At 41.2% G+C, this 69,911-nt stretch overlaps 3 protein-coding genes across 6 annotated transcripts; 2 read left to right on the plus strand and 1 right to left on the minus strand.

Annotated features, from left to right (window-relative positions):
* Positions 1-240: 240 nt before the first annotated feature.
* Positions 241-5,756, plus strand: cdkn1d (cyclin-dependent kinase inhibitor 1D). Of its 2 annotated transcripts, none has more exons than XM_086270363.1 (3): positions 241-405; positions 2,534-3,024; positions 3,120-5,756. In XM_086270363.1, exons 1-3 carry the CDS (start codon positions 266-268, stop codon positions 3,176-3,178), a joined length of 690 nt encoding a protein of 229 aa, XP_086126489.1. In that variant the 5' UTR covers positions 241-265; the 3' UTR covers positions 3,179-5,756. The 2 variants fall into 2 exon arrangements, with proteins under 2 accessions (XP_086126489.1, XP_086126490.1); XM_086270364.1 differs by lacking the exon at positions 241-405 and adding an exon at positions 647-863.
* Positions 5,757-5,942: 186 nt separating this feature from the next.
* On the minus strand, positions 5,943-15,079 carry slc37a3 (solute carrier family 37 member 3). The gene is made up of 14 exons (XM_086270362.1): positions 14,971-15,079; positions 12,613-12,811; positions 11,485-11,599; positions 11,116-11,208; positions 10,707-10,790; positions 10,409-10,554; positions 9,973-10,069; positions 9,781-9,865; positions 9,196-9,404; positions 8,972-9,113; positions 8,005-8,106; positions 7,636-7,835; positions 7,399-7,464; positions 5,943-7,153 (listed from the first exon to the last, which is right to left on the minus strand). The coding sequence occupies exons 2-14, from the start codon at positions 12,687-12,689 to the stop codon at positions 7,061-7,063; spliced, it is 1,509 nt and encodes a 502-aa protein (XP_086126488.1). The 5' UTR covers positions 12,690-12,811; positions 14,971-15,079; the 3' UTR covers positions 5,943-7,060.
* Positions 14,697-30,001, plus strand: LOC147310492 (DENN domain-containing protein 2A-like). Of its 3 annotated transcripts, XM_086270361.1 has the most exons (20): positions 16,058-16,257; positions 17,918-17,989; positions 19,073-20,203; positions 20,294-20,385; positions 20,774-20,868; positions 20,964-21,176; positions 21,801-21,894; positions 21,980-22,030; positions 22,124-22,320; positions 22,438-22,547; positions 22,738-22,807; positions 23,112-23,189; positions 24,851-24,991; positions 25,509-25,657; positions 26,236-26,413; positions 26,507-26,548; positions 27,137-27,245; positions 27,641-27,910; positions 28,451-28,537; positions 29,450-30,001. In XM_086270361.1, exons 2-20 carry the CDS (start codon positions 17,931-17,933, stop codon positions 29,479-29,481), a joined length of 3,198 nt encoding a protein of 1,065 aa, XP_086126487.1. In that variant the 5' UTR covers positions 16,058-16,257; positions 17,918-17,930; the 3' UTR covers positions 29,482-30,001. The 3 variants fall into 3 exon arrangements, with proteins under 3 accessions (XP_086126486.1, XP_086126487.1, XP_086126485.1); XM_086270360.1 differs by lacking the exons at positions 16,058-16,257; positions 29,450-30,001 and adding an exon at positions 14,697-15,337 and having other exon boundaries at positions 28,451-28,581; XM_086270359.1 differs by lacking the exon at positions 29,450-30,001 and having other exon boundaries at positions 28,451-28,581.
* The last annotated feature ends 39,910 nt before the right edge of the window (positions 30,002-69,911 follow it).

Consider the following 69,911-nt stretch of genomic DNA (forward strand, 5'->3'; position numbering starts at 1 on the left):
AGTTAAAAAACAAGTTCCTCTTTTACTAAATGCATTGAATCCTGTGAAGTAAGTTCAGGTGATTTATTTTTATTTTATTCCCTACTTGGTTGGAAATTTGTATTCAACTGGAAAAATGTAGGGCAAGTCCAAATGAGTCTGTCTGTCCAGCCCTGTCACGTTGCAGCTCAACGTGACTCGAGGATACGGGCACGTCGCCAAAATAAAACGTGATGCAAGCAAACACGGGAACTGTGTGTCACATTTGAGAGACGGAAAAGGGGAAATGGCGGCCACTGCCAAAATATTTGACCTACTTCTGAGCGCCGAGAGGGAGAAGCGAAACACAGCGCGGGGAGAGCGAAGAGGGAACAGGTTTGGGAAGAGAGCTGCGAGGAATTTCACATTTTCGCAAACATATCAGAGGTAAGAAGTTTGTCTTTATTAAAATGTGATACATTTTTATTAATCTATTTCCTGTAGCACGTTTATAGGTGTAGGTGTTTTTTGTGTGCATTTTTTTTTGTTCCCAAAAGAAGTGCAACGTGCTTCATATTTTAATCACGCTAATAAACTATTATATCGTTACTAACCTCCTGGCTGCGCTCCAGCAACCTTGTTTTGGTGGCGACCACGTGACCGACTTCTCGCGTAAGGACGTCCCCTGTCTCTTCGCAGTCCATAACAAACAAGTCGCGGATAAGGGGACAGGACCGACCCACCCGTGGGTAGTGTTTGAGTGAAACTTTGCAGCGTGACAGTGTTTATGTCCGCGAGGGCTGTCACACAGCAACACCGTTAATTCCTCAAACCGGTGCGACAAAATAGCTGGAGCAGTCAAAGCGACACTTTTACCGGACTATTCTGAGATACTGACGCCTATGGTAAGATAAAAAATAATAATGTTTATAATACTAGTATTAATATTGCTGGTGGTCATTATAGACATATATAGGCTAGTTTTTATTTTTCCTTTTCTTAATAAGACGCTAGCTTTGTTTTAATCTTTCTTTGAAGCTAACAGAGTTTGCTCGCCTCACTGCTTAAATGTAAGCGTTCTGTATGCTTTCGTAAGAAAAAATAGTGCGTGTGTGTTGTTTTATGTAGCAAGGGCGAAGAGACTAGAAAAGACATGAGGCTGTTTGTGTGTCGCATCTCATTGACCCACATCCTCGTTTAATGTAACTGCGTCACGAACTCTGGCTGCTCCCTTGTTAACCCGCAAAACCTTAAAAAATAACACCCACCGCTGTGCGTTTATCCGCAGTTTAATGCCAGTGTTATAGTGCTGCAAAGGAAATAAATGCATTTTAAAGTGGAGGGATATATATTTATTTATGTTTAGTTTGAGGAGTGGAGGATTTTTTTTCCCTCGGGGACACCGAGCATAGTAGAAACCTGACCACCAGCACACCGCGCCCACTTCATTTTCGACGCAAACAACTTTCTCTCAGGGAGCGCGGTCCTCTTACTGAACACAAAAACTGTTATGTGCCCGTTTTTTTTTAATGTTTTTGTACGGCAATGTGAGTTAAAATAGGTCATTGAAGTTATAAATATGTAATACGCACTCACTTAGGAAAGTGTTTGAATTGTTGTGGTTTGGGACATTGTAACGGTTCCTGTGGGTGTGCAGGTGCCGTAAATGCATTTAAGTGTACGTGTGAAAGTATAAGCATTATAAAGTATTAGGTGTCAGACAGTTGCGCAACTCCCTCACCCCCCAACCCAGGGTCTAATTGCTGTCTTTCAGGCTTATCTTCGCCCGATAGAGTGCTGGTATGTTCAAGAGCAGAATAGGCGAATTTGTAAAGTGCGTTTTCACCTCTGGAAAAACAGTGTCTTAACGGAACGTTTCTAAATCAGTTATGCAGGCAGGGGGAAAAAAAAGGCAATTCATGACCACAAACCAATTTCCAGCGCTGGGCTCCCTTCCTGAGGGTTTTGACCTACATTTGCATGGGCAAAATCATTTAGTGTTTATGTATTTATTTTAGCTTTAGGTCTGCCTTCAGGGAGGAAAGACAACTTTTTACGCTGCATTAAGTGCGTGGCAATAACTGCCTATCCCAAATACCATGTTTGTTCTTTTTAAGCCCCGGGAAGTTAGTTGGAGTTGTTTGTAAAATGTTAACTGGGTTTGGCTGGGAGTTGGAAACCAGCGGAGGCTGTGCTCAGAATTCATCAGTCTGCCTCTAATGAAATGTCACAAATGCAGGGGAAACATTTTTTTGTCGACCTTCTGACCATTACTGTCGACCTTTGGCCTGTGAACACCAGAGCAGGTTGCTGGAGATTTATTTGGCGTTAGCTCATGTACCTGTTGCTGCAACAGTTACTCAGCAGGTGAGGGCACATGTGTGTGTGTGTGTGTGTGTGTGTGATCACATAAAACATGTGGGCGCCCAAGAGGCCGATATGGGTGCGGGCGGGAGTTTAGGTGTTCAAAAGCTTGAGTGTGTGCGTGTGTAATCTGTGCCAGTAAAACCTCAGATCACACCTCATTTGGAACTCCACTGGACTAATATATCCATGTGTGTTTGCTCTCTGATAGGGACATGGCGATGGCCTCTAAATCAATAGCGGAACCAGCTATGGAATCTGACCCAGAGCTTTCGCGCCTGGGAGGCATCGAGGCCTGGAAGTTGAAGGCGGGGCCGGTGCGGAAGAACCTCTTTGGGCCCGTGGATCACCAGCAGCTGCAGCAGGACTTCCAGCGACTGTTCTGCATGAGCGTGGAGGTGGCCAACAAGCGCTGGAACTTTGACTTCCAGAGCGATGTGCCGTTAGAGGGCTCCAACATCCAATGGGAGGCACTAAGGTGTCAGGACGTGCCGGCGTTTTACCACAGCTGCACGGTTCGACCGCTGGCGAGGTCTGGAGCTGAGAAGACAAAGGAGAGACGGCGGACGTCGTCTTTGTCGGGCGAGGGTTCGCCTGGGTCGAGCGCCTCGTCTGGGTCTGGGGACGAGTACCTAGAAGTAACCACTAGGGGGTGCTACCGGATCCAGCGAACGGGGAAACGCAGACAGGCTGCGATCACAGGTGAGTTCGCTGGATTAGCTTGATTAAGACAAGGAAAGTTAAACCTCTGTGGTCACACTCATAACTGATTTCCACTCTGTTCTCTCACTCTGCAGATTTCTTCAAGGTAAAGAAGAGGAGGCTCCTGCATAACAAGGCTTCCTCTCGGCAGTAGAAAAAGCACAATGAGCGGAGGATCACCAAGTGGTCGACATCCCTCCTCACATCACCTCATATGCATCACATGTAGATATGTAGCAATATGCAAGTGACTGTCCACAAGCTCATACATGCATGGGCTTAAAAACTTCTGACACCACATACCTTTATAACTCAGCACAAGGAAGCTACCATTGCCCAAGTAAATTAGACTCTAGAAATCGGTTTTTGTGGATAGCTAGAAATAATAATAATAATACTGTATACTCTTCATACTGTTAGCTTTTTTTGTTAACTATACTGTGAAATCATTCTGAATGCACTCTCGCAGGATCCAACAGAAAACAGGCTCTAGTTTGAAGAGGTTAATGTTCTTCTGAACGTGCCTTAAGTAGTATTTGACCTCAGCCCTTGACCTTTTTTTTTCTCCCCACCCTCCCTCTTGCTGCAAGTCATAAGTGATTTTCATTTGACAAGTTTAGCCTTTAGTCTAACCCCACAGCGCGTGGGGTCAAAACCTCGCCCGTAGTCAAAATGTGGTGACGTGACTGGGATCAACCTTTGGGGCAAAAGGTCAGCGGTGGAGGTTTCTTAGGGAATGTGGCTGTACGTCAGGGTTTTAAATTATAATAATGTTTCATATATCACTATTTATTATTCAGATTGATAAAAAAAATAAAGTGTAAAAGTGAGGTAATTAAATTACAACTTAGACTACAAGCCCTTATGGCTCATAAAACACTCCACCGTTGCCACTTAAAACTATCTGAAACCATCAAAACACAGCAAAAAAAAAAAGTACAAACTATTTCCCCTTTTTTTTGCTTTATATTATTAGCATCTTTTTGGCAACAGACTATAAACATATCTTAATGGTTGGCTTAAGCTTTTATTAATGTAGCATGTTCCCACTCTTCGTGTGATATTGTAAATGCGAATGTAGTGTTTTTATCACTGTGGTGCAGCTCAGAGGAACCAAATCTTCTGGTTCTACCGTTTAACTTTTTTTTTTAATATATAAAAAAGTGTCACATTTTCTGTTGCTGTGCAGTTGTATAAGGCTTGTATATAGAAGATACATATATGTATGTGTGAGTGTGTCAATGTTTTTTCTCCCCTTTTATTTTGTTTTTTTCATTCGTTTTAAAAGTTGCGGCAGCTGATGCAGTCCAACCAAAGGATTAAGTTGCACACTGTTTGAGCGATCAGTTGTGGGTTACAGAAAGTCTCCAACACTTTAAAAACAAAAAGAGTTTTTCTGTTGTGATCCGTTACTGCATGTTTTGTGACTCAAATAGCATGCGGCTTGCCCTAGCTACAGTGATTCTAATTTGTATAAGGGTAAAAAGCCATAGCCTGGGTTTATCTGTTGTAACTACCTCATCATAAAATTCAATAACACAAATATAAGAAAATCAGAAAAAGACAAAAAAAATCAATCAGTGTAGCTCAGGTTGTTTGTGTCTACAGGCATGAAAGAGAGACAGACTCAACGAGGGGGAAGTTGTTATTCTGTTGTGGTAAAAACCTGTTGCTTCGTGTCGGATTTCTCATCAGGTGAAAGAGTCAGTGTGTCATAGGGCCGTGCAGAGGAAACTCGCCGAGGGGCGGTGTGGGGTTAGCTTTTGTTGTTGTTCCCTTTACTTTGCTTTGACACCATTCCCAAAATACACATGAGGAAAACAACAAGGGTCAGATTTAACCAGAACAAGAGGAAAAAGGTCTCAGATCCTATCTGGATCAAAGGATTTCTGCATCCAGATGATGAGTGGTCTGTAAGTGCCCCCCCTCCAGAGTGTGTCTGTCTCTCTTTCATGACTCAGCTGCCTCACCATGAAAGTAGTTGTTTATAATCATGTTGGGTTTGACTTCCATGATTTTGCACAACTGTTTTTCACACATTTCATAAAAGCAGAAATTGCTTCTTCTTTCTTTTTAAAATCTTTTACTTTATCTCTGTGTAAGTTTGAATGTGCATCTGTTTTCTCAGCGTGTTTGTAGTAACTTATTTTCAGTCTTTGTCATTTGTTTTCAGAGGGACATCATTTTAAATTCCCCATTCTTTCTTGTTGTTTTGGTTTAGTTTTGTTTTGCTGTAACTAACTAATTGTTTTTCTTTGAAACCATATCATTGCACTACTTTAAACATTTTTGACAAAGGAACTACTTTTTTTATGGTAATCTTCAAAAATAAGGAAAAAAAAATTCTTAAAGAGAAACAGACATGGAGTAGATGTGTCCAAGCAGATCTGCCATGTTGTTGAACGTGGCTTCTAACGGTTAAGCAGCATTTTGTAGCTTTGCTCCTCAAATCCACTAAGAGGAAAAATAAAAATAAAATAAAATCTAAGAAAAATTTGGACAGAAATAGAATGAATCTCTAGTGTCTCACTCTGCTCAAGCAACCGCTGCTTTCCTAACTCACCTGTCGCAGCTATATTAAAAGGTAGTGCATACTTTGTATATGCATGAATGTATGACAATATTTCCATACGATTTATAATAATTTTTTTTAAACTGTAATTTAATACTGGTATATGTATCTTTGCAACATGTAAGAAGTGTAATTAAAAGAGATTAATTGTTGAGTTGAATGAAGGCTGTTGGTGTTTTAATGTGCTTCAGTCAGTTAAATGTTTATGAATTATATGGATATAAACTGAAATTACCAGCACAACACTTGTTTCTGCTTCAACAGAAAAGAAAAGGGAGTGAAGGTTTAAGTTTGCATTCAGAGCACCCCCTGGTGGATTTGATACAACACTGCACAGACAGCAAACCATGAAATAAAAATTGCATTTATTTAAAACAAAAAACAGTTACATTTGTTAAAAATTATATGGAATCTCATATGATTTTTTTTATTTTCAAGAGACAAAGAAAATTTCTTAGCATGATAAAAAAAATTGCAATAGCTATTCCTAAATGTGCTTTACACAATCCTATATAGCTACATGCAAATGTGCAGCTAAATTAACCATCTTAACCAGAACAAATTGCCCACCTTGCAGATACCACTGCATCTAAATTAAACATATTTACCTACACTGGCTGTTAAAACCTAAATCTGGACATAACCTACATGGATTTACAGTTAAAAATCAGTTAAAACATATGCAGGGCTCCTGATGCACACAGGCAAACCTTTCCACCATGGTAGTGTGTTTTACAGAAATAAGGCATGCTATGCTGTTAACACAGAGTTTAAGAACATTTCTGCCCGTGTGTGCAAGTTAAGACACTAAAACTTAAGATGTCAACATTCGAGCAAACAGTAAATGGAAAAGGGAAAAATGAAAATCACATGTACACAGAATGAAGAGAACCAGCCCCCTGCCATGAAAAGACTTTACAGTACAACATTAAAACACAATTACAAAAAACTGTACACAGGTGAGATAAAATGGCAGTGATCTGGAGCTTTCCCAGACCTCTAAAAGTGATTTATTAAAATGTTTTAAGGCTTGTGCCTGATTACTGTGAGAAGAACATAGTGCAATATTTAAAATGACTAAAATATGATACATATCTACAAGAACTGATTACAGAGTTCTACTTTACAATCACTGTTCACATTCCTTGGGCATTAAGCTTTCTCAAAGAGTCTGATCTTTACGGTAAGAAGCTCTAGTTTCTATATTTGGCAACACTGATTCAAATACATCAACATTCACATCCATTTAAAACCTTAAAATATACACATTAGTACATTCTGGGATGTTTTACAAAGCCCTGAATATACAGAACAGTGCAACCTGTTGTGGTTTTTTTCTTCTTAAGGCAAGGACTTCAGCTCAAACTCCAAATCTTACATGCACTGTAAGTAGCATCATCTTTCAACAACCACAAAATCACACCAGACCTGATTACAGTAAAAACTGATGGTGGTTAAGATTTCTTACAGCTGCCGTTGCCGTGCTCGCCTCTCTGTCCACATGGCCCGCAGCTCTCTAACAAGCAAGGGAGTGATGAACACAATGCTGCCCGCAGTCTGTAACACGAAGAGAAGAAGCCTTAAGCAACAAGCGCAAACTGTATATAAAAGATGGATGGAATGTCTTGGACTGAAAAGTGTAACCAGGTGTCATGCTTCGTGACGGTCAGCAGGGGGAGTTTATAAGAAATCCAGCTTACATCTCACTTGATTTACGACCTCGGTAAACACCTTTCTGATTAATTCAAAGTTAAAGTCTTATTTAACACATTTTGTCCTTTTAAGGATAAGAATTATCTTACCATGACAATGAAGAAGTAGAACACGCTCATCCAGCCCAGCTTGCTCTCTATCAGAGACACCAAGTACTAGAAGACGAGGGAGAAAATGGTCAAATTAAAGGTCAGTCTGATCACTCGTGTGTATACAGTCAATGTCATAGCTGTGTCACAAAAAGGCATCAGTGGAAGCAAACATGCTCTCATGCTGCCAAATTCATTCTGTTTAATTCTCCAATTTGATTTTTTTTTCATCTTTACCTGTCCTGCAGCAGCTCCTATACTTCCAGTTCCATCCACTATACCAGTGACAGTAGCCAAGGCCTCCTTACTGCCCCTCAGAGCATCCTGCCTGCCAAGGTCAGCAGATATGGCCGAACTGATTATGTTGGACGGCCCACCAATGAAGAGTCCGGTAATAGCTAGCAGCACACCGTTTATCACCTGGTCATTAGGTGATCCTGAGAGAGTGGATTTTAAACGCAAAATTAATCGTGTGAATTTTTAACCTTACAGTGTTATTGTGAGTTTGACGCCTTGACTCATGAAATGCAGTTTTTTTTGTTTTATTATTATGAAGAAGAAGATATCAGATCGTGAGCTGTTGTTAGATGACGTGCATGTACTTACGGCTGTATCCCACCAGGGCTCCGATTGCCAGCATCAGACTGACGACCAGCACCGGCGCTCTCTTCCCCATAAAGTCAGAGATCAGACCCTGAAATGTTCCTCCTGATACAAAAAATAGCATGATCAAGGCAAATTAGGAACTGACAAACTGCAAAGTTATTTACCAATGAATACATTACACGTGGGGCTGCATACATTACAGCTCCACTTTAGGACCCTGCCAAAAATAAATAAATATTCACACCACACATTATTTTGTTTAAACCACCATTAAGTACAGCAAGGATCAAAATCAGCCGTGCCGCACACCTGTCGAGGGCGTACTCTGCCTCTCAACTTATGACAGCTGGGATGGCCTCTAGCCCCGCCCCCTACACTGAATTAGACAAGTGGAAGAAAATAGATGGATGAAGGATCCAAATCAAGTTATGCTTATCTGATGGTGCCCCCACCTCCAGAGGCTGCATGCCCCACCGTTAGAGAACCACTGCACTACTATAAGTTGTGATAATAACATTCTATTATTAAGCATCATACAAAATGATGAGTGATAAGTGATTTTAAACAGGACCTTTACTGCTCATTACCAGCTCCAATGGTTTTATTCTTGGACTCTATAAGAGCAGCTTTGCTTTGATCCCAGCTCCAAACAATCTCACACTGGTCCCCAGCTCATCAGTTCTCTGAAACAAGCTGTTTTAGTTCCTCTCCTTACATACTTCCTTTAAGCAAACTTTGCCCTGATTGGTTGCCCCTCGCAAACAAAGTGTAAAGAGCGGGAGGGATCTGAGATGACCATATCAGGACTATGGTTGCACAGCCAAAAGTCGGGAAAAACATTTCTGGAAAGAGTGTTCAGAGAAGCCTGAGTGTTTAGTCACAGGGATGACTGACTGTTTCTTTCAAAATAGAAAGTCAAACCTCAGTTTTATAACAGAACTTTTTTCTTTTTCAAGCAGCTGCTTACCGATGATTCCTCCGACATCATACCACACAGACAGGCGGTCGGCCTGGGCTTCCTTCCACTTGTAGTTGTTGCTCAAGTAGAAGGGAAGCCAGAAGAAGAAGGAGTAGTTGACCAGCTTCAGACATGCATAAGCCAGGGAATACTGCAGTGCAAGCGAGACAAAGTCATCACACTATAAAAACATTGTTATATAGTTTTATATAGTTCGTCTTCTTCACACTCACAGGCAACACCCCAGGAAGACAGAAAGCCTTTAAGAAGCCGATGGCCTGTGGAGACTCAGCTGGAGGCTCTACAGGCTGCTCGACAGACTGGCCTCGCCTGCTGTACTTCTCCACCTCCACCTCATCCTCCTCGTCGCTCATCAGAGGCTTGTGGCTGTCTGTGTCTGTCTCAATGGGGCTGAGTCCAGTTTCTGACTCCAAGCTCAGACCTGACACACACACACACACATTAAAGGAGACCATAAGTTTAATCAAAAGTTTAGCTTATTCAAACTGTTTCAACTTGAGGTAGAGACGAGTTCACACCTCTCATGGAAAGAAGTTATAAAAAGTAAAGATACAAAGTTGATGGTATTTCAAAACAAGCTGAAACCTGATCACATAGTATATGCACCAATGTATTAAGAAGAAATGAGGGTTATAAATTTTTAAGCATTATGGAGAATATGAACACATATGCAACATTCTGGGAAGTACTTTGAGTCACCTTAATATATTTAAAGCATGCAAAAACAAAAAAAACAAGCAAACACCCTGCAAATTTTTTACATTTTTAACATCTAACTTGCTTCCTGAAGTCCTTACCAACTTCCTTTGGGGAGGTAAGCAGGCCGAAGAACACGACCACCCCTCCCGCAAACTGCACAACAGAGGTCACCAGGAAGGCGTACTGCACACAGCAACAGTCAGCACATTATTTCAGTGCTTAGTTGTTGGCAATGTTAAGTGGGGCAGGGGGGGGCAACAATAAAACATGTTTGTCTATATGTGCTTCACCTCATATCCATATTTGAGAACACTGGAAGCAAGGAAAGCACCCAGGATGTTGCCTACAGAGGCGCATGCACTCCACAGGCCAAACACAAAACCACGACTGAAAAAGAGATAAATGGCATTAAGTTTATTTATAGAACAGCTTTAAGTATTTTTTACTCTGTCACTCGCCGTTTTTAATATGAGCAGAATATGCCCTGCTGCAGAGCAAAACTGGGTCTAAATAGGCCTATGTTCTCACTGTGGCACCAGTGAATAGAGGCTATTGATGGCGAGTGTGAGCATCTGTATTTCCATTTGGGTGTGTATGATGAAGGTCGACTTGGCAAATATGAGCCTGACTAATATTTCTGGGTTGGACAGATGCTGTGTCTGTGATCCAAACTCATCTGGCAGCCGTTAAGGCAAAGATAATGACATTCACAGAAATGACACGCACCCCGCCTTCCCGAACCAGTTGCCCATGACGGCCACCACGCAGGGCCAGACGGCCGACTGCAGCAGGCCGTTCAGCACCCACAGGCTGCTGTACAGGTAGATGTTGTAGATGTGGAGCCATTCAGTCAAAGTGCCAAACACAAACTCCTGCAGAAACATGCACAGCTTTCTTGAGTGTTTGGTGTTATAGTTGTCAGAAACTTTACTTTTTGTGTGGATTTTATACAGATACCAGCAATGATTAATGCAAAAACCACCACCCTAATAATCAATCATATAATTCTGTACTATGTACTAACCACTGCAGCAGAGCCACACAGGCCGAAGCAGAGCACATAGCGGAGGTTCACTCTGTCTCCAATCATACCACTCAGATACAGACCCTGTGTGGACACGAACAAAAAAATGGAGAAAATAAATAAATAAATAAAAGTCTGATCTGATTTTGTTCAAATTACAGGCATAATGTACTTTCTCAGTGAGTTCCAAGAACAAATCTGATACTTAGTGTTACAGAGATGTGCTGGCCTTTGTTTTACTCTTATCATAATCCACACAGGTCACCAGATGGTTCAAATGATTTCCATTCCTGAGTAAATGCAGGCCCAACTTGGCACGGGGTCGATACACAAAATTATCTTCTGCTCACAGTTTTACCAATTTGTGTGGCAGACGCATCCTAATAAACAATGAAAATCATGTACTCACCACTGCATATGAGAAGAGGAAGATGGAGTCCAGAATCCCCAGAAACAGAGTGGCCTGCTTTTCATCCTCAAACAGACGATTATCCTGCCAGGTCTGGGACAGTCAGAGAAAACGTGATTGTGCAGAGTTCATACAGGCTCTTAGACCAAGGACGTGACTGTAAAAGTTTTGCTTTTGTGCATCAGGGATTAAGTTAAACTGCAGAGAAGCTAAGTGTGCACATTGAAAAACAATAACACACAAAAAAAAGTAAAAAAAAAACAAAGGCTTTACTTTGGAATTGTGGCCAGCCAAAAATATTTCTGACTTATTTTAATTTCAGCGTTGTATATGTGGGAGACACATTGTTCTGTGCTGTATGCTCATTACCTCGCCAGGCGAGAAGTCAGGTGAGCTGTCATTAAGAATGAAAGGCGTCCACTGAGCTGAGATGCTCACTTTCACATTGCTGAATGTCTTCCTGGACGCATGCAGCAACACGTAGCTGGAAAGACAGAAAGCAGTTTTACTCAGAAAGGAATGACAAAACATATGTGGACAAACATTTACTGAAAGTGCAGCGCAGTTATTTCATTCTTATTTAATATGATGGATCAATTAAAGGTTACATTTATGAGTTTTGAACATGCTTTTTGTTTTGAACACGGATTTTTGAGGGCTCTTGGGTACAACAGCTCTCTACTTGTAAATAAAAAGGTAAAATTCCAAAGTAATGTCATTTCAGCTGTGCAAGAAACACTGAAATTACATACTTAAAAATGAAAATGAAAAAAAAAAAAACCCCAAACAAAATCCACTTCCAAAACAACTGAATGCTTAAGCCAAATTTATGCTTGTAATAAAGATTTCATGCACAAATGTCCGATGCCATGGCAACAGCAATTGCTCTATATGACTTTTACTTGAACCAAAATAAAGCAAAGCCTATTATATGATACACACTGTCTATTTAAAACGACATTAATTTCTTTGCTAGATTTGTTAAATAAAAGAAAACTAAAACTAAACGTTAGTAGCAAAAATAGGGTTACAGCGAACAACTAATAAACCTCCACAGTGAATAGGGATGTGCATTTCCATGCATATGATTTGATCAAAAATTGTTAAAAAACAAACAAGAAAATGGATACATTTATTTTTTCCTACACTCTAATGTGTTTCAGAGTATGATAATAAAACAAGACAGATAAATCTGAGCTGATTTAATCTCTCATAGATCTTTAACTTGACCTCACAGCTCACATGCATTCACACTGCATTAACTATATGGCTAGATTGGACTTGCTGGGATTAAAACTGCTGCAAAAAATGTGTGTAAATTCCATCATTCCAGATACAGTTTCAAGTTTTCAAGTTTGTGCAGCTCTTGTCAGTTTTCTGTTAGTCTGTGGATATCTCACGTAGCACAATGTTATCTAGACACCGGCACAGGATGACATTTGCATTCCTACTCAAGGCTTACAGGAAGTTCTATAGGGCGGGGTGACTCCAAATTACCTAAAGAAGGTGAGAAGAAAGACAACCAGATGATGATGAGTGTACTGTGACAGAGAGGCACAGCATGATGGAGGCATCACAGGAGCGGCCAAAACAAGAAAGAGGAGGAAGGTGTTGGTGAAGGTCTTCGAGGACAGGGAGGGGGTTCAGCTAGAGTCTTCCACTATACCACATGGGACAAACACATCACTAGACGTGCCTGGAGAAGAAAGAAAGCCAATGTCAAACTAAATAACGTATTTTTCATTCAGCACTGATTATAGGACAGGGCTGCAGACACAGACCACAGGGGAAACTCCTCTGATTACATAAAGAAGGCAGATTTTACAGAAGCCTATGGGAAAACAACCCCTCAGCTCCCCTTATCTATCACCTGTGTAAACACTTTCCTTATGAGCTTATGGCTTCAGCAGACAGTCACAAGTTTTATCTAATAAAACACACTGTTTGTGTTGTCAATTTTTATCCCAACAAAAGTGAAACACAATGATAAAGCAGGGTTTTCTTTAGGCAAGGCCTAACAAGACTGACCAGTATGGTGCTCGGCCCTGGTTTTAAAACCAGGATGGGTAACATCACTCTGTTCAAAGCTTCACACCAATACACCCTGACCTCACTATCCATATGGTGGGTACATCCAGCTATCATATACAGTCTATAGTTCAATGGAGACTGTGGGATAAATATTATTGTGGCTCATTAATTCGTTTCAAGTCTCTGATAATTCCAATATGGCAGCCAGTCAGTACTTCTTGTTAAAGAACTATGTCCCCATAGGTTAAAAGATAAATATGAAGTAATGCACCTCGTCTGAAAGGTGGGATTTGTGTGTTGCCTTAAAAAAAAGAGGGCTCAATGGACTCAGTGTGCACTAACTGTCTTCATCATTCCATCCTGTTCAGCTGTAACACTGCTTTGCTTCATCTTTATAGCGCTCTACCAGCTCAGAATACATGGACCAAACTGATGGCAAAATTCTGGTGAGCTGCTGATGACCTGCTTGCTTAGCATGACTATTTTAATGCTTGGACCAATTTCTCGAAGTCAGTTTGAGATCTGAGTTTTCTAACTCTCGACACATTTGATAAAAGTGGTCGAAAGCAGGTGTGAAAAATAAAAATGAAAGTCACTTCGAGTACTTGACACGGGAAATCCTGAGGGGCCGGTGTTGTGCCAAAAAGTGATTGCCTGCCAAAAACTGATTTCCGGTATTTGCCAAAAACTGATTGCTCGTATTTCAACTGCTATAAGTAACTTGTTGGGCTATAATATGTGAAACATATGTCAAATGTATCCCTTGTGGATGACATAAAGTCATCTTGAGCCACAAACAACATTCGTGTAACAAGGTAGAAGCCGCAATCAGTTTTTGACAGTGACTTTTATATAACATTTATTTATGCAGTTACAAAAATCTCATTAACATAAAAAATGTCTTTTGTAAGAGTAAGTTGGCCAAGAGGACAGCAGACATGGCAGCAAATATTACAATAGTTCTGTAAAATTATTTTAAGTGGGGATAAAGGACCGGATTGGTTATAATGTAAGTACAATAACACAGACTTATAAAGATACTTGAAAAACAGATAATTTTTTAATTCTATATATAACCCCTTTGTAAACCCGAAGCCTATTTACCAACATACGTAAAGATATTACACATAAAAAATACACAGAAACATTGGAAATCAGTTTTTGGCAGTATTACACAGTATCTACAATAGTTTGTACACCCTTGTTTAAACTCTAGTTTTAAACTAGATGCAATACAAAAACAAAACTCTGTAACAGTGGCAAATGAGGTGCATGGGAAAGTTTAATCATGGACACCTCTTTTCATTCATTTTGCTGTTATAGAACCTTCATATAGGACAGAAGTGTCTGACAAGCTCCCAGAAGACAAAAAGGATCTAACAAAAAATTGTCTGCAGTGTGGGCTATGCTGTGCACTTAATACAGCACACTGGAGGAATATGACCGAGACGTGCTGTGCTGACAAATTTCGATAGCTCGGAACAGACGGGCTTTTGTTTTGAACTAAGCAATCACAATTTTATGGACTCCGTGGTTAAATAATGATTTACGTCTTCGTGGATCAACGACACATCTTGCCACTGAAGTTATAAACCCTCCACTGTTGTTCTGCCAACCGAATTAACGTTTATTTTGTGAAAAGAAGCTACTGCCACACCTACAGAGCAGTTTCTCTCCACCTCGGCTTTCTTAGTAACAAGCCGCATACTGGTTCGAGCCTTTCGAGTCAATTCCGGGTTCGTTGCGCCTTTAAAATCACCACAAACATCTCCGAAAAAACAGCTGACTGCTACTAACTCTTTGAAAACAAAAACATATGCTGACCTTTCAGCTCTGAGTCCCGTTGGCTAGCTTGCTCTTGATGAAGCGTCAGTTTTGTGTTTACTGTGTGTTGCCCCGTCACTCCAAACGTCAACTTTCGCAGAGCGCCAAGGCGCGCTGCTGCCGCCAGTAGGACAGGAGTGGAATTACAGCTCCCCCCACCGCCCCAAAAATAACAGCTGGGATTGACTGTTGAAAAAAAAAGTGAGCCAGCTGCTCACATTTCACCTGCTGCCGTGCCACTTGTTCGCGAGAACCCAACTTTCATTGGCTACAAGCAAATGTATTTACAGTTTAAAAACTGCAGCGCCAAAAAAGTCCGTTTACAGCAGGGTTGCAGCACTTGAACTTGGACAGCACTACATTTCTGGTAAGCATTTGGCAATTATGTAGATTTATCTAATCGTATAGTTGATACATATGTATGTAATACTTTTACAAAGCCTTCTAGCTTCTCAAACATCCAAAGCTTCACGTCCATTCACGTGCAAGAGCAACGTGGTACGCGGTTGGGTGTGGTGATAAAAGATGTGAGTAAACTTGAAGTTTAAAAGTTGAAGGATTTAAATCCACGCTTATATGTAGCAAATGTAAATAAACACTCCCATAAATATTTATATCAAACATTTGCATAATGACAGTCAAAAGTACAAACAAATGTAGAATTTTCCTTTTTTACATGTTCTCCTATCAATTTCTGTATGACAGTGAACGTAACGTCATTGGAAATCATTGGAGGGGGGTTGTGCAGCTGCACAAGCAGCTGGAATGAAAAACAATTCCAGTGAATTTCAGATTTGGAGGGAAAAGCCGTAATATGATGATGTCTGTCCCACATTCCACAAATTTCCACACAGCTTGTGGATGTAAAGTATGGGATGAAATAGTTTTAGTTAGCATCAAGAGACATCTATCCATCCATTCATTCGTACACAGCTCGTTTCTGAAGCCAGCTCTAAGTGAATCAACAGTAAAGAAAGGGAGAGAGAGAGAGAGAGAGAGAGAGAGAGAGGGGGGGAGGAAGTCATATCCAGGGTGAGGGGAGAGAGAGGGTGATTAGAGGCGAAGCAGGGAGAGGGGGGCACGTTCAGCACTGTGTCTTCAAGGCTCACTAAGATAAGCAGTCGATGAATTGTTTCAAGGCTTAGAAAATCTATTTGAACCTGGGCATATAAACTGCACACTACAGCTGTTTTGGAAGTTATACCAATGGATACTGTTATAGCAGCATGGGATGCACTGTGCTCCCATTCCACTGATGAACACATGAAAACTGTGCAGCGAAAGGAGGTAAGAAACTGATTTAATGTTTTAATTTGAAAGGAGATAATGTTAGAAATGATCTGATTTCAGCAGAATATGCACTGTGCCCATGAGTTTGTCTTTGCCAGAAGAAACAGATTACTGCAGAATATAATTTCACTGTATCTAAATATACACTCCTACGCTTTGTTTGACACACCTGCTGAACTGCTTGTTAACACAAATATCTCATCAGCCAGTCACATAAGAGCAATTTGGGCCATTTAGGCATGGTCAAAACAGCCTACTGAAGTTTAAACTGAGCATCAGAAGGAGGAAGATAGGTGATTTAAGTAATTTTGAATGTAAAAGGGTTGTTGATACCAGATCAAGTCAGGTCAAGTACTTCCAAAACTGCTGTTCTGCTCATATTTTCCCACACACCAAAGATAAAGTATGCAGTGAGCAGCAGTTCTCTGGGCAAAAATCCATTTGTTGATGCCAGAGGTCAGAGGAGAATGGCTCGACTGCTTCAATTTAATAAGACAACACTACCACAAATAACCATGTGTTACAGTCAAGGTATGCAGAATACAGAATACAGCAGCAGAAGACCATACCGGGTGCCACTCCTGTTAGCTAAAAACAGGAAACTGAGGTTACAGTTCACACACAGGCTCACCAAAAGTGGACAAAAGATAACTGAAAAATCCTCTACTGTGACAGTGAGCTGGTAGTATCAGAAGACATAAGAGCATGGATCCATACTGCATTGGATCAACAGTTCAGGCTCGTTCTGGTGGTGTAGTGATTTGGGGGATATTTCTAGCCACACTTTAAACTGAGCATCATTTATACACCACAGCGTACCTGGCCAAAATCTCTGAGGGACGTTTCCAGCACCTTGTCGGTGAAGAATTAAGGCCATGACGGTAAAAAGGGATCCAGCCTGGTACAAGCAACATGTACCTAAAGGGGCCACTGATTGTATGTTTGCTAATAAAGTAAGATTGAAGTGGTGCTTTTTCTAATTCTAACTAGTATTGTGTATCTTGTTGCCAGGATGTATCTTCTAGCAAATGGTGTAGCTCTAAATGGCTTTTTTTTATAGCCAGTCAGCTACCCTACAGCCTTAAGGGTGGTATGTAGTCCTTATGCACATCTGTCATATCATTTGGAGTGTATATCAATAAACAAATGATGGCAGGGGCCTCACATATGGGAAATCACCAAGCCCTGTTTTAGAGGACGCTGAACTACAAGAACATTGACCTCGAAGATGTGAAAGTACGAGAATTTGCACAGCAGCTTTGTCACTGCAGGGGTCAAATGTTTGGAAGTGGTGGAAAAACGAGTATACTACAATACACTAAAGGAGAGGAAAGAAAAGGCAGGCCCTAAATGACTGCTGAATGAAGTGTTAGTTAGTGTGATGAACTACTTCGGGGAGTTGCACTTGAGTCTCTGGCTGTCATGGTTTCTTTGATTTTGCCCAGCTGTCCTGTGGCCCGAATGCTGAAGTTTACCAGCTTAATGTTTAATCTACTAAAAATGCAATGTGAAGACTATATAACAGTGTAAAGCCGGATAGCTATTGTCAGTGGGAGCAAAACCACAACAACCGCTAATGTGCAATTCAACGAACAAGCAAAATCAGAGAAGATGCTGACAGAAGTTGCTTCTATGTCTCTCTTTCTCTATCTCCCAGGTGTGCAGTGATCATGGAGGCCGCTGAGAGAATGAAAACAAAGCAAGATTACATCAACTCATCTATCAACAGGTTTGTATCTGACCAGGTTTACCAGTGAGGCATTAAAATAGGACACGGGCCTTCACAAATTTCTCCCTGAGCCCTGAGAAAATAAGAAACCCTGTTAGGCTGCCCTTTAATCATTACATCCATTAAGGGAAAGTCAGAAAAGGTCTTTCAACTTAAGGCTTCCCATTTCCTCCCGTTTATTTATTAAAACATAACAGTTTGATGAAATGGGCTCCAATCCAAGCATGTGTTTATTTAGCGAGGCCGATGAGAAGATGCTCGGTCATAGGCTTGTCCTCTGGCATTTACTCTCAGGATGGATTTTCCCACTGTCCAGAAAAAGACTGAATGTCCCCTAGCTGGCAGTCACTGTGACCATACTGGGAAGTTCAGGGAACTCTGCTAGCAGTAGGTTATTCTTTAATTGGTATTCCATTTATTTTCAATTTTTCTGATTGAATTTGGGAATGTGGAAAAGTATGCATTAAAAAAAAATCCAAATAAATGTTAACGTGTTATTCCAGGAGACCCGAGCTGGAGATGGTAGACTATGTTCGACAGATTTACCCAAGCCTCCAGTTCGCTTTATATTTTCTTTGTTCTTCCAAGTGGAAAAGTATATTTATTTGACTTTATTGCAGATGCTTCAATTTTGCATCATAACTGAGGGTTTTTTCCACACACTAGGGGACAAAACCACAACTGTGCTCTGAAAGCCATTCTTTTCTATGGTTTCTATTCCTGCTGGCCGTGGCGACGTGAAATACGTTCACACAAGCCATCTATCCATACATTTGCTTCTGCTTATCCTTTTCAGGGTCCACTGGGGCGCTGGAGCCTAGGCAGGGTACACCCTGGACAGGTCGCCAGTCTGTCGCAGCGCATTCACACAATCATTACAATATATGACATGCATAAACTGTATGTAAACACCCACATGTGGTTGAAAAAAATGACATAAAACTTGCAGAGTGCAGCAGCCAGTGCAAGAGACATTTTGGGTTGTTCGATTTACCCGGAAGTTATCATTGCGTCATGTGATAATGTGCGATTTGCTTTTATATTTCAAGCATTTCTAAAATGATTTCCTATTTTTATTTTTAGGCTAAAGAGGGGCTCTCCGGTGGGGGAAAGTGGTTTCTGTTTCGCTTCAGTAGAAAACAAGGGAGGTGAGCACAGAAGAGAGGGAACACTAAAACACCCCTTTACCCCACTGGAAAACCTCATTAACCAGAAGGAAGAATCATCCATGATGGCCCACAGGAGGTCGAGCTTTGACCCTCAGAGCAATGACAATGCTCTCTTAGTAGGAGTCAAGCTGCCCAGATCAAATGGCTGCAGCATCAGGGACAAGATTTCACTATGGGAGGGCAAGGAACCCACTCATTCATCTCTAACCTCGGATAACGTGGGCCAAAGTAGCGGTGTAAAAAGGACAGACTGGCTGCCAAAAAGCAACAATAAATGTATAGAAGACAAGCAAAGTGCAGAAAGTTGCACAAAAGTAGCCCATAAGGAAAAGCAGGATCTTAGGAAAGAAAGTGTAGGAAAAAATGGAGATTCCAGGCCTTGTTCACCGGTTGAACCCACAAAACAGCAAAGAGGAGCATTCAATATCAGTAAGCCTGGTAGCAACCAAGTAAAGGAAGACTGTAAAAGAGTTGTAGTTCACAAAGAAAAACAAGAACACGAGAAAGAGAATGTAGAAAAACTTGGGGATTCAAGGCCCTGTTCGCCTACATCAACAGATAAACAGCAGGTGGGAACCCTGAAAAAAAGCATTGACAGGAGAGCAGCAGAACAGACGAGTCATGAGAAGAGAGCTGTATTCAGTCTTTTTAAAAAGCTGGAGGCTATGGGGGGGAACCATGGAAAAATGCCCCCAGAGCTTGGAAACTACTTCAGCCCACCGAGCAAGGACAAGCAGCTGGAGGTGAGGAAAAACGAATCTGAAGCTTTAGCTCAAAGAAGCACAGTTGCAAGATCTGGGACCAAAGAAAAGAAGGAGCAGCATGAAAATGTGTACACCGAGCCAGGTGCACCCCCCATCAACCCCGTCCCTAAACCCCAACGAACCTTCCAGCACCCAGCTACTGCCTCCCTGGGAAGGAGGCAAGGCAGAGGGCAGAGGAACCTCCCGCCACTACCGTCAGTAGCTTCGAAAACTTCCTTGAAACCTCCCTCTGGCATCTACGGAAGACCCAGAGGTGAGAGAGTCCGGGACAGCTTCAACAGGTATCCATGGATTAGAAAGATTATTTGCTTGGTGAAGTTATGCCAGCTGTATGTAATGTATTAACTCATGCTTTCATCTCATGATGACAGGAGATCCTTTGAGTTCGAAGACCTTGCGGGGTCAAATGGTCTGCTCTTCTCTCGCTCGCTGTCTCAGGAACATCACTATGAAGACATCCTGGGTCAGACACCAACCTGCATTATCCATTGAATACCTTTATGAGCAAATTGTAGTGGAAGTGTAGTTAGATGGGATGCAGTTGATTCCAGAGCTGAGTTTTTTCCTCTTCTACATGCTAATTGTAACATGCAGATACAGTATTCAGCAGAAAACAATCAAGTATGAGTACAATTTTTGTTAAACGTGTAAAAAAAAAAAACAACCCCTCCTCAAAACTGCCAGGTAAACTACTTTACCACTTTTACTGCATCAGAAATTAAGTCCAAAGTGTCATGGCAGGACTGCAGCCCTGCTTCACTGTAAAATACTGAATAATGTTAACTTTGTGCACAATTATCAGACATGCTTGAAAACTTGCGTCAAATGCGTTACTTCTGGTTTTTCTGCAGACTCGTCAAATGAGAACCCGTATGAGGATATAGAGTTGGAGAGCCAATGCTCCCAGCAGTCTTTACCTTCCTCTCCTGGTGCTGACACTGCTAAGGTTAAAGTATACCCTGAACTTGAAACAGCAACTACTTGGTTTCAGTAGTTAGAAATAATTATGGTTATTATTATTTATTTATTTTCTGTCCATAGGCCTCCAGACCAGGGTTCTTCAGGCAGAATTCAGGCAGAAGCTTTAAGCTGCTGGACATGCGGAGAACCAACCAGCAGATCCATAGCACTGGAAGCAGTAGAGGTGTTTCATCTCCACCCCAGCTCAGCCCTCCATCTACCCCCACCGGACCTGAACAAGCCTCCTGGCTGCCCGGGGATTCCTATGGCCGCACCTGCCGGAGAATACCGACGGTCTGTGTTTGTGCATGTTTTTTTTTTTTTTGCTGCAGAATCTTATCACATCCATTTTGAACAGTCGGTTTCTTTTATTAACCCTGGCAAATTATTAAGCACATACTATTTAAGACTAATTTGCATGGTTAGTGCTAGTTTTTTACTGGAATGACAACAGCTGGGCACTGATTTAGTGTTTTTAATTGGAGAAAACAAGCACTGCACTGTTTTGCTAGTGATGGATTAGTAGTTGTACCTCGCTTAAGAGCAAAAATAATCCTTTCCTCACTTTTTCAACTTTCCTACTGGAATGTACTGAAGTCGGGGGTGACTTTGCTCCCAGTTCTGATTTCCGAAGCAAATGGAACGTTGCATTAGATTAGGTATCACTGTGTTGGTGTTGTTCCTGGATAATCAAAATAAATGTTGATCCAGCTTCTGCAAGGGACCAATCATGTCATAAGTTTGTGACATGGAAACATCATCACACCACACACCATAACCATAACCCTCAACTCCAATCCTAACTGCCTCCGTTTTTGGATATTTTCCTATACATCAGATACAGCCTCTTTGCACACAGATATCACGCAGTAGTATTTACTGGCACTGAGACATATTTTTATTTATTCCTTTGGACAGGTTGTACTCAGGATCAACAGCATATTTGAAACTCGGTCCAGGAAAAAGCATCTCAGAAGGATCTATCATTATGCTGAGACAAGCTCGGGCAGAGGTGACAGTGTTAAAAGGAATGAAAATTGATTGTAATATTTATTTTACTGTCTAGTAAGTTTGTATTTTTGGGTTTTAATTTACAGTAACAGATGAGAACAGTGACTCTGAGAGTGAAATTGAAGAAAGAGCAAAAGGTAGGGTTTCAATTATTCATTTATCTGTCATTGTTTCTTTATTTTTCACACTGAGGTGTATAATAGTGCTCTGGCTTACATCCTTTCTTCCAGCTCACCGCCAGCGTCTCGTGTCGGTGAAGTCTATACTGAGCCAGCCGAGCCAGGCTCAGGTCCACACCAGAAGACACTCACTCGAACAGGAGCTCCATCAGCGCAAACTTTTTGAATATTTCCTGGTTGTGTCGCTGCAGAAATCAAAGGCTGGAGCGCACTATCTACCAGAGGTCACACAGCAGTTCCCTCCTAAGGTCCTTGAATCATGTCTCATTTTTGTAGTAGTTTAATTTAAGACCAAATACATTAAAAAAGAAGAAATGCAAGAAGTGGTAACTGATCTTAAATCTCTCACCTCATTTTAACTGCAGCTGGAGCGAACCTTCAAGTTCATGAGGGAGACGGAGGATCAACTGAGGATCATTCCTCAGTTCTGCTTTCCTGATGCTAAAGACTGGGAGCCGGTGGAGAGATACCCAAGGTGAGGAGTGTGAAATGAACAGGGCGACACACTTATCTCAATATAATAAACACTGAAAATTCAACTCTTTATACCACGGGAAACACTATCAATTTCATTAATAGTGTTGACTTTTACAGTATATGTGTATTTTCTCTTTGAAAAGTAAAAATACACTAATTATATTTTTGTCATGGCTCTTCCCTCGCAGTGAGATGTTCTCATTTGTTTTGACTGGAGTGGATGGGAGCCGAAGGTTTGGATACTGCCGGCGTTTACTGGTAAATAGAAATCGTGTGCCGTCACCGAACAGGAAGTAGCTAAATACCACAATGACGGCTGAGTAAATAAGCATACCAGAATAGTGTGCCTGTGCCTGTGGGAAAACAGCCCATCTCAGACTCTGGGCGGAAATGTGTGAGACTGGGAACTGTGTATGTGCGGGTGCGCATGTGTTTCTGCTTATGCATTTCTGTAGGAGGAGTGTGTGTATTGCAATACTGTTGATTTATATACTAGTCTGTCCTCATGTCTAGGAGTACACTAGTGAGTATTATGTGTCATATTTTCATCTTTTTCTCACAGCCTAGTGGAAAAGGCAAACGTCTGCCAGAGGTCTATTGTATTGTCAGCCATCTTGGCTGCTTCAACTTGTTCTCCAAGGTAAATCACTCCTCCGCAGATAGCATCCTTTATTACCCTATATTGTCATTGTCCATGTCCATGTACAACAAAATTATGGGCACTCCACACCAACTGTGTAGGAATAATGTATAGATAGTAAGACACCGGGAATAAATAACAAACAGGACAAATATATACAGTCAAAAGGGATATATACAAAAAAAGAGAAAGGGACACATTGGAGACAAAGTGCTTGGAAATAGTGGAAGAGTCTGTATGCGAGTGGCCTGAGTGATGAGGGTTACTCAGACCATGGCGCAGATTAATATTGTGAGTGGGCAGGGGTGGGGTGTGGGGGGATAGTGCTTGTTAACAGTCTGAATGGCCCAGGGAAAGAAGCTGTTTGTGAGTCTGGAGGTGTGCGACCTGATTGACCCGAGGCACTGACCAGGTTGCAGCAGGTCAAACAGGTGGTGGGCGGGGTGCAAGGGATTACCTATGATGGCTCTGGTTTTGCTGGGAGAGGAGGATCTGGCGATGGCCTCCAGGGGTGACAGAGGGCAGCCACTGATTTTTTTTTTTTTTGGGTGGTGTTAATTATCCTCTGTGCAGCCTTCCTATTCTCAGTAGTGACCCCTTCATACCAAACACCCAGGCAGTAGGAGAGCACCCTCTCCACCGAGGAGCGTTAGAAGGCCAGCAGCAGCTTCTGGTCCCAGTTATTCTTCCTCAGGACACGGAGGAAGTGCAGCCGCTGCGGGGCTTTCTTTAAGGGGCGTTGGTGTTGTGGGTCCAGGTGAGATCGGTGGAGATGTGGGTGCCTGGAAATGAAGGTGGAGACAGATTCCACATGTTCTCCACTTAAGATGAGAGGGTGGTGGACCTGCCTGTGCCTCCTGAAGTCCATCATGAGTTCTTTTGTTTTAAGGATGTTCAGCTTTGGGTAATTTTCTGAGCACCAGCGGGACAAGTTCTCTACCTACGCCCTATACACTGTCTCATCTCCATCAAATATGAGCCCAACCACAGTGGTCTCATCAGCATACTTGACAATAACAATGGTTAGATGGGTTGGTGTAGAGTAGGGGGCTGAGAGGGCAGCCTTGCGGGGATCTGATACTGAGTGACACCAATAAACAACCTTTATTTGTCACATACACAATGTAGTGAAATGCTTGTGTCTGAGCTGCAGCATTCCAGGGCTTGTTTTTTGGGGGTTTTTTTTTAGCATGGCGGGTCTAGCCAGGACCCTTACTGGATAGCGGGTGGGAATCGAACTTGTGACTCCTGCTCCAAAGGTGTGTAGTCTTACTATCCAGAACCATGTCTGATCAGTTTGATCAGAGCCTGTACGTCACTCATCATCCAAGGTTTTTTAGTTAGGAAAAACCCAGATGGTTTTGGTCACTGTCACATTCTCTACGCAGCACTTACTGTAGAAAGGGACAGACTGAGTAAAGGTCTCCATGTCCTGCTGTTCAAAGATGGACCAGTCTGTCAAAACAGTCCTGTGGCTGGAGGATCATCTGGCCACATTTAATGACCTGGGTGCTTCAAGGGGTTTGTTTCCTGAGCAGGGTGTAAGCAGGGATGAGGAGCAGAGAGTGGTGGTTAGATTAAGGAAACTTAATATGTTGGTGGAATTTGGGGAGTACAGATTACAAATGAAATTAAGCTTGTTTTATATGCACGCATTCTAGGTGCTGGATGAGGTGGAGAGGCGCAGGGCTCTGTCTCCTGCCTTGGTCCAGCCTTTCATGAGAGCCATCATGGAGGCCCAGTTTCCAGCTCCTAGGAAAACCATCACCATCAAAACTTTTCTTCCTGGTTCAGGCACTGAGGTGAGCGACAGTGGAACCCCCCCACCCCCCAAAAAAGTAACAAACTGTAAGAAAAAGTCAGATAAAATAGTTAAAAATGTCTTTTTATTTGGAATCCTAAGCATAAATCAAATAATCTGCTAAGAACATTGCCATTTTTTTTGACCAGATTTTGAAATTTAAATCTCACTATACAAAATTCATCCAGTTTTGTTTCTTTCATCTAAAAAAACACTGCAAAAAAATGAAACCTTTATTGACACCCAGTAATTTGGAACTTTTACTACATTTTTTCCTACACATGTAAAGATTTGACAAAATATTTGCTGGCTAAATGTTTTTGCATTTTTGCCTAGCAGTTGTGGATGAACAGCTTATACAGTTCGCTAACCATAACTAGAGCTGAAAGTAGTTCAGATCCAGATTAAAATGACTTGAAATGAACATATTTAGAACCGAATGATGGAATGGATTTGTCAGTCCATCAGACACAACTTTGGTGTTACATTGAGTAAGCTGACAGGATCAAATCTTTTAGGTGATGGAGCTCTGTCGACCCTCTGACTCACGCCTGGAGCATGTGGATTTTGAATGTCTGTTCTCCTGCTTGAGTCTGCGCCTGCTTCTCAGGGTTTTTGGCTCTCTGCTGCTAGAGAGGCGAGTCATCTTCACAGCAGACAAGCTCAGGTTTGTCCCTTCATTTAAGCCATATTGTCTGTACACCAAAATCCATATCTTCCAGCTATATATGAAGCTGTACTGTTTATGCAGTTATGAAAATGGCAAATATTAGTTGAAAGCAGCAGGGGTGTTTTACGATAAAGTTACAGGATATGTGGGTGGTCTAGACTCACAATTTTAAATAAATTTAAGGCAGTCCCAGTTTTATTTAGGGAACATACCAGAGAGCTAAGGCCAGCTGAGTTGTTGACGTGTTGGGACTGGTTTGTTTGCTCTGCTGAAAGCCACTGGGAGTCAGAAAGATCAGCCACAGTAGTAGAAGACAGGAATGCAAAGTGCAGTGATGTAAATGAAAGAAGTCTGTAGGCTTGGTTTTCTCTCAGGGCAATGGTATTACATTAGAGAATGGCTAGTCTCTATTTAGACTGTGGTGCCCTCATGCGGTGAGAATAACTGATAATTCTCTCCTTTGTCTCATATAGACTAAAAGGGAAAGTCAGTTTTGTTTTGTTTTTTAAATTAAAATTCATTAAAAGCTCAATTTAATAATGTTCCACTGTTGTGTTCTCTGCTCCCTCCTTTAGTACTCTTTCCCAATGCTGTCATGCAGTCGTGGCATTGCTCTACCCCTTTGTATGGCAGCACACTTACATCCCAGTGCTGCCCTCAGCTATGCTCGACATCGTCTGCACACCAACCCCTTTCATCGTGGGCCTGCTGTCCAGCTCCCTGCCCCAACTCACTGAGCTGCCCCTGGAGGAGGTCAGAGGAGTAATACAAGTGTCACTGCAATCATATAGGAATACATTACTTATGAGCTGCTGTGCAGAGAAATAACCTTTTTTCTGTGTACAGGTTCTGGTTGTGGATCTTGGGAATAGTCGATTTCTAAGACAGGTCAGATATTTTTTTAAAGGCGTGTGTGTGTGTTTATGGTTTGTCACACTCTGTATCTGTGTAGATGAAATTGTTTCAGCCTCACCCAGACTTTCTCAAAAAAAAAAAAAAGCGTTGTAGCCAAAGAAAAATTAAAAAAAAAAGCCTTAAATGTGTATTGTTTTTCAAATGGTCAGTGCGTATGTGACTTCTTATAGAAGCCTGCTTCCAGCACTGGAAAAAAAAGGTGCTTTCTGTCACCCAGAAGTTAAAACTTCTAGTTATATTCACAGAAGTCTGAGTTAGTAAGTTGAGATTTTAAGATAATAACCTGAAACTTTGACTTCTGGGCGACAAAAAAATGTTTGTTTTTTCAGTGGCAGAAAGTTTCCATAACTGTTCTTAGCTAGTCATAGAGCAAAGAAATCAAAGGTAGTTATACCATAACGTAAGTGCTTTTGCAGCAAGAGAAAGTTTACAGCACTTTTTGTATTGACTTCACTTTTTTGAGATCTAGAGGCTATATTTATCTTTCATAATGTTTCCAAGGTTACATCTACCTATCTATGGTTTATGAATACATTTTCTTTCCTGTTATCTCACATTTAGTTGGACGATGAAGACTCCATCCTGCCACCTAAGCTTCAGACGGCTCTGGAGAACGTTCTGGAGAGGCGAAGAGAGCTTGCTAATGAGCGAGGAGGAGATACAAGCAGCGGTGAGTCAAACTGAGGACTTTTTTCTATGACTCTACAGTGTCATAGAGGCTTCTTTGGTGGCTTTGAGGCTTCTTTATGGTTAAACCTAGAACACAAACATGGTTGTGGTGACAACGCTTATGTGCTTTAATGTGGATCTGCTGTATATTTACCATGTTTACCACCAGGTTTTAGTTGGTGCCAGAGAAAAAGTCAGTAGTCACTGTAGTTCAAAGACTTGATCCCCTAATAATTTGGAATGTCATGAAATAATTCATACTGGGGTAAAGGGATAGAAAGACTAACTAGAAGATAAAAATTTCTGTAAACATCTTTTTGAACATTATGTAAATGGTTGATCAGCAAGTCGACTTTGTTATGTTTTATATTACCACGTCTAACATCCCGTCTCCAGACTCAGGCCATCTTAGCACCATTGTGTCCGAGGCCTTTGTTCGATTCTTTGTGGAGCTGGTAGGCCACTATCCTCTCTTCATCACCGGCGAAAGGGAGGACGGCTACTCCTCTTCATCCTCCTCCCCTGCCTCGTCCTTCTTTCAGCGAGAGGGTTTTCGCAAAGCCATCCCATCCAAAACCGTGCGCCGCTTCTTGGAGATCTTCATGGAGACGCAGATGTTTGGCTGGTTCATCCAGGAGAGGGAGCTTCATAGGCAGGCTCTCAGAGGTACAGAGGCACAGCAGAAAGAACAGGAATTTTGTCTCAAAGTGTGTTTTTTCCCAGAGGTTTCTTCCTGTTGAAAGGGAGTTTTTCCTTCCCACTGTTGCCAAGTGTATGCTCATAGGGGCTCATCTGATTGTTGGGGTTTTCTCTGTAATACCTCATAGTAAAGCCTTGAGAGCACTTTGAGTTGTTTTATCCCCCATTTTCAAAGGCTCAAAAGTAATTGGTCAAAGTAATATCATTTTAAATCAAAAGATTTTTTATACTTGGGTCAGAATCCTTTTGCAGCCAACGACTGCCTGAGGTCTAGAACTCCTCATCTGGGGCCTTTCTGTGTGGAGTTTGCACTTTCTCCAGTTCTCTCCAAGTACTACATCATCTTCCAGTCCAAAGACATCATAATTAGAATAACTGGTGACTCTAGATTGGCCATAAGTGACTGGTGACTTTTACAGACAGGATGGATAAATTTAATGGGTATGGGTGATGGGTTCTTCTAGCTCTTCATGATTGTTTTTGTTTTGCTTCTTTTAATCTCACCAGGACTGTTTGAAGTGAGAGTGCAGGAGTATCTGGATTCTATCCATGATAATGAACATAGGAGGGTTAACAGGTTTCTCAAAGGCTTGGGTAAGGAAACAACTGCTTTATATACACTGCTCAAAAAAAATTAAAGGAACTCTTCTTAAGGAGTGTGTAACATCAAGTCAGTGAAACCTTTGGGATATTGATTTGGTCAGTTAAGTAGCAGAGGGGGTTGTTAAACAGTTTCAGTTGCTTTGGTGAAATTAACAACAGGGCGACTTTTTTTCACTAGTTTTGTATTTGGCTAGGGTCAGTGTCACTAATGAGGTGATACCTGGACCCTACAGAGGTTGCACAGATAGTCCAACTACTCCAGGATGGCACATCAATACGTGCCATTGCCAGGTTTGTTGTGTCTCCGTGCACAGTCTCAAGAGCATGGAGGAGAATATAGCAGACAGGCTTTACTCTAGAATGGCTCTTAATCTATCAGTAGGACTGACATATAGGCAATGACACTCTGACTGCCATTAGGTATTGGGATGAAATCCTTACACCCGTTGTCAGACATTACATTGGTGCAGTGAGTCCAGCCTAATGTGGTCAGAGTATGCAGATATGATACCATGATACCATTGGCAGATTCCCACATCTAGGAGCTCTGTGGTGCCATGGTCCAGACCTAGGAGGAGATCCTCCAGGACACCATCTAGAGCTGTCAGGCATGCATACAAGCACATAGGCACCATATAAGCTACTGACTACTATTTTGAGTTGATTAATGAAATTTTAGTAAAATGGACAAACCTGCTGCATCATTTTTTCCAATTTGATTTTTGAAATCTCTTTGAATGCAGCCCTCTGTAGGTTGATACTTTTTATTTTGATCAAAGATATGGCATGCATTTATTCCACATTACCTTTCAAATTGTTCCTTTAATTTTTTTGAGGAAAATATTGTTTTGGGCTCATTCTCACTTTTGGTCACTTTGTGTGTGTGTCTTTTTTTTGTTCCAGGAAACAAAATGAAATTTCTTTCAAAGAAATAATACAACAAATAAAGCACTGAAACCAGGAAAGTCTTGAAGAACTACTAATGTAACAAAGAAAAACACAACCAAATTTTGTTCATCCTGATTTATGTCACTGAACGAGGGATTTTGCAAACAAATTAATCCTGCCAAGGGAAAAATGCTGCTGCATGTCACACAGATGAAAAACCTTGTTGATCCTTTTTATAACAGGATTCTTCAGACATCATCAGTTTATGCATGTCTGGTTTTGTGTTTGGTGTGTTGCTGTGAGCTACATATGGCTGAGGAATTAACCTGGATTAATGGGAAATAAATAGACTGATTAGTAGTAACAGTGGTAGTCTGGATTTGAATATAAGTTAAAGTGAAAGAAGCGTTCGCAGTAATCTTTTAAATCCACCAGGGGGCAGTAGTATATTTTTGCTGTTCAGACATATTTTGACAGTGACTGACCACAAAGTTACACCAAATAGCATTTCAGTTTTCTTTTATTCATAACATGACAACATCACATGCACTTTGAATAAATATCCTCTGGCTATGCTGTGGTGATTTCTTGTCTCGATGCTGTCATATTTTTTTCGTTGCCATCAAAGCAAATGGCAATATGTCATACAACCGTTGCATTACATGTTTAGATTCTCAGTGCCATTTTTGTAAATGTCTTTTCTCTCTCTTCCTCCTCCAGTTTGCACATTTTCAAATGATGAGCTTACTTTATGGTAAATACAAGATGTATCCAATGACACGGTGCAAATTTTACAATTTCCGTTTGTTACACGCTGGGAACAAGAGAATCAAAGCCGAGGGAATTGCACTCACTCATCATTTGTGTGCCAGTTTTATAACATGAGTAATCCACATGCCACCAGTTCCCTAACTACTGGCTGATGTGTTTGTATGTTTGAAGGTATTTGGTTCTTTCCTTTTCTTTCTTTCTTTTCTTTTTCTTCTTTTACTACAAAGAGCCTTGGTTCAGGGTTGGTGGCAGCTTTACTATTTTAGTCTCTGAGTCATGGAAACAAAGCAGATCCTCAGCCCACAAAGAGGAAACATCTTTGTCAGCAGGAAAACATAACACAGGTGCAGAGCAGAGCATAGTAGCGTATTGTCTTAGGGATGGTATGTTCAGTCCTTGCCTGTTGGGCACGCCTGAGAGCCCCTAACCTGTTACCTTGTAAATGGCAAGTTCACACACAGGCTCGCTGACACACTTGCTGATTCTAAACACAGATGGCCAAAGTGCAAAATCTATATTAAACAGACACACCAGACTTTAAAACCCACACGGTTCACATTTACTTCAGTACTTGCCAATCAGCCTTTGGGGCTGAAGTGTAGAGTACAAAAGTGCCAAAAACTGCAATTCCTCATAGGTTAACTCTGAGAAACTACAGTGACATCACCTGTTGTTTGGTGAAATCCCATTGTGAAGGCTTGAGATAAACATTTTTGACATAATCTTAGGGTTTTGAAACTGGGTGTAGATAAGGAGCAGACATGAATGCGAAACCATATAATCATTGGCTGATGACCTGGCAAACACAAATTAGTAGCCTATCCTATATAATGCTCCCATCTAACCCTTAGAATGACCATAATTTACTAAATGGACGGTCGGTCCTGAAATGAGCAACTGGCACCATCAGCTCAGCTGGAAGGAGGTTAATGAGATTCTGTTAGAGGGCAATAGAGGCCAAAACTGTTTTTGGCCTCTATTGCCCATTTTAGAACCCAGCCAAAATTTCAGTGATTTAGCTTTTTGAAATTTCAAAGATTAAAAAGAAACGGAAGAAACACCTTAAAGCAAGCTATGAGTTTTGTTATTGCAAAGTTTGCTGCACCAGAGGGCGCCCTGCAGTCCTGCTTTCCTGTTGACATGAAAATATTTTAGAAAAATACAAAGTCACATTTAATCAACAACATTATATAAGATCCAGTTCAAAGTCAATACAAATACACAATTTGAACATGGAGATGAGAGACGATGAAGGGATAGTTAAGCGCTTCTGACAGGGCTGTGGGGGCAATAAAAACACGTGTTCCCTGAATACACATGTTCAGTCGGGCTGTCACAGAGTAACAAATGTGAAAATCATACCACAACTTCCTATCTGGCTCCCAAGGTGGGAAGGCTGCTGTGCTGTGGGACAGGAGTCATCTCAGGAAGATGAATGGATGTGGTGAGAGAAGAGCACGGACAGCGGCTGGAATGTTTGCTCAACCCACTCAGGTTCTTGGAGTTATGAGTATGTGTGTGTGTCTGTGTGCGCTTGTGTGTGTAGAGAGGGGTGAACCCCAAACCCAATGTATCACATACTGTTTCCTGCTTAACACCTGGCTGCGGTTCAGGACAACCAGCTCGTTAGCGAGGAGGTAATTATGGTTCCGATTAATTCCAGTCAGCAGGGGTTGACCCCCGAAGCCTTACATCCTGCACTGGTGTATTTCCACAGCAAACCTCCCAGTGGAATATCTCCCACTGCTGAAAACACAAATGTCATGTGTTTTCAGTCAGCGAGAGAGGACTCTTATCTGGCACTTAGAGGCAACAATAGCTTGTTGAAACTTCGATAATTCTCGCTAAGTCCCTTTCACGGGTGCCTATTACCTAACTGCATTCCACCTTTAAGAGATGCTACACAGTGGTACCCTGACTTGAGCACAGCTACCTGCTGCAAAGCTCAGCTTGGCAATACAATGTAAGCCTGCAGGTAGGCTCACTATTCTCAGCAGAAATAAAATCATACAAATATCATGGCCCATTAAAACCAGCAGCTATTTCAACTGGAAAATCTCTTCAGAGATACGCCGACCTCATTTCGAGGCTTGAAAACCAGTGTTCGCAACTCTCTTGAGGCTGCCTCTGCTATTTACATGATTTATGGTGTCATTTATGGAGGCGTGGAGGTGCGGCAAGCAAAAGCAGCACTTTGCATTAATCAAAATGAAAAGTGCTATGTCGTTTTCTGCCATTTTGTTTTCAATTTTTTCTACCTTCTCTCCCACAACCCTCAATCAAAAAGGGCATTGTGGTTAGACTCCAGACGGATTTGGATTTTTTTTAAAAAAAGAAAAAAAAGCTCAGGGTGTTTCTAAACCCCAGGTGCTGCATGAAATTTTTCACAAATTTTGTGTGCCTAGGGTTTTCAAGTTATCACTACACAAATACGGTGCCTGGGGGGATGCCCATACAGTGCGCTTGTGCTTGCTGAAAGTTGGGGAAACCTTCCTATTTAGTCCAAAACATCTCACAGTAGTTCAACTTGCTTGATTCTGGCTGAAGAAAAGTAAGAAAGTAGGGAAGAATTTGATATCTGAGAAACTCTGATTGACCATGCACACTGAAAAATGCATGCAGATGTACACTACACACACACTCAGATGCACTGAAAGTTTCCTGAACTTGCACCCGTCAGCTTGTTTTTCAGAGCTGCAGGTGCAGTGTCCAGCTGCAGCACTGCCATACATGCCAGCGGCTTGAATCATTTCTCCCCCAACCACCCCTCTTCTGAGGAGGAGCCATCAAAGCATATGGAGAACATAACAGCGAGGCAGGAGGAGGTGGGGAAGGAGAACAGTGGAAACAGTGGAAAGAGGAGGAAAAGAAGAGGTGAAGTGGTAGGTGTAGAGGAGAGAGAAGGGGATTAGGAGGGGAGCGTTTCCATTCCCCTGCTGCTATGCTTGACCAGAAGCTAGCAAAGAGGACGAAAGAAGTGTAAGGAGGGGAAAAGGAGAGAATGGGGCGCTGAACATGTAACACAAGGGTAGTGTGAGAAGAGGAAAATAAGTGTGGGTTGTGTGTTTGACCTCTTTTTCTTGCCCTCTTCCTTTAATCTCAGATTTTGAAAGGAGGAGAAACGGTGAGGCTCAGAAATAGAATTCGAAAGGGGGAGAAAGAAGAGTAGTGGGGGGGGGGGGGGGGGGGGGGGGGGGGCATTGAAGCTCAGGCCACACACATAGATTTCCAGGCCTGAGGGTGCGTCAGTCAGGCCTGTCTGCATGTGGTCTCCTATACGTGTCCAAGTTTATCCACACCACTATTACACCACCATTAGTCGTGGCAACCGATGACAAGGGTTAAGATCCTCCGCTCGTCCTGTTTTGTTGTTTTTTTCCTTCTATAAGTCGTTCAGCTCTAAGGATCTTTTAAAGGGTCATACCCCTAATTTCTTTTAAAGTTTCCTATCTCACCGCTGTCTGACTTTGTGTCTCCGCCGAACACGGAGAGGAGTCAGTCTGGAGCCTGCAGAGTGGACGTGGACAAACACACTCATGCACACATAGACTAGTTGCAGGGGATTGTTTGTCAGGATAGTTACAGGGTGGTCTGGTGTTTAAGTGTCGGTATGTCGGCTCATGTCTCTCTTAATGTGGTTTTGAATGTGTGGACGTTGTGCGTGTCTGAGGACTCTGAGCGGTTATATTAAGTCTTGTGGAAACGTAATAAGCACGAGGATTCAAGCGTTTATTTTTTTAGGTTTTCCTCGAGAAAATTCACTGGCGTAGAGACAAGAAATGAAACAAGGTGAAAAATCACCCCTTATCACCTATGTGGTATAATAAACCTTTAAAAAAATATCTTCACACAGTCTAAGTGTAAACATTTTGTGTTTGAAATTTCCACAAGGAATGAAATTTTTAAGTTATTTTTGCAGATATTTATAATAAGTTTAGTGAAAATCAAATAGAAATCTTATATAATGATAGTACTAAATGAATTAATAATAAATTAACAATTAAATGTACATCTGTATCTGTATCCAGTATCAGGGAAATCCATCTAGTGGAGAGATCTCACCTGAAAACAAAAAGGAACAAATTACAATTAAGCAACACTAATAAAAAGATTGCTGTAGTCATATTACCAATTGGTTTTAAAGCCTCAAGTGTTGCCTCTTGGCTGTTGCTGTTTTTTTGAAGTCAGAAGTGGCCATATTTATAAGACAGGATTTATGTTGCGCTCTTTTTACCTCTGAACTCAGATGATGGAGAAACGTCACAGAGTTTAATATATTCCAGTAGTAAAGTCGAAAAAAAAATGGAAAAACTGGATTTTTTTTACGCATCACTAGTAATATAGAGTAATGACGTTTCTTTTGCACTTAAAAACACCAGCCATCCTGGGGCGCACTGACAGAGGCGAGGCTGCCAGAAACTGGCGGCACCGGGCCCTCTGACCACCACCAGTAGGCAACGGGTGAAGTGTCTTGCCCAAGGACACAACGACCGAGACTGTCCAAGCCGGGGCTCGAACCGGCGACCTTCCGATTACAAGGCAAACTCCTAACTCTTGAGCCACGATCGCCCGCATTATCTGTGACCACCATTACCTTCACCCTCAACAACTTCTCAAGCGCTTCTCTGAGCCCTTGGTATTTCTCAAGCTTCTTGTGTTCCTTCTTTCTGATGTTGCTGTCATTGGGAACCGCTACATCTATCACTATGGCCATCTTCTTCTGTTTGTCTACCACCACTATGTCCAGTTGGTTAGCCACCACCATTTTGTCCATACCGTGCAGGGGCCTGTCCTTCCATGATGGTGCCTCCTCTTCCTCCTCATTCTTGGGTTTCTGCTACTTGAGGTATTCCACTGAGCACGCAATCTGTTGGGGCCATCTTCCTGATGTATTCATGGATGTTCGTTGTCTCATCCTGGGACCGTGGTGCTGACACTCACCAGTCCCTGGCCCCCTTCCTTCCGCTTAGCATACAGCCTCACGGTGCTGGACTTGAGGTGAAACCCTCCATGCATGGTCAGGAGCTTCCTTGTCTTGATGTCAGTGGCTTCTATCTCTTCTTTTGGCCAACTTATTATCCCAGCAGGGTACCTGATCACGGGCAGGTGTTGATAGCCCGGATCTTGTTCTTACCGTTCAGCTGACTTCTCAGGACTTGCCTGACCCTCTGCAGGTATTTGGTGGTTGCAGTTTTTCTAGCGACCTCTTCATGGTTCCCATTTGCCTGTGGGATCCCCAGATACTTGTAGCTGTCCTCCATGTCTGCAATGTTGCCTTCTGGTAGTTTGATCCCCTCAGTTCTGACTACCTTCCCTCTCTTTGTTATCATCCGACTACATTTCTCCAGTCCGAATGACATTCCAATATCATTGCTGTATATCCTGGTGGTGTGGATCAGTGAATCGATGTCTCGGTCACTCTTGGCATACAGCTTGATATCATCCATGTACAGGAGGTGGCTGACAACTGCTCCATTCTGTAGTCGGTATCTGTAGCTGATAATCTTGTCAATGATCTCACTGAGGGGGTTCAGGCCTATGCAGAAAAGCAGTGGGGACAGAACATCTCCTTGGTAGATCCCGCACTTATGGTGACTTGTGCTATGGGCTTGAAGTTGGCCTCTAGTGTTGTCTGTCACATCCCCATTGAGTTCCTGATGAAGGGTCTTAGGGTCCTGTTGATCTTGTATAGTTTTTAGGCATTCCAGGATCCAGGTGTGGGGCATTGAGTCATAGGACTTCTTGTAATCAACCCAGGCAGTGCACAGGTTGGTGAGCCTAGTCTTGCAGTCTCAGCTGACTGCTCAGTCTACCAGTAGCTGGTGTTTTGCGCCTCTAGTATTCTTGCCCATCCCTTTCTGTGCCCCACTCATGTATGGACCCATGTGCCTGTTCATCTTAGCCGCTATGATGCCTGACAGGAGCTTCCACGTGGTGCTGAGGCAGGTTATTGGTCGGTAGTTGGAGGGGACCGGTCCCTTCTGAGGGTCCTTGAGGATCAGGACTGTCCGGCCTTCGATTAGCCATTCTGGTTGCCTCTCGTCAACTAGCAGCTGGTTTATTTGTACTGCCAGGCGCTCGTGGAATGCAGTCAGCTTCTTCAGCCAGTAGGCCTGAACCATGTCAGGGCCTGGTGCTGTCCAATTCTTCATACTTGAGACCCTTGCTGTACTTCTTAGGCACCTTCTTCATCACACCTTTCTGCAGCTCCGATAGTTGGCTAACCTCCCTATGTGCTACCTTGATCTTAGCCTGTAGCCCCCTTATCCATGGAGGGTACTGCTCCTTTTGGCTGTTCAACTTGTAGCCAAGCATCTCACTGATCACTACTGCCGTGGTGTAGATCAGCTTGTTACTCTCGGTAATGGTGGCTGTAGGTATCGTCCGTAGTGCTGCATAAACATCATCTAGCAGACCTTCTTAGGGTACTTAACGTAGTCTTGGTAACTGGCTACGGGGGATCCAGGTTTCAAGCTTGGCCATGAGCCCATCTTTCAGGTCAGTGAAACCAGAGAGAACCAAGGTTACAATGTAACCGTACGCTTAGAGGTAGCAAGCATGCTACCATTTCTGATATTCATCAATAGATACAGAATCGTGCCTCTAATTTTAAGCCAAACTGGCAATTTATTATTATTTTTTAATCTGATGTCATAAAAAGGAGAATTACCTTTTTGTACCAGCCTATAAACATTTAATTTTGTCAGTGAAATTGAGCATTTTCACATGGGAGTCTACAGGGACTGAGTTGCTTTTGGAGATAGCCAAAACAATGGCTTTGTTGTACAGGTTGTTGCCTTGGTGATGCTAGGTGAGTGGATCAGCATTGGGGTTCACCGTTGGACCTAATAAATATCTGTACAAATGGTTTGCTGAAGAATGTGATGCATATTAAAGATTACAAAGATGGAGTTCACAGGTACACAGGTATTTTTTTAAATGTGATTTTCTGCTTTTGTTTTTGAAATAGATGTCTACATAAAAACTAAAAAAAAGATGTCAAGTGCTGTCAACAAGTGGTGATTTAACCCAAAGGGAAACCAAATGTTTTCTCTTTGTTTGTTCTTCACATTTTAAGCATTAAAAACAAACAAACAAACAAACAAAAAACAATCTCATTGTTCAGTTTCCTAACATGGTGTTTACTTGTGGACAAAATCCCCAAAATACCTGTGTATATGCACAGACTACATACCTGTACCATGGAGAGAGTTGATATGGCACAAGTGAACGCAATTAAGACAATAACGATTGTAGGAAAAGTAAAAAAGGAAGTGAAAACAGAAGGGAAAATAACACAGGAGGAAGTAACATACAAAATAAAGCAGGGAGTAAATGGAAAGAGGCATTGAGCAGGAAGCACATGGAAAAAGAAGAGAGCAAATCGAGAAGTAAAGAAGGATCAACACAGAGATCACGGTATTTTGGTCTGGAGCAAGGTGATGGCCCAAGTAAAAGCCTGTCTGTACAAGTTTCTTTTTCTTCACTCTCCTTCTTCACCTTCCTTCTCAGCATCCTGACAGCTTGCCAAAATGAACAACGTGACTGCCAATCAGAGTGCACAACAATCGTAATATCTTTTCCTGTAAAGCCTACCATCTGTTAAAGTGATCCAGATGAAATGTGATCTTTTCATACCTGCGATGGCACTCAGTGTCAAGGCACACTTGCAGTTTTACAATGGCCAGCTTAACATAAAAAAGCTTGAGTGACTAGTACTGCTTGCTGTAAATAGGGAAGATATACAGTAACATATGTTTTTCACATTAGCACAAGCCCTGTATTTTAGTGTGTGTGTTTTATGTGTGTCAAATTAGGGATTGCCTTGCCACTATAGTGCATTAAGATCTTATTTCTGCAATAAGTGTGATTGAACCTTTTGTAACTTTTGTTTTGTTGACTATAATTTCTTCAAACTGCAGTAAATGAGGGCGTTTTCAAAATCAGGACTACTGTGCAGGCATGCAGCGCATACCGAGTACGTTGAGAGAGTGGTGCTATTTGCAGAGAGGGAAAATTGCCTGACAACTGTATGCGCCTGTGAGTAATGTTGCTATGAGGAAGTACGCCCATACAAATAAGCTCTGTCTTTAAGCTGTCACTCAGACATTCATCAGCCTGTGTATTTATTCTCGGGGATTAGAAATGCTTATCTCGTGGTGGTCATGTTTATTTTCCACTAGATCCGTCACAGAAGCGCTTTTTCCTTCTTTCAGTTTTGTACATCTAGGATGATCAACACCCCCACTCAGGTGTAGCTTTAAAAAAAAACCTCTCTATATTATTATTATTATTATTATTATTATTATTATTATATACCTATTTTTCTTAGTTGATCTAATTGGACTCAAACACCAACATTCAACAATATTTGACTTGCATTTTGGGCTCCTGTACATTTTGTCCAAACAACCTTGAAACTTTCCTCAGGTTTGTCATTTGTCCTGCCAAGGCACTATCTGATGAAATGCAGTATATGCCTTTGCTCCGAATGGTGTATCTTTACCGTAATACTCCCTGGCTCCTGCTGGTCTCCACTTAAGATGACAGTAATAGAAAACATGCTGCTATGAAAAAGACATGCTTCTGCTTTATTTTGGTCCTCTTCATTTTCCACTTCAGCCAGTCCCCACAGTGATTTGTTCTCCTGTAGGACTTCAACTGGCTTTGGTCTGGAAAGTTCTGGAAAAGGGGCTTTTTCCTACTGGGGCAGGTTGTGAATTGTACTGAGTCACTTATGGAGGGAACAGGATAGGATAGGGTATCACCCAAACTGAACATCGACTACTGCAAAAATGAAGGACTGAAATTCACTTTAGAATAATAATAATAATGGATTGCATTTATATAGCACTTTTCTAGACACTCAAAGCGCTTTACAATTCCACTATTCATTCACTCTCACATTCACACAATGGTGGAGGCAAACCACAGTTGAAGTAGACACAGTAGAAGACCTGTTAAGTTTTAAAAAGTGGGAGGAGCATTCTCGTTAAGTGTAGTGTGCAAAATAATTTGTGTCAAACAGACATTAGAGAGACATGTACTGTGCTTTGGTAACTATAATTCTGTGACAGATAAATCCTAAGAGAAGTTAAAAAAAAAGAAGCAACAAAACAAAAAGGTTGTGTACCCAAATTATAGACTGTACACAAAAGATGTATGTACCTATGGTGATGCCCATTAGCTTGTGAACTAGTGTTTATGAGCCTCAGCGCTAGCATTTTGGCTGCTACCGTGTTGGATCTTCAAGCCAATAGTAACCATATTTGGGTGGGCGGGTGAAGTTTTCAGTTTTCACATAGTGCAATAAAGTAAGTAAGTAAGTACAGATGCCTGCAAATTAGTGCTAAGCAACAGAATAACAAATACTAGAGTCTGACTCTAAAAAACAGTGGTGCCTTAAAACTGGTGTTGCCTAACATTACAGCTGCCTACAGTATATCAGTAAAAGCAGCCACACCCCTACCTTTGAGCTGAAACAAGATGCACTGCAATAAGCTATACAAATTGCAAACCATGCAGTCATAATGAAGGGGAAACAAGAGCACTGTACAAACCTGTTGTTCGATTATACTGTAAATATGCTTTTTGAAGCCCATACGTTGGGTATTTTAAAGTGGGAGATTATTGGAATTTGCTCAAAATCCAAAATGCAAAGCCTGGATAAATGGCAGGGTTGAATCAGGAAGCGGATCCATCTGCTGTGGCAAAATAAGGGACGAGCAGAAAGTACCAATTTACTCTCTTTTGGAACAAGCCTCCAGTGGCCACTTCTGGAACTGCAAATGTTGGTACTTCTGAGCTGTTCTTGAATCCTGGAGGTTGTTGCTTGATACGCAGACTACACCATGTTTACTAGCATTAGCTAAAACTGTATTCATAGGGTGGTTTTAAATGTTTGGCTGCCTGCTGTTTTGTCATTAATATCACTGCAGACCATTAACTTTGTCAGTATTTTCTTTTAATACATATCAAATATACCATACAGAGAAAGCTTTAAAATACATAAAGAAAGCTTGCTGATAGGAATTTTTTAAAATGCAATTTACACCACGAACAGTCAATGTTAAAGTCCACACTAGTGGCCACACTACAGTGGCACACTTCATCACAGCTGCACAGGTTTTGGGGAAAAGCATGAATCTACTGTTCTTGTAAGCAGGATTACAAGATGGGTGCGTTGACTTTTTAATAGTGCAGACAATTGTTTTGAGTCCAAATTGACAAAGAGTCAATATACAGTCAGCCTCTAATTTGTAGCCATTTGTCAGTGGATGGCAGGTTAAACAGGATGTCAGATTTACTGGACTGTGTTTCCAAGAAAAAATGAGCAAAACTCATCTCAGCCTGGGCATATGCTTCTGTGGACAGTTAATATGATTTCATTTCTTTCTGCAAAACTTTTGGAACATAATATTTTGCTCTGAAGATGTTGACTATCCATCTCCCATGTAAAGGATACATGTGGAAAATATGTTTCTGTGCAGTCCAGCTCCTTATAGGCTGCCAGACCCTTACAAGTGAAAACAAACTATGCTGCCCTTCCAGTCCAGCTTGAAAGCGTTTTGTTCAGTGTTTTCAAATCAGTGATAATCCTATTACAGTTTTTCTCAAATGCTAAAACACATTTCACAAACGTTACCACCAGGTCCCCCAATGTCCAAACACAACACCCTTCTCTAAAGCTACATAAACACAACCACACCTTCCCACTGCAAAACTCAAACTCCCACACCAAGAGAGCAGCTCGAAGCTGTCAAAACTGTAAACACTATACACAGCATTACACACTACAGCAAAACAATTGAAAACACAATGCTCAATTTGTGAGAAGGTTCTTTGTTTCATAACTGCCAATGCATATTTTAGAAACTATACAGTAACGGATCGTCGTAGATCTCTGCAGAGGATTAGGCATTTAGATTTGTGAGTTTCATATGAGTAGTATAAATCTATAGAAAATCCTGCATGTACGTACACTACTGTAACACAACTCAATGCAAAAACAGAATCTATTGCACACAACAGTAATCCTGAAAACATGAACAGGGTGTGAAGTTTTTTTATTTACGTTATTCACACCACACACACACCACAATCACTGTGCGGCATCATGTCGCTGAGCTGTTGCTCGCATCTCGTCCGTAATGATGGTGCGAGGTTGTCTTGCTCTCCCTCCTGGACCTTCTCCTCTCCCATGTTGGCCTTCTCCTCTTCCTCGTTGGTCGCTCCTCTTCCTCCTCTCATTTGAACTCCTCTTCCTCATTGGCCTGCTCCTCTTCTTCCAGGGCCAGCTCTTCTCCCTCCTCTGCATCAAATTCCTCTTCCCCTGACTCTGCCTTCATCCATTGTGTTTGTTTGGAACCTTCAGCATACTGTGCACTCTGAACTTGCTTTTACATGTGGGTACAGCATTAGCAACAAGTGTCTTCAATTTTGAGTCATTGTGTGTAGTGAATGACGCCAGGTGTGTTCCCTGTGTTCAAAGATTGGTGACTGTGGCAAGCATTTTGCATCACATGGGCTTTCATTTGAGGATATGAGCAGAGTTGTTTTGCAACATGTGTTTTAGCAAGGAAAAATGTGTTTAGATTTATGAGTACAGAGGGTTGTGTTTTGTGAATTGTGTCTTCATGTGACATGTGTTTATGGTACTGGAATATGGTGGCTACATTTAGTAAATGTGTTTAGACTACTGGTCATTTGGGTTACAGGATTGGCTTTTGTGTTTTAACATTTGAGAAAAACTGTAATAAATGTAGAAAGTTGTTTATATAAGTCATTGACTAAGAGGAAAATCAGAGTTTATTTGGGTGGGTTGATTTTTCAGTGGTTCTTACATGTGGCATACTGTATTTTATGTATAGTTAGCATGAGCTGGACCTTGTTTTAATAAATGTGGGAAAAGGGGAAGTGGCTGGGCTGCATATTATCTTATCTGTGGACTGTCCAAGCGACAAACTGAGCTGTGTCCTGGGAGTGACTAGCATAGTTGTGTGTGTGTGTGTGTGTGTGTGTGTGTGTGGTAGCTGGCAGCGTGTTTCTCTGTACAACAAAATGAGCCTGAGAGACGGTGCAGAGGGTTTTCAGCTAATTCTCTCCAGGATGTTCCAAAGCACTATGAGTTGATATGTACAGAGCTGTCTGGAGTGAGAAAACAAATGCTGTAACGGAAAGTACAGAACTCATAAGCTTGTATTTGGCTAAAGAGCACGCTGAAGACATTTAATGACTATAGGACATATGAGACATTTAATGAAATCCTCTGAATGACATATGAGGCAATTTGGCAACAACAACCCTCGGACATTTTGTTCCAAAATGCGATAACCATTATTGGAAAAAGGTGAAACTATGTCTTGCCAAAGAGCACACAGTGAGATAGTAAAGAAACTTCCATTGATAAAACTTTTACATGTTGGACTCTCTTTATTTTAGAAACAGTGATTAATTACAGTCTTCTCCCTCCTCTAAAGTTTCATCTTGGAAGTAGACATTTTCTCCTCCTGCTGCAAAAAGCAGCCACTCCAGCCAAAGCTTTTCAACTCTGGACTCAACACGCTGATTGATTGACTTATGGACTCTGGCCAGCGTGTCCTTGTGTGAACCGCTCAAATCAGAATGGCCTCCACTGTGGTGGGAGATGAACTCGTCTCTCTCCAAAACCACAGCAGGTGGCCTGTGTTTGGGTTGTACACAAGCTTAGTATCACGTTACCTCCCTATACACATGGTATCAATTAGTATACAGTAGATCCTCAATGTGGTCATTGCTCACAGCTTTCTGTCTCCTCTTCCAAACCCAGAGATATGAAGAGAGGGCTACAGTAGTAAACAGAAAACCTGGCCCGACATGCAAAAATGCAGTTTACATTTCAGCAGCTTTTACAATCAATTAGGTGTTGAAATGTCAAATAAACATGGGAGAGGGTGGTCTAATGGTTGAAGTATCATGGGTTGCATTAATAATTTCCAGGCAACCATAACTGTGCATCATGTTGGTGTTTGTTATTAATGAGTTGTCCGTGCAAACATAACAAAATTAGAACTTCAGCACAGATAGTGATACATGGATATGAACGTAGCCCAGTGGTGTCTGCAGATAAATTCCTGAGAAGTGAGGCAGGTGTCTGAAGATCTGGCTGGACCCTTCACAGAGGGAAAAGTTGGAATTCCGAAAATCATCCGTCACTTCGCCTCATTCAGAAATATGTCTGGGACTGGTCTTATGTGAAACACTTGTACAAACACAGACTCTGTCCTTTTATACAATTTGGCTGTTGGTGACTCAGAGAGCTGCCTCCGGGGTAGGGTCTCCTTCCAGGCAGTTTCCACTCAAGAGCCAAAATATATCCTGACTTGGCAACGGAGACCATGACATTATAGACTGTTGGTACACAAGAAACTTTTGTCACTTTTTGTATGGGTCTATAGGCAATGAATATGACTAGTCCTTTATCATATAGTGATGATTACAACAGGAAAAGAAAAGATTTAACTGCACTGGATATTCATTCACTGATTAAATGGAGAAATTTAATAAAACTGAAGATAGTATTAGCCAGCTGATCCACCTGTATTCATGTTTATGGGATTATTTTAAAGAAATGCTCCATTTCTAAACTGTATATGAAAAATGGACTGGCCACTGTGATGTCGCCCACTGGAACTTGCTTAATTCTCAAGTTGTCTTTTTGTTTGTTATTTTTAAACTAGATGTGACCATATTCGGATGAGTTAATGTAATGTCACTGACACTTACAAAACTTTATGATATTGAATGCAAATTCTTTCAGGGAAAATTGTCTTAAAAGTGTATTTTAATGCAAAAGAACTTTAACACAAAATGCCCAACTATATCTTTTTAATTAGCATAACTTGAAACATATATACAGTTTAGATGACTGAGAAGTGCGTCCACACAGTTGTTATGGAGGTGGGAAATTTTGCCTCAGGTGGAAAACCTGTTTCCGCACGGGAATATACAGAGATTCGAAAACGGGAGTTCTGATTTGGGTCTTGCAAGGTGTCCCTAACAAAGTGGCCAGTGATTACTTGTCTCACATAGTGTATTCTTTTTAAATACAGTGGGGGTCCAGATTAATTTTTAATAGCCTTTATAACATTTATTCAGGAAAAAGAATGCATTTTTATTGATTTTGTTCCACCTAGCATACTTCTGACTTAGACAGCTTGTTTGACACTCATTAATTTGGCCGCTATCAAGCAAACAACAAGTCTATGATTTTGTTCCTGCAAACATGTCTGCATGTGTTACTAAGGCTGTTTTACAGGCATCCGCCATGAAAACTGATTAGGTGTGCAGGATGTTTCATTAAGTCAAGTAAAGTGTCTTTGATCGTGCAGTTTATCTGTATTATGCAGCCCAGTTTTGTGGCAGGAAACTGGCTGCACACAAAGATGAAACTTACCTTTAGCTCCATCACTTTTAGGCATGTCTCTTCTAGTTCTATGTCTATCTGAAGGTTTTGCTTTCTATTTATGAATCCATACCTTTGCTGTATGTGGACTCAAAGATTATATTCTTTGAAATTAGAAGATGTTTCATAGCACACTCATTAACAACAAGGCTACTCAGTCTACCAAATTGTTGAAATGATCTACCAGCAACATCAAACTTTCCCTTTTGTTGCATTGCGTTATCCGGCAGGAACTGTGGAGGTGTAACTGTCTGTTTAGTCTGACGTGTGCATGGGGTGCGTGTTTCTGTGCAGACATTAACAACTACCAGGTGGGCCAAAGTTTACTAAGAACCTAAAGTGATATGCCTTCATTTTGACACATGTTAAAATCATTCTCTTCTATTAATATGACCAGACGCATCTGCTTTGGTGCTTCTTTTCATTTTTACGCCCATATTACTCTAGCTCTTTAGTCTGAACCGATGCCTTATACAGGCAATGGAAATGTCCATTTCTGAAACATCTGCTGCTGCTGTTTTATGATATTTACTTCCATGAACAGTTGTAATTGTGACTCATTTTTCAAGGGGTGTGCCGGATCTGTTGTCAGATGTGTTTGTGTGTGCTGCTTTTATTTGACCATGACAAAAAACCCTTTTAGCATTTTTTGGTAATTAAGATGCCGTATTAATAGAATTTCCACATACTGTTGAACCACCTGCGGGAGCTTTATGTATATACTTGTGCACGTACCACAGTTTGAGAACTAACTGCCAAACATAAAACAAACAGCTGAAGATTGTAGCCCTTATTTCTTTGGAGACATTTTGCTGATAAATACGAGGCGGTTTGGACAAATCTAATAACGGTGTAAATAACAGTCACACAAATTGTGTTTTATTGCCATTGAATCCAGATGTTCTGTTATGGGAGCATTTGGGGTAACAGGTAGGGCCTGTAGCCTGGTCAGTAATTCTCCAAATCCCCTGGCTCTCGGCACTGGTCCTGATACAGCTCATTAAACTGTGATTATACTGCTCCCAGGGGTTTGGGCTCTGGACCAGCTCATTATTAAGGCAACAGAAAACAGAGCTTGTGGGATGAATCTTAATGCAATGTGCTTCCAATATGGTAGTTTTGTCTCCAAACAAAAGCTTCTCGTTTGAAGAAACATATTGCCTTACGTAGAACGTAAATGAACATGAAGCTGAAAGCCAAGACTTTAAATGTGAACCTGGGCTAAAATATGTTATAGAGTGCATTAACATTAGTATTAATTGTAGGCTGACCTCCAGTGCTACACAACTCACCTTTTGCAGTTGTAGGGGACCTGGTAGCACATTAGAAGAGGGAGTCTGGTCAAATTAACTCAACCTGAGCAAGAACAGATTTAAAATGCAAGAAATTCCCAGGAGGTCTAATTCTATTTCTGCTTGTCATTTAATCATAGTGTTTGTCCATTTCATGGTAAAGAATTAGACGTAAAAGTGTACAGGTTTATTATCGCAGCACTGAAGATTATTAGCTTTTACTGGTCATTGTTGCGCTTCATTTAAGCCATTTATCTCTTGTTAAATTCATGAAAACCTTATCTGTATTACTCTGTTTTAGTCAGCATTTATTTGGAGTTTGGTGCCTGAACACCTGTGAATGCAAATGCAGTTAATTTCTTGCTTTACACTACCACATTAGATTAGAAATTAAACAATCAAGATGCAAAATTGCACCCAGTTTCAGAGGTTCAAAGGTAACTTAACAAACAAACATTATTTTAAATACGAGGACTGGTTTTAATTTTTGGATTAAAATGCTTTTGCAGGGAGTCTAGAACTCATGGACATCACCGAATGTTGTGGTTCCTCCACAGAGATGCTCTGCTAGGCTTCACTTCAGCCACCTTCATATGCTGTTTCTTTGTGTTCAGTTTTATATTTAATAACTGAAAAGCATTATGTTCTGTTTGACGGAAGCATGGTGTTGTGTTGTTTTAGCCCCATCACCTCATAGCACCAAGGTCCACGGTTTGAATCCACTGGACTGCTGGGGCCTTTTTGTGTGGAGTTTGCATGTTCTCCTGTGTCTGCATGGGTTCTCTACATAAACTTTGCTATCCAAAGCATGTCCAATATCATGGTTAAAAATGGAGGCAGTTTGCTAATCATGCCAACTAACCACTGATAGCATTAGCTGATAACTAATCAAGTTTCCAGTTTGTCTAAATGTGGTTCCGTTAGGTTGAAGTAGCTAACTTAACTAACCAATTAACCAGCTAACTGACAACTAATTATGGCATACTCATACCTTCAAAGTTTTTGTCACACTGGCTATTGTATCCATAGTGAAAAACTACAGTGCACACTTTTCCAGTGTGACAGTTTGTATTAGGAGGACCTGAGCTGAATTGTAAGGGTAGCATATACAGAAGTCACTCGAACACATGGTAACTCACAGTTTAATTTTACTATTTGCTCTAAAATCCATTCACTGCCCTGAACAAACATTGGTTTCGCAATCCCTCTCCCTCCTTGTCTGTTCCTCTGTTCACGTCTGGTTGGTATTTCAAGCAGACAAAGATTAGAAGTGGTGTCAAGTATCCTGCTCTACGTCTGGCAGTGTAACATCCCTCCTGTGTTTTGACAGTCATTAATGAGTGCAGTTAATGCAGCGACTAAGAGCGCTAAAGCCTCTAATAGAGAACACATCCAAATATATGCCAAAGCAAGCATTCTTTGTGAACAGAGGACAGGATGTTACTGTAATACTACTGACTGGTGCCAGACTGTGGGGATTGGCCTTGATGATAGCTGGAATGTAGTGAATGCCAGGCTGAATACCAAGACAGTGAATTTACAGACAATGCAGATCGGGGAAACAATGGCTTCAGCAGATACTAATGAAACCTTGAAAAGCCACAAGTTCTCAGAGTAATTGATCACCCCATCAATTTCCCTGCAGAATGTGAACTTAAGCAGCTGTGTTTTACTCCCTTATTCTCTATGGACACTCTCTATGTTTGTCCATCAATCTGACCATCACTTTAGTCCTGACTAAGAAGTTGTAATGCCTATTTGGGATAGCCTTTCTGTTTGCCCTTACCTTTCATCATAATCATGCACCTGATTAGTACTAATACTAGTCTCACAACTTGGCTTATAAACTAAGATGGTGAGCATGGTTAAAGGGGTCGTATTCTAACATTTCCAGGCCCCTATTCTTATTCTTGAATGCTATTAGAATAGCTTTACATGACTGGCAGTTCAGAATAATTCATATCTATCATATGGACCTTCTCTTCCAATGTGTGGAAAAAAACAGCTTCCCCCTCTTAGGCCACCCTCTCTGCATTATGCCTCTGATTGGGGAAAAAATAGTTCAATAAGAATAAAAGGTTTCAACAGCAGGTGGGGGGGGGAGTTTCTGTACTCACAGCCTCGTTCATAAAGTGCCAAGAGTAAAAATAACTGTCTGAAACAGAACTAGAACTAGAAGTGTGATGCATACGACATGTGGGCAAAATTGGGCCACCAGTCCAGCCCACTGGACGGATTTTCAAAGCGTAAAGATCGCAGAGAAGATTAATTGTGTCTCTGTATTTCTACAAAGAAGAAAGTAAGACCTTAGACATACCTTGCTTCTTACCCTGTGCCAGCTGGGATTAGGGATGGGTATCGTTTAGGTTTTATCCGATATCGGTGCCAAACTGGTACTTTTGAAACGGTGCCGGTGCTTAAAGAATGGAGAACACAAACTTTGTCCAAAAACCTCTTATGTTTTTATTTTTATTTTTTAATTTTAGAAGTCTCTTTTTTTCTGCAAAATGATAACCAAGTTAGCCTTTTCTGTTGATACAACATACCTCCTTTGGTTGGAACCGGTGCTTGTACTAAAACCTCTCATGTTCAGCTGATTTTGTAAAAAGATAACGATGTTAGCCTTTTCTGCAGCCATAGGGCATATATGGTATCATTCTATCAAACAAGAAGACAGCCGCATGTAACTACAACGCTGTTTGCTAGTTCACCTTACGTGCATTAATGTAATAATGTGGTTAGCTCACGCAGAGAAGAACGGCTGCTGCTGCCATCATCATCCGTCTTCATTTCTGCTACACTGGCAGGGCTAGGGGCAGGACTCTCCTCTTCGGGTTCTTGGGGGATGTTGCTAACTCCGGGTCGATAACAGGCACCACACCTGCAAGTAGATGTGCTCGGTGGTCGGTCTTGCAGCAAGCTATTAAATATGGTGCATTTCTCGGCTTTAAAAAAAAAACACTATGCGTCGCCAGATATTTCATCAGCACCGAAATGTGCGCTGCTTTTCGGTCTGGTTACTACCGTTTATGTCAGAAACGGTGCCATAATGGCACCGGATACCGGTACCCATCCCTAGCTGGGATAGGCTAGACCTGTTAGGATGCCTGGGTCGTTGACCCAGAGGTTTGAGTTTATTATATTATTTATCTTTTCTAGTCTTTGGTTTTTTTGTTAGAGTTCTATCTTATAGTTTATGTCTCTGTGTCTGCCCTGGTCCCACGTCTCTGTTCCCTCTGTTGTAGTGCCTGCCTGTGAGTCTGTGTCTGTAAGTTCAGTCTGTGTTATGTTTCCTCTTTTACTTTGAAAGTCCTTGACTCATGTAAATGCATCTGGTTGTGCTTCCTTTGTCTCGTTAGGCCTGATTTGCCCCAGCTGTGTTTCCCTCCTGTTACCTATTCCCTGATTGCTCCCTCTGTGTATTTAAGCCCTGTGTTTCAGTTTGTCTGTGTCGCGAGCTACCGTTTATGATGCTGTGTGTTCTGTCTGTTTGCCTGAGTTTGGTTTTTGGAGTCTCAGTTTTGTTACCTTTTTTGAGTTCACGTCTGTCTCCGGAGTCTGCACTTTGGGTCCACCACTCCTGCCTGCACACAGCCCTCTCATAACAAGACCCCTCATGTGACTTTGAACAGGGGTGTATCCAGGACTTTTGAAATGGGGTGGCATAGCGAGGACCAAACAGAAATAAACTCAGTGTAGTAACTGGTTACTCACATGTGTTGTACCATTGTACCAGTAATTTAATGTGACAATAAAAGGGATTTGATTTGAAACAAGGTGACACACAAGAGTTTAAACAAAATCTTATGTTGGAGAAGACTTTATTTAGTTAAGTTTTAATCCTACTTAAATAACTTCATAATCTAAAATATATATATAATCAAAATATATTTAAAGTACCTTAAGTAAATGAAATAATTATGTGGAATATAAAAAAGTCCCCTCTGGTGATATACATTATTGGATCATAATTATTGATTTATTGGTGTGTATATCTCTACTGTTGCAGCTTTTGATGATTTTAATTACTTATATATTTCCTGTTAGCTTGATCCATAGTACTGTAGTTACACTGCAAAATAATAAGTAACTTATGGTTTAAAATAGGTTTGGAGTATGACGTTTAATAATTTAGAAAGAAAGTGGCATAACATGGAAATACTTGTAGTGCAAGTACATTAAATCTGAGTAAAGTACTTGAGTAAATCAATTCAGTTACAATGCTTCTGGTCTTATCCATGCTCTCATCTAATGGTACTGGGAATTACAAGGCTAGAGTACACTAGTCAAGTAGTTTTGGTAGGTGGGGAGTCACATTTCAGTTGGAGGCTGTTCCCACCCCATGTCCCGTGCTCACAAATATGCTGACCCGGAATTGGACGTGGAAGTGGAAGAAGATGGATAGATGGACAGCGAAAGCAAGGCCTATAAGCCAGGAAAAGACATGTTTTTTTTTAATTACAAAATACATCCATCCATTCGCTTCCGCTTATCCTTTTTCAGGGTCGCGGGGGGCGCTGGAGCCTATCCCAGCCAGTCTGTCGCAGGGCTAACACATAGGGACAGACAACCATTCACACTCACTCGCACATTCACACCTAGTGGCAATTTGGATTATCCAATTAACCTATCCCCACAAGCTGCATGTCTTTGGACGGTGGGAGGAAGCCGGAGTACCCGGAGAGAACCCACGCAAACACGGGGAGAACATGCAAACTCCACACAGAAAGACCCCGGCCTGATGGTGGAATTGAACTCAGGACCTTCTTGCTGTGAGGCAACAGTGCTAACCACCGTGCCACCGTGCTGCCCTACAAAATACATATTATTATTATTATTATTGAAACTGATAATGAGAGTATTTTTACAGAAAGTGGAAAAACCTAAGTGAAATTACACTTATTTTGTTGCTATGGCAAATAAAGCTGTTTGTCACGCTGAAAGAGTGGAGTTTTTTTATTTCATATGAATGGTTTTGCTTCTCCGGCACTCTAGAGGTCAGTGGCCAGTAAACTAAAATGAATGTGACACCTCCGATTTAGAGCACTTAGAGAAACTGATCTCTTGGTTCAGATTACTCGTACAAATCCTGACCTCATTATATGAAATTTTGGCCATGTATAATTTTTGCAACCACTGTTGTAAAAGGATATATGCAAGAACATAAGGCAAGACATAATGGGCACGCTATTCTACAAATATGACAAATTATAAACATAAGTAGCAAGTTCACAGTCGAAAAAGGCTGCATCACTTTACTGGGACATTACTCAAGTATCAGTTTGCCCGTTGCTTTTTGACCTCACATTCAGTATTTACTGCATAGAGTATGCGCACTGATTTTCCAGTCTGTTCAGCTCCAGGTGTCTCTTCAGTGTGTCTGCAGCATGAATCAAAGCATTTTTTTTTAATTTAACTGGAAAGCTTGCTGTTGTTTATCACATAATATTCCTAATGTGTTTTTTTTCTGCAAAATGAGATAAGAAGGGGAAAAGGGAGTTGTATGAAACGGGCCAGATTTAAATGCGCCGCACGGCACATTGCATACCACAAATGCCGGCGGGCTTGAGTAACCAGGAAGCCAGGGCCTTATAAATGAAAAGCTCTTTTAGTGAGACAGTGTGAAATATGATGGATACTCCAGAGCTGAGATGCTGGACCGCAGCCCTGAGCAGCACTCCACCTCATGTGTCATGTTCTCTGGGCATCGAGTCAAGTGTTAAACAGTGCTGGAGCTACACCATGAAAGGGTGGTAACCATTGTCCTATTAACAAAACCGAGCCTGTGCAACGGATGTGTTTATTTAAAAATCTCCAGTAATTACTTAACTATGCCTTAAAGATATGCTAGGGAGAAAAAGAATTCCAAGTGTATATTTATAGTAAATGCCGGGATAGTTACAGTCAAAACCCTATATAGCAGCGCTAATACACCACTGACATTAAAACGATCGGCTTCCTGGCACTAATGTGCTGGAAAGTCATTCAATGGAGACCTCTGTGCTCATTTTCTATTAACGTTACACAGAACATTTGCAAATCTGCACTGCTGAGAGCTGCGGTTGGTGTGCCATCGGGAGCACTTTCAAACAATGGACAGAATGGGTTTCCGTTGCTTTATGATGAGGAACCTGAGCCGTGGCCGCCTGCCATCCACAGAGTCCCGGCCACGATTAACAGGAAAGGACCTGGCACTAAACCTAGAAATGCGAGGGCACACGCTCAGATGCAAAAGTACACATGTTTCTTTGATCTTCAAAGGAGTTTGAAGGTCTTGCTGAAAAGACAGTGTAATCTGGTTTTTCTGGTGTGTTTTATGTATTAGAAACAAAGTCAGGGAGCAGACCTAAACAGTGAGGAAAAGTAAAAAAGCAACTAACATGAAGGTAGACTGTTACACCAGTAATCTTTGAAAAGCTTGGTGCTGCAGCACCGTGCAAGAACCTAAAATGTCTGATTTTTCTTTTCTTTTTTGGCAATATTGTGAGTGACCTATCATGGGAGGTCCAGACTTCTCCCATATGCCAGGCCTGCATCTGCAGGAAGCTAACAGCTCTGCGCACTGGGTATAGTTGGATTCATCGCACGTTGCTGCCTTTTGATACTTGACCCAAAGTGCTGACTTACAAGACAATGCAACAAGTGTCTTGTTGCATTGTCTTTGTTTTAAGCATTTAATAAAATATTTGACTAAACAGGAGCCAGTTCTTTTTTTGTTTGGTTTGTTTTTTTCCCATTACACAAATGCCAAACGTCAGTCTCGTGGTCCAGGCACTGAAAACCAGGTTACCCTGTGAGATTGATTTTATATATTTTTCACCTTTTATTCTAACATAGCAATAAAAGCACATATGTTCAGATTGTTTTGATTAAAACAGGAATTTCTGCTCTATTGCTTCTAGATTTATTGCAACTTAAGAGATGGCCTTCTAAATCTGTAGTGGCAACGAAGCGTTTTTTCCACCCAGCTGGGATGTTTTTCAGCAAAGGACGAATCTGAAACTGGGCGAGATGTTATTATTACTATGATTTTTTCTTTTTTTTCAATCGTGGCCTTTAACGGTTCCAAATCCAGATTGCTTACATCTTTCCTCTCCTCTGGGCTGACATGCGAAGTGGAAGATCTTCAAGTCAACGTCTCAAAAAATACTGAAAGAAGATTATTCAAACCATATGATGCAGATGAAAAATTAATGCATGTTTTTTTCCACTCTGTGCAGCTGTGCAGGCTGATTAAAAACACTGTACACATTTTTGAGTGATTAAAAAAACATGAAAGGGCTTTTAATTGGAATCTTAAGGTTGAATCTAAAACCTCATCTCCAGGCCGTAGAATGTAATAAAACAGTAAAGGTTTCAAACAAAGCTACTCTGACAAATATTGTGCTTGGAGAGCAGCCAGATTCTTGTGCAGATGACTCTGTGCCAGAGGCAAAGCTCATCCAAGCCCAGAGTACTCTCAAGTGGGCCTGAGTGTTGTTTTGGAGTTTGAGGCAAAAAAGAATAGGCCAAAGGCTCCCTGTGAGATAAACTATTATAATCCACTCAAAATGCACACACAAACACGAACTGCCCAAATCTGTGTTTCTTTGGAATGTATCAGCAAACTGTACGGCATGAGACAGATCAGGCTTTTGTTTAATTTTTTTCAGGCCGTGAATAAGTTACTTGTGTTACAGCCCACATGCAGGTAATCCTAGTTTAGCCCCGACTCATCAAGCACGGCTTACTCAGTCATGTACTGTGTGCTGCCCCATTGTTCTAGTATATCCTGGTCCTTGTGAATGCTTCAACTTTCACCAGAAGGGAATTTTTTTGTTACTTTGTGTGTGTGTGTGTGTGTGTGTGTGTGTGTGTGTATAACACTGTTTTTTGTAGCTTTTATGCCAGACATTGTTCTGGTTTTTCATGCATTTATGCTTTTTTTTTTTTTTTTTTTTTTTTTTTTTTAGCAAAAGACATTTGACACAAAATTTGACTTTGTCACATTGTCCATAATACATTGTAGGAATGTTGATAACAGACTTAAAATAGATAGGTTTTATCTCTGACAGAACCATCTTTAAAAAATGAAAAACAGGATTCATATCTCTAAATAATAATACATATATTTTTTTTGTTATCACTACTTCTATGGTACTGATAAAAAATGTAAAAAACTATCAAAAATGTCAAAATATGAAGTCTAGTTATCATATTTTTTACTTAATGGATAGCTTCAGCAAACAGACAGCTAGCTTAACTTAGCATAAAATCAGAATGCACTTTAAAAAAGCTAGGCTCTGTCTACAAGATAGTCTATCTTTTTATGTAATAATTAAAAAAAATACTGGTGGCCTCAGAATCTCATCTCTGATTTTTGCAGATGATGTGGTTCTGTTGGCTTCATCGGGTGAGGGCCTCCAGCTCGCACTGGAACGGTTCACAGCCGAGTGTGAAGCAGCGGGAATGAGGATCAGCACCTCCAAATCTGAGGCCATGGTTCTCAGCCGGAAAAGGGTGGAGTGCCCACTCCGGGTCGGGGATGAGTTCCTGCCCCAAGTGGAGGAGTTCAAGTATCTCGGGGTCTTGTTCGCGAGTGATGGGAGAAGGGAGCCAGAGATCGACAGACGGATTGGGGCTGCAGCTGCAGTAATGCGGACGCTGCACCGGTCCGTCGTGGTGAAGAGGGAGCTGAGTGTAAAAGCGAAGCTCTCAATTTACCGGTCGATCTACGTCCCTATCCTCACCTATGGCAACGAGCTGTGGGTAGTGACCGAAAGAACGAGATCGCGGATACAAGCGGCAGAAATGAGCTTCCTCCGAAGGGTGGCTGGCCTCTCCCTTAGAGATAGGGTGAGAAGTTCGGCCATCCGGGAGGGGCTCAGAGTAGAGCAGCTGCTGCTCCACATCGAAAGGAGTCAGCTGAGGTGGTTCGGGCATCTGACAAGGATGCCCCCTGGGCGCCTCCTGGGTGAGGTGTTCCAGGCATGTTCCAGACCCAGGACACGCTGGAGAGATTATATCTCTCGGCTGGCCTGGGAACGCCTTGGTATTCCCCCGGATAAGCTGGAGGAGGTGGCTGGGGAGAGGGAGGTCTGGGCCTCTTTGCTTAGGCTGCTGCCCCCGCGACCCGGCCCCGGACAAAGCGGATGAAGATGGATGGATGGAATACAAAAGTGATAACTGGTAGCTTTAACCCCACTTCTTTCCTAAATTAAGCTAATACACAGAAATATGCATACTCTTGCCAGATTGAATAGCAAATTAGCTAAGTATGATGACTGGAAACAATTGCGATCAGCTACCAAGGCACTGTCTAATTTTGCCGTGATATGACCACCCACCATGTGATGTTAACTTGTCCACCCTTTCAGACTAACCATCTTGTCATGGTAGAAATGTATATTTCCATGAATGGTTGCTGTAGGTTGTGTCAGTCGCTGTGAAATCAATTGGTTGTTGATCCACTAGTAAAAAATATTTGTTTCCTAAAGGTTTGTGAAAACCTTCTTGCAATTGCGTTTGATTTTTAATTTTAGTTTGAAGGTCTGTGTTTGCAGGCAAGTTGGGGTCTTCTGTGCAAACTAAATGTGACCATGGCAATCTACCGGAAATCAGACGGAGGGTTTTGGCGGAAGTTGCTAATTTAATCTAACAACTTCCAGCAGCTAACCAGAAACCGCTGTCCGACCATACTGGGAATATACACCTTTTTCCCGCGGCTAGTGTTTGCATCACGTCTAATTTGGGAGACAGCTGTTCAGCAATGTGCACACGATGTCATGCAAGAAACCTCTGTGCTTAGGAAAAACAATACTTTAACATTAACTATGAAAATTTGTGGTTTTAGTGCTTTTCTAACCTAAACTAACCTTACATACAGAGTTGCAGACATGAGAATATATCATGTATTTTAAGTATTGTTTGTGGCGATGTCTGTAATTACAGTCCAATATGTTTTTAATCTACTAAACCTCGCAAACTATCTAATCTTGGCCCCGGGGTTTTGTGTTGTATCTTTCCCATGCCCCACTGTCACACAAACACAAAGTCACGTCTCGAACTTAGGTATTTCCTCTGTCATTATTATCATTATTAATAACATTTCTTTTCATAGCGACCTGTTGAGGACCCCTTTGCTTGGCCGCATAGCTTGCATTTTTACACACCCGCTGTTTATACAGCTGCGTATCCTTCGGAGTCTGGTTCGGGCCGAGTTGGGTAACACAGATGTTTGGGTTCTGCCTGATGCCATCTGGTAACACTGGCTCCCAGAAGAACTCAGCTGGACACGGATTTCATGGTTGAACAGGAGGGCAGAAGGGAGATACAGTGTCAGGGAGAGGAGAAGTGGGATAGAAGAGCGAGAGGAGGAGAGGAACAAAGATGGGAAAACAGGTTAAAAAAGAAGTGTGCTCTTTCACAGAGAGCTGCAGAGAATTAGAAAAAAGAAGTGATGGAAGAAGGGGTTGAAGGGGTGAGAGGGGAGTAGAGGGATTTAGGTGTGTAAGGGGGCAGTAAGTGGATACAGGGCATTTGGATGGCGGGAAGGAAAAGAGGTAGTGGGAAAGACACGACTGGATGGTGGGAACTTAGCGTGTGAAACTGTGGGCATTGGGAAGCAGGAAACTGCAGGGTGACAGGATAAAGTAAAAGTGTTACACATGGTGCTGCAGTAAAAAAACACATGCATATGCATTGCATGCTCATTTTCTCAGAGTTGAAATATAACATTTATCTATATATTGATGTACGCCCTGCTTCAAACACAGGCTGTTCAGAAAATACATCATATCACATTTATTTAAAAAATCTGTGGTGACAATCTAATTGATGCAGTCATGGCTTAGCATTTGCTAATTAACATTAACATAAAGTTACCACTGAGGCTGAGTGGAATGTCATTTGCAGGAAACTGGCCATAAACCATCAAGTAAACACTTAACGGCTGATCTTTTTCGTCTTTAAGCCAAACGCAAACTTATGGGAAATCGCTTAAAACATCACTTATCCGAGAACCGTTCCTCGCCATATTGAAAAGATTATACATTTTGATTGCAAACATATTGCCAGGAGGTTTTTGTTGGGTGAATTAGTCAGTCAATCAGCAAAGCTGTATACAGCTGTATCATGTTAAAAGAGGGTCAGAACTATGAAACATCTGGACAATTACTGCTCTCTCTGCTTTTGAACGGCAATCATGTGACTTTGAGACCGAGCGCTCCATGCCATCTGATTTATGATACTCATCTGAGTCTACTGTACAAATAACAACTGAAGAACATGATTATGTTGTATACAGCGCTCAAGAATATGCGATTAGTGGAGGGTGCCCTGTTCTTGCCTTCACTGCTTGTGACTTTCTGACAAAGTCCATTAGTAATAATTTTGGCTCTCTGGTATTTTAGACAGAAATATAATTTGAGAAGGCAGTTTTGCAGTAGTTGTTAAAAGAAAAGGTAAAAAGAAAAAAGGACTTTTGTTAAAACATGGGTGGGAATGTGTCAGACGTTTGGTGAATAATATAGAAAATGATTTATCTTTTTCTTAAGCCCATCTTCTTTAGCACATATATTTCTTCATAAGCAAACCAATGCAGTGATCCTTGTCACAGTACATACCATGTTTGCCTTTCATAAATGAGTTTGATTTCCTTCCAGACGACAACCTGCCCACACGAAGAAATGGAGTTTGCTGCGACAGACATGTTTAAATGCCATATCAGCCCACTCCATTTAAAAGTCCACGTACTGTCTGCAGACTGTAGCCTCCGGCTGCGTCAGGTCCCTCCCTCTTTGCTACCCTTCCTGTCTGTGCCACTCTTTCATTCAGCTCAGCTGTAATAACAATAAATCAGAGGTTTACAGGTTGTATAGGGTGGAGGGGGGTTCAGAGGTAAAGAAGGAGCAGAGCTTTATTTCATTCAACCTTTTTTTTTTAAACGGCATACATTTAAGATAAGTAAAACTCCTTTGTCAGGAAGATCGGGTAATAAAAAATGCGCTGCACACAAATAATACAGTCATGTTTTAGGAAGTAGGAAGGCAAGCGCGAACTGGGGAATGGTACCATCAGAGATGATGCTGTGGTTTTAATGGAGGCAAATGACTCAGTTAATGCAACCTGAGCTTTGAAAATGGACAGCTCCATAGAACAAATGATCACAGCATCGTTTGCAAGGTGTGGACAGGGTTAATGAACATTACCAGTGACTGCACTGTATTTGTAGCTTTCACGATGCATTTCAGCTTGTGTTTTTAAATGGAACTATACACTTTGTTTGTATTTCAAGCCCTTCAAATGTGTGTCTCTAGTTTGCACTTACAGGAGTAAAGAGATACAAATCTATGGTGGCCCTGAGAGGTCAAATTCACTGCAACTTTAGAAAATAACAGCAAATGTAAAAATGCTGCAAAAGCATAAAAAACACAATCAAATAATTTAAAAAATCACTGTTTGGCCTCTCAAGGCCACCATACAAATCCCACTTATACCTTATTCTTTTTTAAATTGCTAAGGTAGTCAAATGACCCAAGTCTACTCTAGAGCCAAAGCTAATTTCAGCCAAAGAAGCTGATATGATGTTTAAACTTCTCAGGGAAGTTGATGAAGTGAAATGAATTTCATGCAAAGCTCAACACACTGCACAACAAGTGATGCTTTTATTCCACCTCAGGGAGAACACCAGAGGAGATCACCGTTCACCGGGTCTTAATCTTCATCACACAGTCTGAGCAAAGACACCATGCATTTTAAAGATAACTTATAATTTTGAAAGCCTCTGCCAGCCGACCAGAGGAGAGATGTTTGACTCTCATAGAGCACAGATTTTAAGTCTTTTTTGACCTTCAAATACAGCAATTCAGAAATTCTAGAGGATCAGGATCAGGGACTAAGTAAAGCGCTATACAAATACAGGCCATTTACCATTTACCATCTCTCCTTGTTTATGCCCGTGTGATTTCATTGTTTGTTTTGCAGTTACTCCAGAGATGAAATAATCTTCCAGGATAAATGTTCTTCTTTTCTTTAATTAGCACACACACACAGATCCTCTCATGCTCCATCTTCCAGCAGGGGGCGGTGCATCCATTGTCTGCTTGATGTACAATCACTGAGGTCAACTTAGAAGGCCTCAGCTCACTGCTGGAAAACAAGGCGATGCAGCATCTCCTCTAAAAATTCTCAGAAATGCGAACAAACACACTGCAAAGAGGAGCTCTGCCAGTTTGTTTTATTTTTAACCATGCATCCCAGGACTGACACAGTAAAATTCTACTTGTTGACACACTTCAAGGAAGATCCTGGCCTATTTTTTATTTTTCCTTTATCTCAGCTGGGATCATTGTGCAAAGACTGCATCAAACTGTGAAGATTAAGATTGTTATGTCTCTGCGAGCAGACGCTGCATTTAAAGAGGCCACCAATCCCCTTTATGGAAATGTGCTGCAAAAGCAGGAAACTCGCATCAAAGTGTAGAGCTTTCTTTCTTTTTTTAAATAGCAGTTTTACATCTTTATTTATATTAAGAAGAAAAGGCCCAGGACTTTTTTTTTTTGTGGGTGAAAACATCTTTCTCTCTCTTACTCCGTGCTCTGTCTTGCCACAGATGGTTAAAGTTTTACTCTTTCTCTTCTCACAGAATCCCAAAACAATTCATCTCATAAAATCCAGAGTCAGCGTGCCATAAGTGAAAATGTATGGCTCCCATGGGTGCCCTGAAGGAAAGTTACTGGCCACAAGACAGCAATAGAGGATCCTTGTTTTCTTACTTTCTTATATGGAAAAAAAAAAAGCATGTATGTGCGTGTATTCAATTGGGCTGGATGTAGTTTAAATGTGGGTTGGTGGTGGTAGTCAGTCCTTGTTATCCAAAGTATCCTTCAGTCGGTAAAACTGTCAGGCTAGAAGAAGCACATCGGGCTGTTTCTGCCAATTGTGGCTGCATCTCAACGACAAAATGATGTTGGAAACATAAATTTTTTTTTCCAACGAGGAAGTGGTTTGTTGTGAAAAGAGAGGCTTTGCTAATTTTATTATGGAATATATTCCCGGGACATGAACTCTGAGACCTCAAAATTGTATAACAATTCAGTCAGGACCGCTGCTAGCCAGAGTGAAAGTGTTATTTTGATGTGCAGTAATTTATATTTGGTGGGATGGCTCTGTTTGGGACCTTTCTGCACTTCTGTGTGCATGCAGTGAAAAAAACAGGTGGAAAAAAAAATTGCAAAAACAGGGCAGAAGAGAGACGGCATTGGTGCCAGCAGATGAAGGCCAAGTTATTAATTAATTCAATTAAAAAGTAGTTGTGTATCTATGTGTGGTGGGTTGCGAAGCAGCTTGCAGATGGTGTTCCATATACAAAGGCCAGCTGATCTGTGAGGACAGCAGCTGAGTGCAACTTCATAGCCTATGCTAACACAGTGCTTCTTCATATTGCTTTGATCATGGTTTTCATGACATGATTTTCCATATTTCTATCCATGTATTTGCCCTTATGGCTACATTACATGAACATCAAGGGAAGGGGATGTTGCAAATACAGAATGTTAAGGGTCTTAATCCCTTTTATAAACAGTGCTGCATGCCTATAAGCAGCAGTTGCCAGCAGCCTACATACACGACATGTTTAGCAGGTTTATCATACCCCCGATTGCTTATTTTAATCTCTGACTGTTTTGTTGCGGCCGGCTGTCCGTGTACTCCATGATGTCAAATAATAATTTTTCTTTCTTTGCTTCTGACTGATGACCCTTCATTAAGAGATGCTAGCAGTTATACACTTAGAGTTGCTACTGTTACTATACTGCAGTTCTTGCTTGATTGCAGCACCCTGAGCTGTATTTCTGTTCATTAGCCCGAGGCGACCTCATATCAGTAACTTTTCCTGTCTTGAGTTCTGTGGAATCATTTCAGTCAGTAATCTGGAAGTGACTGCAGAGTTGCTTCCCCTTAGGACAGTAAATTCATGCAGAAAATTTTGTCTAATTTCACAGCTACTTCAAATATTGCTCTTATCCCTTAGAGATGGGGTTCTCAAAGCGGACTCGGGGGACCCCCAAGGGGCAAGAGGTCCAGAAAATGATTTGCTTTAAATCTTAGAATTTTACTCTAATATATAAGACTGCTTAATGACACATGGAAATCATTCACACAAACAAAATGTCCCAGCCCCAGCCCCGTGTTATCGCTGAGCTAAAGATATAAGATATAAAGACAAGGTGTAGGACTGGACTCTCCCAAACACGTCACTATAAGACTGGACTCTCACACACGTCACCACACGCACCACCACACATTTCCTATAATCCTATAATTCCTATAATTTATAATCCTTATCTTTATAATCTCTTCTGCTATTTGCACATTCTTTACTGTAAATTCCTAAGTTAATTTGTAAATTTTTGTAGTAAATTGTAAATATTGTAAAACTTTTCTTCTGTCATTTAATGGTCGGGCATTGTACAGCTACAAGCATTTCACCCCCATTTCATACTGTGTATGGTTGTGTGTGTGTGACAAATAAAATTTGAATTTGATTTGAATTTGAATTTGAAATATTACAACCGTGGCTATTACTTGAGTAGGGTTTAGGTTTTTTTTATGTCTTTTCCTTTAATCTGTATCTTTATCTTTGTCAAAAAAAGAAATAGAGGGCTGAATAGAACAGGGACTTCTGCTGGCTACCAGAAAATGCCCTCCCTGCAAAGGCTAAGTCTGCTGACTTAAAACGTGTTTGAGATAACAGGAACTCTGGTTTTGCAACGGTATCCTGGGCTAAGCCAAAATAGGCGGCATGCTGACATGCGAAGACAGATGTGAGCCATCTCTGGCCACACAAAGTGCAAGAACCTTTGCTCTAGAGCATGAAAGTACAGTTTAGTAACACTGGAACATTATGTGTATAATGCAGTGCGGTGTGTTTGTTTGTCATTTCTCAGTAGAAGCTGTTACCTATACAAAACATGTTGGTTAAACTTGAACAAACGTGATCCAACATGTGGCCCTGTGGACTTCATAAGTGACGAAACTGTGTGTGTGGGCGCTACAGCTTTTATGGTATTATTTTTAAATATGACTGAGATTTTCTTTTCTTATTTTTTATTTTTTGTGCTCTGTTCCATTTGCAAACAATGACAACTGTCAGTTTCAGGATTTGAGTTTTATTCTCTAGTGGAAAATGTGAAAATGTTCAAAAGCGATGGGAAACTTTTTACTGCACCAACATGTAAACTCTGAAGAAACTAATTGTGTGTCATTATTCCCGCTGCACTGCTCTGTTGCTCTTCTGTGTTTATTTAACTGAAAGTAAACCCCTGAAAGCTTCACTCTAATTGTGTGGTTGGTTTATTTTATTTGTAAAAAGCAGCACCAAGTTCCCTCCAAGCTTTGGATTATGTTCTTTGATATCTCCCTGCTACTTGCACGTCTCTGTGCAAAATATTTAAAACACAAGGCTGCCTTTTTTCCCCTCAAAGCCCTCAAATCCTGGCTCAAAATGTGAGTCGGGTGATACAGTATGTGCTGCCACATTTCTGTTTGTGATATACGTCAGTCTTTACGACTTTTGAACATCTGCTGAGCACTTTCATGTTCAACTGACTTGTTGTCACCATGCTCAACCATCAAAATGAAATGGTCCATGTATCAACAAGAAGGCCGCAAACATGGAGGCATGCACACAAGCACAGATGCATCAGATCTTGCACATTACCTTTTGCACCACTGGTGAGCTGGTTTTGTGAGCATCAAAAATTCAGAGCTGACTTATGGTGTCTTTTATCTAACCGAGTTAGGGGCCGCACTGTGGCAAACCTGGATTTCATAAGCAGCCCGTCTCTGACTCAGACCGTTAGTGTGTGGTAAGGCTACATGCCTGTTGGGAAGAGATGGAGAGAGGAGGAGAAGAGAGGAGAAGCTAGACGTGATTCTGCGGTGTGACCAGTAAGTGCAGCCGAGGAACCCAATGACCTCCACATCCTCCTTCTTCTTCTCCTCTTCCCTGGCGCTCTTTTGCCTTCTCTTTCACCACATGTCCATCACGTATTCAGTTTTAATAATAGGCTGGAGCATGTGAGTCATGTGCTTCAGTGTGCTGGCATGCATGCAGGCAGTGTGTATGTGTGTAAGAATTGTGTATGTGTGTGTGTCTATAGCATTAATCAGGTGTCTGTGGTTGATGTAGAAAGGGGTGGATGAGTTGGATGATGCAATCATGCTGCACACTTGTCCAACATTTCAGATCATTTCTCTAAGTCAGTCATTAAACTTTATAAAGCAGCTGTGGAGCGCTTTCACATCACGCTAATTTAATACATTTACATGTTGCTGCAGGGGATTCCACCTAAAACCGATGCAAGGCTTCATATTCTATACTGGTAAAGGTTTTAAGGTGTTAAATGTGTGTGTGTGTGTGTGTTTCTGTGCTGGGGGTCTGAGCCTGACAGTTAGAGTTCCTCATTATTCAGACCTCAGCAGTGGTTTCACAGCCTTGTGCGGTTTTCTACACCAGACAGCAGTTATCAACAGACTATCTCTAGCTCTATCACACACCACCCCCTCTGTTGTTCAAACACAAACCCACTCATGAGAATACAAACAAGTGTTAACATGTCAGCAAATGTTAACATTTTTTACATGGAGTTATCCTGGGCAAACAGATGTTTTGTGTTAAATATTTGCTCTGCCAACTAAATTAATCAGCGCTCTACAGCAGGTTAAGAAAAGCAAAATTCAGTGCCAAGACTGGCTGGTTATTACTCTTTTGACTAACGTGGTTTTAAGAGGCATAAATCTGTCACAGCTCCGTGTCTCTTTCCTTCTTGGAGTGCAACTCTGTGTGTGCATGTGTGCAGAAAATGTTTGTGTATTCATGTATTTGCATGTATATGCATTATACAATCATTTGAAAAATAAAGTTTCCACAGAACTCTATGCAGTCCTGTTATAAATAGTCCACTAATGCTGCTTTCATGAGTATTAAGAAGGTAAGTAGCAGCTATGTTGCTGCTAATCCAATGCTCTTCATGAGCTTATCATCAGCAAGTGTGAGCAACTCTATGAAAGCAGACGTTTTTTCACAGTTTACAGGTCTGGAGCATAGTCTCCAAAGTTGATGTCCAAGCAAAAATGTCTCTAAGGTCTTATTGGAGACATTTTTGCTGTCTCCAAGTGTGTATTTGCCAAAAACCCTGAAGCTATATCTCAGTTTGCAAGTTAAATGTTAAAGTTCATGATAGTACAGCTGGAAAAAAAACAACTGAACACTATGACTTGCTTGGAAGAGTTGCCAGAAGGATGCCTCTGCTCTCTAAAAAGAACATGACAGCAAACGCAAAACTTCCGGACCAGTGTCCTTTGGGCAAATGAGACCAAAGTGGAGATGCACATTTGGTAAATATACCAGACAGAGCATATCAGCACAAACATCTGATACCAACTGTCAAGCATGGTGGTGGTGGGGTGATGATTTGGGCTTGTTTGGCAGCCACAGGATGTGGGTATCTTACAGTTATTGAATTCATGAATTCATCTGTATACCAAAGTATTCTAGAGTCAAATGTGAAGCTGTCTGTCTGACAGCTAAAGTTTGGCACAGGATAATAATCCCAAGCACAGCAGCAAATCTACAACAGAGTGGATTTAAAAGCAAAGATTCATGGTGCGACCTTAGGAAAGATGTGCAATGAATGCCTGCAAACCTAAACAAACTGAAGCAATGTTTTGAAGAAAAGTGGGCCAAATTTCCTCCACAATGATGTGATAAAGTTATACAGAATATACTGACTTCAGGTTATTGCAGCTAGTTCTACAAGCTACGGAATCAGAGGGTGTACTTATTTTGTCACTGGCCTGCGGGCAGGTCTAACCTTTTGACTGTAGGCTTTTATTCACATTCTTACTAAGCTGCGACTAAAGCCAAAATGTTTTGCCAGACAGGCTCTTTCTGGAGCTGTCCTACCACAGCTGTCTTTTATTTTTGAATTATTTAACATTTATTCCAGTATTTTATGTTGTCTCACTCACATGGAGGCAAAAGTGCTCCCTAGCACTACTTTCATGGTCACAAGCATCACAAATTCTGTGTTTTTTTTTAAATCATATAATTGTTGTTACAATAATGAATAATGAGATTTATTATTATTATTATTATTTACAAGCTTCATTTGACCCAAAAGCTCAGAGTTTTGCCTGCTCTAAATGTGTTGTTTCAGACAATTACTTCTACTGCCGTATCTGTATGATGTCAAAGAAAGAGGATATTCCTAAAATGGTCACCTCAGGCGCACAGTTGTGAAGCCACACCCACTTTCTGGCAGTTGGTAAGAAGACAGTTAGCGTAATATGACAGGAGCTTGAGGGGGCTGCGCTAAGGCCTAATCTAATATTCATAAGGATAATTTTAAACAGTTAATCATGCAAAGTACAAATAATTCACTTGTCAAAAGAGGTACTGAACAACACGCCCAACATGACTCAGAAAGGAAATTTTTAGAAGTTTGGAAAAGTAATCATCACGTGACTTTATGTATATCCCCTGGCGATAGGGTCTAATTTGACTAGGAACGAGATATAAAAGAAGTCCATGTTACAAGGTACATATAGGTTTAATAGTATTATGCAACTGAATTGCATTATAGGACTCGAGTGAAACTGCATCACTCAAGTCACGTCACGTTCTGTGGCTGCAACATCCCAGCTTTACAGAAATGTCAAGATAAACCAGTACAAGGACTGTGTGCTGATAAAAGTCGCACAGTCTTACTGTTGTCTTGCAGCATGACAACACATGCAACAGTGATAAGATAAAGAGAGAAAAATGTAGGGCTGAGGGTGGAGATTTAGGGGGATTATGGTGAAAGGGAATGAAAGCAGTAGGAGGTGTCTGCGGTCAATGCTTAATCACAAACTTGTTCTTTTTAGCATGACAGGAAGAAATGTATGGGGGGGGGGGGGGGGGGGGGAGTCAAGAAACAGCAACATCAATCAGGGACATCATTTGTGACTTGTGTCTGTTGTCCTCATAGCGTGTCTGCTGAGGACAGAAGTCACAGCGCTCATATGTCTGGGGGGCCTGGCAGTGTTTAAGCTCTGTAGCTTTGCATCACGTCTCACGAGAGATGAGAGGATGCAGAACCGGTCCAGGGGTCAAAGGGCAAAGTTGGGCTCTCTCGGAGCTCATATCGAGTTACAGACGTCTGAACCTGCTGACACTTCGGTGTGCGGTGAAAAAGCTTTGTTGACTCATTTGAAACTCCAAGGGGAGGTTATTTATTGTCAATGTCAGGCTTTTAAAATTAGAACAAAGAGAAGAACAAGGGGGGGAGAGGACACCAGCGAGGCTCGTATTTGCCAGTGAGTCATGTAAACCATTAAGGAAGCGTGTCATTCTGTCTCTCTTCTTTTTACTGTTGAAAACAGAAGCATTTCTGTGTACTGCATTTCCAAGAAGTGCCAAATAAATAAACAGCCAAGTTTAACAATTATTTTCCTGCTACATTTTCCTACATTAACAAATGAATCACGTAAGTTTTAGGTAGCCTCTCTGCCTTGATTTTTACATAGTCAAAACAAAGGCTGCACGAAACACATGTGCAATAGGAACCCCGATTGCTGAGCTGATACTTGACCTGTACCAGGAGCTCTCGCTTTCATCCGCCTTCACGAAGCCACACGTAGGAGATAAAGCTTTCATTCCTATAGGTCCTCCTATTGTCTGTAACTGCTGTTTGCCATGTTCATTTCCACTGACCCGAACACCCTTTTGACCCTGCCAGCCTTCCGAAAGAGGCGATGAGTGAGAGATGAATTTCTAAGAAGTTACATTCCAGCAGCAGGAAAGTCCTGCTTTTTATTGTTTAGTGGGATGCATGGGTCGCCATCACGCATCACATCCTGGTGACAAACAGCTCTCAGGGTGATGGCTATGCTTTGGGTTCTTTTGAAGTCCAAAAAAAGCAGGAAGCTTCTGGGCAAAGGTCAGTGTGATAGTGTTTTCTTTTTTCTTTTTTTTCCTTTTTTACAGAGGTTGTAGTGTTTTCTCTGGACTCTTATCTGAAACTACTTTACTTGACTTTAAAGGGGACCTTTTATGCTGATTTCCAGTACCATAACTCACCAATAGACTATGGTTGCTTTGCATGATTTACAGTTTGAAATAAACCAAATAAACCTTGTTTCTCCAATACCTAGCCTTGGTGCAACCCCTCAGTTGATCATCTTCCTGAAACAAGCCATTGTAACTCTTCCCTCTTTAAGGGACACGCCTTTAAAGACAACCTTTTTCTTATTGTAAACTTCTTGTAAACAGAACATTTTAAACAGTTGTGGGTGGGGTTCTGTACTGTTCTGTGCTTGCAGTCGAGCTGTGTGTCTGAGATGATCATATAAATAATATGCCCTCTCTCTGGGCAACTATCTTAATGCGTACCTGTGTGTCATTTCTTCATGACACCTCTTAAGGCTAATTAGGTGACTAATTAGGTGAATTATAGGACAGTTTAGGTAATGAGCTACCAGAACGTTTTCTGCAATTTTACACATTTATTTCTGTTAACAAATGTCTTCTAATTACCACATTAACATTTCTTTATCATGCATAATTAAGATGCATTGTTGAAATTTCACTCATTTTTCTTACATTAATACATTTCAAGGATTCACTGTGTAATTAAACTTGACAGAAAGGGGAGTTTTGACTGGTCCTGTCCGCTTAAGATCAAAGTGGACTGTATGTGGCCCATGTTGTAAAATGAGTTTGGCATTCCTTGTGTAAAGTATATAGCATTTCGGTTTTAGTTTACTAACATATCCACACTTGTTGTAGAAAGTAATTCAATGCACAAAAGGTAATTGCTACTACATTTTTGTACACATGAGGTGAATTATCCATCCGTCTATTTCTGCTGTTTATCCATGTTTGTGTCTCGGGTGCACCAGTCTAAGCAGAAGCGCCCAGACCTCCCTCTCTTGGGCCACCTCCTCCAGTTCATCTGTGGGGGACACCCAAGCCAGCTGAGTTAAATCAACTTAAACTTTATAAAACCACATATCACCCATACAGACCCTGTAGTTAAAATGAGATCCTACGCAAGATCTGCTCTTGTAGTATTGAAGTATTCCCACACAGCTGCTAGAAGCCAGCCCAAAGAGCACTTTATAGAAAAATGTGGCTACTGATTCTACCAAATCTACTGGTGATAATGGCAACATTTCTCTTTACTCTATGTGATGGTTTGAACACCACTCTGAGTCTGGTCTTTCTAGCTAGCTTTGTGTTTGGCATGCTTCATTTGGAGGAGCTTGGGGAGATGTGATGTTGTGTTTGCAGCAGTGGATAGCTGTTCCTGTCCTGGCCACACTTTGTGCATTACATTCACATTCTTATGCTTCCATGCAAATAAGGTCAAAGTAATGTGGAATTATCCACTTCTTAGATACTGTAGATGGTGGCACAAGCATGCATGGAAAGGGATGTTTGTCAGTTTTTGTTTCTATCCTTCAGTTATGCAGATGATTGAAGTTGTATAATATTAGTGACAAAATTGTTTGAGTGACCCCAGTCATTACTGAATTTAAAACAGTAATATGTTACAGATGCATGCGTTATGATAGCATTACATTTGCCAAACAATCTGATATTTCTAAAACTAAGTGAAACATGTAATTTGAAAATGCACACTACCTTATATTTTCCTTATCATATTTGTAATACAGTCACAAGTCAACCCAGTTTCAGTGGTCTTTTTGTTTCTCGGTGGGATGTTCATGTGTTTTAGTGAGATGCAATCTATTATTTAGTGCATATTTCAAACTCTGACAACATTTCAAAATGAGTCAGCTTGAAACTCTAGAAAGTGAACAAACTTTCACTAGCAAATTATGGCTTCTAACAACCACAAATTTTGTGTTGTTAAGACACTAATGAGGCTTGTAAGGATTTTCCACTGAAATTGCCGTATTCTGTTTCAAGATTTTGCATTTAGGTGATACAAGACAATGCGATAGTATGACATAACATGACATTCCACACACACTTTGACTCGTTGAAATATCATCTCATTCCTAAATCCCCCTTAATTCAATGGCTTACACACTTCAACCACTGCCATGGTTTGATAATGCTTTAATGCTCTAGAATACGAGACTGTGAGAAGCCCAGTCAGCCCTTTGACGGTAGTTTCTTCTGAAATCCAAGTGAAGGGGGGTAAACTGCACATTATTATAATACACAAACAAATATTGCTCATGTGCATCTAATTTTCTGTTATCCAAATGTGTTCTACTTCAAGGCGACTGTCCATTTCCAGAAATTACCAACTTAGGACTTGAACTAGGGATGAGCACGTTGAAGGTCTGTCTTGGCTTCGGTGTAACCAAGTAAAATGTCTGGTCTAGATTGTGAGGTAATCTATGTTTGCATGACACATGCAGACATTTTTCTAAGAAGTTGAGCTGCTCAGTCATGGCAGGTTCAGACATATACAGCCAAATGCTTTTTATCAAGGGGGGGGGGGGAGGTTTAGGGTGTGGTAGTGAGACAGTGACACACAGGGATGTCTGTGAAATCCTGTCTCTCTTTTCAGTGCCTCTTTTGTTTTATCCTGTCTTTGCTAATTAGCTGTCTGGCTTCTATCCCCCCCCCCCCCCCCCCAAACCTTTTTCTACATCTAAGATATTCATTTGGTGGACTGACCTAACTCATCATATACAAGGTTGCATTGGCGGCAGCACCTTTCTAGGTGTGGCTGCCAAACCCCAGAGATGTCATTTTAAACAGTAACAACAACAAAACCTTTGATATTGCCATCTCATGACTGGATGGCTATGCAAGCTCATCAACTTGTAGTTTACGTCCATTTATTCTTCTGTACAAAGTAAATAGGGTGGCAATTATATCATGCTCTACTGCTCTACCTGAGCACTCAGAGCACTTTTTATTGTAAGCTATACATACAATTCTTTTATCATTATTATTCTATGTCTT

The sequence above is a fragment of the Aulonocara sp. 'chitande type north' Nkhata Bay genome, linkage group LG17, assembly GCF_057382095.1.
Source record: "Aulonocara sp. 'chitande type north' Nkhata Bay isolate Kocher_YH1m ecotype deep benthic linkage group LG17, A_spYH_male_GT1.1, whole genome shotgun sequence".
NCBI lineage: Eukaryota > Metazoa > Chordata > Actinopteri > Cichliformes > Cichlidae > Aulonocara > Aulonocara sp. 'chitande type north' Nkhata Bay.

What these genes read in the sequence shown, in the direction of transcription:
- cdkn1d (XM_086270363.1), top strand. Translation starts at nt 266, where the DNA reads ATGGCGGCCACTGCCAAAATATTTGACCTACTTCTGAGCGCCGAGAGG. An exon ending in TTTTCGCAAACATATCAGAG is followed by an intron (nt 406 to 2,533) that starts GTAAGAAGTTTG and finishes GCTCTCTGATAG; the next exon opens with GGACATGGCGATGGCCTCTA. An exon ending in CAGACAGGCTGCGATCACAG is followed by an intron (nt 3,025 to 3,119) that starts GTGAGTTCGCTG and finishes CTCACTCTGCAG; the next exon opens with ATTTCTTCAAGGTAAAGAAG.
- slc37a3 (XM_086270362.1), bottom strand. Translation starts at nt 12,689, where the DNA reads ATGCCTCCATCATGCTGTGCCTCTCTGTCACAGTACACTCATCATCAT. An exon ending in TACCTCCCCAAAGGAAGTTG is followed by an intron (nt 9,405 to 9,780) that starts GTAAGGACTTCA and finishes TGTGTGTGTCAG; the next exon opens with GTCTGAGCTTGGAGTCAGAA. An exon ending in TCTACTTCTTCATTGTCATG is followed by an intron (nt 7,154 to 7,398) that starts GTAAGATAATTC and finishes TTCGTGTTACAG; the next exon opens with ACTGCGGGCAGCATTGTGTT.
- LOC147310492 (XM_086270360.1), top strand. Translation starts at nt 17,931, where the DNA reads ATGGAGGCCGCTGAGAGAATGAAAACAAAGCAAGATTACATCAACTCA. An exon ending in CTGGTGCTGACACTGCTAAG is followed by an intron (nt 20,869 to 20,963) that starts GTTAAAGTATAC and finishes TTCTGTCCATAG; the next exon opens with GCCTCCAGACCAGGGTTCTT. An exon ending in CTGAGCTGCCCCTGGAGGAG is followed by an intron (nt 26,414 to 26,506) that starts GTCAGAGGAGTA and finishes TTCTGTGTACAG; the next exon opens with GTTCTGGTTGTGGATCTTGG.